This window comes from Scomber scombrus, chromosome 6 (genome assembly GCF_963691925.1).
Source record: "Scomber scombrus chromosome 6, fScoSco1.1, whole genome shotgun sequence".
NCBI lineage: Eukaryota > Metazoa > Chordata > Actinopteri > Scombriformes > Scombridae > Scomber > Scomber scombrus.
In genome coordinates, this window is record NC_084975.1 from 12,606,753 (window position 1) to 12,669,599 (window position 62,847).

General features: G+C 40.5%; 3 protein-coding genes across 3 annotated transcripts; 2 read left to right on the forward strand and 1 right to left on the reverse strand.

Annotated features, from left to right (window-relative positions):
• Positions 1 to 1,087: 1,087 nt before the first annotated feature.
• Positions 1,088 to 17,799, forward strand: phrf1 (PHD and ring finger domains 1). Its single transcript, XM_062421015.1, has 20 exons — positions 1,088 to 1,126; positions 2,962 to 3,069; positions 3,901 to 4,040; positions 4,211 to 4,336; positions 4,655 to 4,848; positions 5,485 to 5,568; positions 5,694 to 5,827; positions 6,311 to 6,402; positions 8,189 to 8,367; positions 8,674 to 8,806; positions 8,980 to 9,104; positions 9,197 to 9,384; positions 9,749 to 9,871; positions 10,370 to 10,524; positions 11,104 to 13,018; positions 13,107 to 14,461; positions 14,705 to 14,781; positions 15,197 to 15,349; positions 15,463 to 15,594; positions 15,756 to 17,799. The coding sequence occupies exons 3-20, from the start codon at positions 3,953 to 3,955 to the stop codon at positions 15,918 to 15,920; spliced, it is 5,418 nt and encodes a 1,805-aa protein (XP_062276999.1). The 5' UTR covers positions 1,088 to 1,126; positions 2,962 to 3,069; positions 3,901 to 3,952; the 3' UTR covers positions 15,921 to 17,799.
• Positions 17,800 to 18,040: 241 nt separating this feature from the next.
• irf7 (interferon regulatory factor 7) lies at positions 18,041 to 22,284 on the reverse strand. Its single transcript, XM_062420284.1, has 10 exons — positions 22,189 to 22,284; positions 21,634 to 21,787; positions 20,950 to 21,121; positions 20,764 to 20,864; positions 20,605 to 20,656; positions 20,377 to 20,490; positions 20,040 to 20,236; positions 19,128 to 19,329; positions 18,889 to 19,004; positions 18,041 to 18,803 (listed from the first exon to the last, which is right to left on the reverse strand). The coding sequence occupies exons 1-10, from the start codon at positions 22,194 to 22,196 to the stop codon at positions 18,627 to 18,629; spliced, it is 1,293 nt and encodes a 430-aa protein (XP_062276268.1). The 5' UTR covers positions 22,197 to 22,284; the 3' UTR covers positions 18,041 to 18,626.
• Positions 22,285 to 27,512: 5,228 nt separating this feature from the next.
• On the forward strand, positions 27,513 to 28,172 carry ascl1b (achaete-scute family bHLH transcription factor 1b). The gene has a single exon (XM_062421418.1). The coding sequence runs from the start codon at positions 27,513 to 27,515 to the stop codon at positions 28,122 to 28,124; it is 612 nt and encodes a 203-aa protein (XP_062277402.1). The 3' UTR covers positions 28,125 to 28,172.
• The last annotated feature ends 34,675 nt before the right edge of the window (positions 28,173 to 62,847 follow it).

Genomic DNA, 62,847 nt, shown 5'->3' on the forward strand with positions numbered 1-62,847 from the left:
TTCACATCACTTGGAAATATCGCCCATATGACTAAAATTATATAACATAAAATAATGTATTTAAAGTGACTTCAATTGTCCAAACACTGTAACAAACTGTTCCACACAATTACAAATTAGGCCTATAGCTGGCTTAGTCCACGATGTATGGATTTGGTAACCGAAATATATATATAAAATAATGCTTTAATTGATTTGTCATAAACAAGTTTAAAAAATAATCAATAATTACATTTGTAGAACTGTAAAGCAATTTGTAGAGAAATTACATGTAGTGACACATGGGATGTGGCCTATTCATCAACACCATATAGACAGAGAGAATAAAGAATAGTGGCAGATAAAGGGAGTTACTTACCAGTCCCAAGTTTTCTTATTGTAATCATTTTTTTTATAAAGAAAAAAACTTTAAATTTCGCGGATGAATCTGTCTATCATCTAGTTAAACGTCCAAATAGTTTTTTCCCTCAAAAAACAAATCACAGCTTATGATTCAAGTTAGGTGTATTTAAGGAATATAGTGTAGCCTTACACCGACGCTGAAGTTCAGTTCACTTGCACTATCTCCACCCAGCCCACTCCCCTGCATCTGCAACCCGACCTGGTTATGCAAATGAAAAGAAAACTGGCACCATGCACAGCCAATCGGCCTCCTTGTTTGGGTTCAAAGGCCCGCCTATCATGGCTTATCATCAAATAAACCCCTCGGGGAGGCGGGCTTTATGCAACCAGCAGGTATGTTCATTTTTGGAGTTATAGTTGGGGTGCGGCGCGTTCAGTTTTGCACGTCGTACATTAGGAATGAACCATTCTCCTGTTAACAGTTTCCTGTCCTGAGATTATTTATTGCAATCATCAATGCAACGCACGTGTTTTTAGAATGTACAGAGAACCCGCGTGATGCGGCAGCTGCCATTGTGGGTGGGATACGTGCACTTGAACGCTTTGAGAAAGGACGACCCTACCCCTACAGTGTGGAGTGGTTGAACTCGGCTTACTTGTGTACAGTGTTGCCATGAGCAGAGTGTGGATGTGCACGTACCATGGATGCAGCATGACAGTCTGATCTGATGATGACGAGGAGGAGGAGGAGGAGGACGATGATGAACACTCAATTATTTACGGAGTGAGAGTTTAGGATTACACACACACATATACATATATATATATATTATTATTATAGGCTATATATATATATATATATATATATATATATATATATATATATATATATATATATATATATATATATATATATATATATATATATATATATATATATAGCCTATAATAATAATATATAATACAATAATATATAAAATACAATGTTATATATATACACACACACAGTATGGTTCAAAAGTCCAAGTCCAAGTAGTCACAGACAGTATTGAACTTCATTCAATATCATGAATATTACACATTTACATTTTTTTCTGTAGACTATAGTATCATATCATAGAGACATATAAATATGACAGATTATCTATCAACATAATAAATTGTAGATTTAGTTGATACAATGATAACCACAATAATCACCACATTTGACTCCCCCAGCCCCCCACCCCCACCCTCACCCCTATCTTTTCAACTGGCCAACTGGAACATAGTGTTCTCACTTTATTTCAAGGATGACTAGAAACATTTATTTACTTATTTCATTATTTATCTCCAGGTAAACCTATACTCTAGTATTCCCTTCAGACCAGTGAAAGCCCTGTAGGTTTATTCACGGCCAGGATACGCATGACCCCATGACATAAAGTAGCAAATCAGGATTACATTGTATTATGTAACAGTTGATTTTTGTCTAGTTAATTGCCACCAGGGGGCGACAGGGGCACTTGTTTACTTTACTACTACTTAGTCCTGGCACTTCTGGGAATAATAGATGGAGTTACTGGGAATAAACTGTTATAATAGGAATTACCAAACTTTAAAAAACATTTCAGTTAGTACTGAATGTAAAATATAACCTACTGTGAGGCAAACAAGCCAAAACTATAAATATTTAACATTTTTAGGCCAACATGCATTTCAAGTCACTTACAGCTTATTTTACCTTATACCTGCACAGTGCTCACATGGAAAAAATACCTAGAGCTAAACTGAAGTGAAATATATAATACTAAATTTAAGTGATATCTGTGTTAAGATGGATACCATACCCTGCATGATCCCTTCTTTTGATTGTGTGTGTATTTCTCTCTCTTTTAATTGATTTCCCCCCAGTATATTGTCTGTATTATACATTTCAGGCTTGAGGGTTATATCAAAAAGCAGTTTAGACCTTTTTGTGTGTGTTTGGTAATTGATAATACAAGCCTATAGGACTGCTGTAAAAAAAGGCATCATAAACATTACATTCATTTTATTAAGCTAGTATTAGTTGGTCAAATTTGGAATGATAGCTTGTTCTAAGCTTGATGTTTGTAGTGTTGGGACTTATATAGTGTGCATTCAGGATTGTGAATGTTACTATGGTTATGTAATAGGTTACAGATTACAAGTTACCCTATTTAAAATGTATTAAGTAAAGAAACTATTTCAATTATTTAATCAAAGTAATGTTACTTATGACATGTGATTACTTTTTGATTACTTACTAACTATAACTAAATTCAGATGTTTTTCATGGATACTGACATGATTTATAAGGGATATAATTTCTTATAAAGCAAGATGTATCTCTCATTTGAAAATGTATTCATTAGTTCATGTAGATTTTGGAATATAAAATTAAGATATCTTATGAAAAAGGTCGGATAACAGTTACATTTATTTTGTAAATAAGTTATGTAACGCCGTTACATGTAACTAGTTACTCCCCCAACAATGTGTGCATTTAATGTGGGTAGACTGACACAATGTTAGAGATACAGTACAATCAAAGTGTATTCAGCATGTGTCTGTGCTGTGACTGATGAGTGATGACACATGGTGCACTGTGTCTTTAAGACTCACGGAGATCACTCGGCCATTTCCGTCTGTAACCAGCCGGTGGTGTCAGTCAACAACTGTGGAGACTTCAAATCTCTCTAAACACACCTCACACTACTGAACAGGGTAGGTTTGAAACTGCTATTAAATGCTCGACTGAGATATTGTTGTCAAATGTGAGTTGATTGGAGACTTAATACCAATGCCCCAAAACACTGAGTATTTTTACTACAGATTCCGAACCAGGTTGTAGGTGCTAAATTTAGCTATTCTGAACCTAGCTAGCTAACACGCTAATGCTAGTGTCATTAGCTAGCGTCATTTGTTCAATAAGAACTGCTTTACAGGTTAGTCCAATGTTTCTTTCAGTGCGTATATCCACAGTGTATATATCTATATACTCTGCATGCATATTTTGTGTAAGCCACAAACGAAGCGCTGTTTGGTGCCCAGTTTTCCTCTTTGTTTACAAGTGTAGCCCTCGCGTTGGTTGCAGGCGGCTGCTTGCTAGGTCACGTTAGTTAGCCTTTTATTGTTTTGTTTTTTTTTACGAACAAAGAGACATCTTTATGTATTATTAATAGCTGCTTTTTAGTCGCTCAAATTCCCACAAGGCCACTAATGTCATCAGTAGTTAATGTGAAAGTCTGACTCGATTTAATGTGTCTGTTCACTGTAGTTATAACACCCAGTTAACGGGAACACATGCTTGGAGATTATTTTCCCTCTCAGTTTAAGGATTCAGGCAATGACAACATCATCTTGTCATTTCATAAAGTTTGTTAAAAAGTCTTCTTATCATCGCCTGTCCTTAAAATAGTGAGTAGATAGGCTAACATGTAACCAATACACTTCAGGTTAAGTTAGACCTAATTGTGTCATAATCCATGAAATTAATGCATGACAAAAATCTAGAGGTTGTTAAACACAATTTGCATATATGTTCTATCCTGTAAGGATTATTCTCGAAGAAAAGCTGTCAGAGAAATTGCTCTTTTGATGGTCAGCCATGGATGAAGATGACAGCCAAGATGAGCTGATAAACCGCAATGCTTCCAACAGCAAAGGAAAAAGAGCTGCAGCGTGGGTCATTTCAGGTAGTCTGTTTAACATGTTTTTACTTTCTAAAAACATGTATCATGAATAAGACAAGCTCATGAATTACTGAGTAAATGTTGTCATCAGACACATTTATTCCCATACAGGTACAGTAGAAACTTTACAGTCTTGTCAGTTTTTGTTTAAAGTTAATGTTTTGTTTTCTTAGATGACTCTGACAGCATTGACGGGGAGTCTGAGGAGGGAGAATCTGATAGTGGTGAGGAAGAAGAGGGGGATCACCTAGATGGAGAAGATGAGGAGGAGGGAGAAGAAGAAGGGAATGAAGAAGATGGTAAGAATGTGTTGTTTACATTGTTGTTAGTGATGGTTGCATGCTTTTTGTTTGTATATTCACTAGATTGAAAGGTATATATAAGTTGATGTTACAATGTAGTTATATCTAAATAGTCTTGCTTACTTAAAAATGTATTTAAAAAAATTCTATCTAACTTTAGTTTTCCTGTTGTGTTGAATGTGGAAAAACTGACTTATGCAATACCCAGTATTCTGTCATTCTATTATTCAACTTTGTGCTGCAATATTCTCCATAGAGCATGTTTGTATAGTACATATACAACAGATTTCTACTCACTTTTATCAGATGACGAAGAGGAGGAGGAAGAAGACGCTAAGGCAGAGGAGGGAGCTCTTGGGGGGACCTCTGCTGACCTTGCAGGCCTGAGCTCAGATGAGGACTCAGAGAAATGTCCCATCTGCCTTAACTCATTCAATAGCCAGCCTGTGGCAACGCCAGAGACCTGTGAGCACTACTTCTGTCTCGACTGCATCCTTGAATGGGCCACGGTAAGTCAGTGCTCGATTTGCAGTTGACACAAGGGGTTAAACAGGAGTCTCTGGTGTAGGTTTTAATTAAAAGGTGAATGTCAAATTTCACCACTGCAACACAAGACTTGTGCAGTGTACATGCTGTATCATGCTTTAATGATATTCCCCTCGGTAACTGTGTTTATGTTCTTTCATGTACTATTGTGATACAAAGCAATGGTGGGACACACACACACACACACACTTATAGAACATTCAGGTAACTTGTGTTATTTCATTATGTCTTATTGGAGAAACAAGTTGGACACTACTGCAGTGCAATTGCTGTCGATTGTGTGAACACGTCTGCAGTGTAATGGCTTTGGAAGGTGTGTGACACAACAATGGAAGTCTTCACCTTCTTTAATCTTATTTCCACTTTCAACAATCTCCAATGGCATCAGAAGCGTCTAACAGAAAATTGAAGCAGCAAGTAAAAGTTCTTGCAGCCTTTCTAGTATCTCCATTAATGCCATAGCTCCGTCATGTTACATTTTTGAGGAAGGAAACTTCAGCTAAACCCTTAAAAAAGTATAAATCCAGGTTTAGGTTGTATCAGCATCAAGGAAGAAGCACAGTCACTCAATTCCATTGTTTTTGTTTTCCACTATATAGAATGCAAACTCGTGTCCTGTGGACCGTATTTCCTTCAACAGCATATATTTAAGGAAATGTTATGGAGGCAAAGTGCGGAAAATTGTGAGTATTTTCAGTCCTCAGTTACATTACTTCTGGAACATGTATTCCCATAATTTACTCTCCATACATCTATTTTGTGTAGACTATAGCTCAAGTGTAATTTCTCTGATGGCTGCTCAATTCAGATTACAGTACAAAAACCTGTGAAGGAAGGTCAAGAGGAGACAATAGACTTGGATCTGGAGCAGACCAGCTGTGAGGTGTGTGGAGGCAGTGACCGTGAGGACCGCCTCTTGCTCTGCGATGGCTGCGATGCTGGGTGAGATAGATATTAATCTACTTACAATCCTTTCAAAATAAATGTTTGCATGTTTTACAGTTGTGTGAAAAATTGTTGTTTAAAGCCTTTTGTGTCCCCAGAGGGAACTGTGTGAAATTGATAAAGTAATGTTGCTTGAAGCAACGCTGGTTGCATCTGAACACTTCTAGTTTGATAATGGGAAAAAATGGGGTTAAAAGGAGTTAGAAGGATGTGACATCACTAGACTACATGTGCTGTTACCAGCATATCACACCCAAATCTCCAACTGCATTGTGGGTAATGTAGGTGTCCATTTTTGACAAGGAAAAAGAAAGCTTGGAATAAAATGACACTAAATACCTGGTTCTGTTGCATCGATTTAGATATATCCACCATACGTCTAAACAATGTTATTGAAGCATAATGGAACATTGATCCAGGTCTCTTAACAAGAGTGACCTGTTTTTATGTTTGATATATTTTGCCTTCTTTGTTCCACAGGTATCACACGGACTGTCTCACACCACCTCTTGATGCCGTTCCTGTTGAGGAATGGTTCTGTCCTGAGTGTGAAGCTAACAACCGTCATTCAAGTAAGCCTACAAGTTAGAAAATAGGAAAACACCAAGGCACTCATCTTGGAAAAAATAAAATGCCTTTATTTTAACTATTTAAACTATACTTCTACGTGTTTTGGCTGAGGAGCCTTCATCAGGAAGTGAGCAATGACTCTGCAACAAGTTAGGTTAAAATGTCTAATGTGACATCCAACAGGTGTGGACAATCAACAATTAGCCAGGCAGACTCAGACAAAAGCAGCCAAAACCACACAGGGTAACCAAAAAACAAACTACAGGTGGACAGCAGGGGGCCCTGTATCTGCCCAGGGGAGTAGGAATCACTATAGAAGAAGAAAATCAAACCTCAAACATACAAGTAACTAATGGAAAACAATAAATGCCTGTCTTCACAGAAAATGGCAATATTCTAAATCATCATTAAGACCCGGATAAAGGGTTGCTTTTAACTTAAAGATCCAAAAACTCTCGTTGGTTAGGTTGTCTAAGTCTTTTGCCTCCCCTTATAGTTTGTGGTACATGATCAATACTTATAGCCCTGAGGATGGAGGGATCACTGTTGTTTGTCCTTAAAATGACGAGCCATTGGGTAGTTGTCATTTTTTGTTTTTATTGCGTATTTATGTTCAGAGACTCTGTCCTGTAGTCGGCGTTTAGTTCTGCCAACATAAAACACATTACAGAGAGGGCATTCCAATTTGTAAATCACAAATGTAGTCTTACAGTTAATAAAAAGTTTTTCCTCCATGTTTATCCTCAAAGTTTTTACATTTGATAACATTGGAGCAGTGATTACAATGGCCACACTTAAAGCTGCCACAGGGTCTAGCTGACAGCCAAGTAGATTTTAGGGGTGCTGATAAATAGCTATGGACAAGTTTATCATTCAGAGTAGGTGGTCATTTAAAACTGAAAACTGGAGGCTCCGAAAAAATGTTTCTCAAAGAAGCATCACATTGTAGTAGATTCCAGTTTTTAAAAATAATTTTCTTAATGTGATTTTCTTCTGTACTGAATCTTGTAGAAAAGAAAACCCTTTCAGAACACTGTCTTGATCTACCGCTTTGTAAAAGAGACTGTCGCTCTAGACTTCTTGCTTTGTTTTTAGCATTTGGACAGCTGTTTTGTTGTCTCTGGATAAATTGATTTTCCATCTCTGTAGCCTTAGCATCAAAATTATTAATTTGATCAAATACCCTCCTAAGTCTTTGGAATTGGCCATAAGGTATGTTTTCTTTAAGATGTTTAGGATGACAGCTTTTGGCGTGTAGTACAGTATTACGAGAGGTAGGCTTTCTGTAGATTATGGAATGGAGGAGACCTTCTTTATCTTTATAAATTTCCAGATCCAGAAAACAAATCCTGTGTTTATCAAATCCAGAGACAATTTAATGTTATCATTTTTCTTATTGAGAAATTCATGGAAAGTCAATAATTCAGACTCTGATCCTGCCCATAGTAAAAAAAAACCTACAATACTAAGCCTACAAGTTATTTGCCTTCTATAATTCAAGCTTGCTCAAACAATATTTTGGTCTTCAGGAGCAAGTATTCCTTCACAGCCAGGAAAAAAACTAAACCTGAATATTCTATCTCTTTAATATAAAACATTTTTTAGTGAATTCATGCTATCCAAATTGTTGCTGTAATGGCTTTATTTATGGTATTGCCTCTTGTTCAAAAATATGTTGCAAAGACATAAATTAACATGAAGATATATTTGCCTATACCCTTATCTCATAGCAGTGTTTGCCCTCATAAGCATCTTTCCACTAGTCAGATGTTTCTCTTCCTGCCTCAGGGGGTTCAGCTGAAGAAGTAAGTGATACAGAGAGCCTTCCTTCTACTGCTCGTCCTGCCACCAGTCGCTCCCAGTCCCGTGCTGCAGGTCCAACCCGAGCTATTGCCCGTACCCAGCAGAGTGAGAGGGTTCGAGCTAGTGTCAACCGTCATCGCATCACACAGGCACGCACTTCGCAGGTTTGGAATGAGGCGTGATGCTTCTCTTGACTAATTTTCTAACTCACTTATATGAGGCTGGATTTTGCAGATGCATGTGTTGATGTTGCACAAAGTTTGTTGTTCAGATTAGATTTACTAAATCACATTTACCACTTATTAAATTGCATATTTGGGTAATGTGCTTTACTGCTACCAACAGTAGAAATTATGCTTTGACTGGTGATTGAAATGCATGTGTTAAGGAGCAGCACAGGTGTTTGGGTCCTGTACTAGAATGGTCTGTGAAAGCGAACCAGTGAAGTTACGCAAATGTTTTCTTAATAGCTGGCTCCAACATATCTGATGCAGTCCACTTGGCTGGATGAAACTATTAATGCTGTGGTTGCCGGGCTCAACAGAGCTGTATATATAAGGGACATGACGCCTCGTGTCACATCTACCCGCAGGCGCAAGACCAGTAAGTAAGCACACACATACAAAAATACAACAATTTTCACGCTAGGGTTAGCATAATCACAAGCGCCCACTTGAACACATATGGTGGAAGGAATAGCAAGAGATAGCTACAGTATGTGGTCAACATAGAGATGTGTTTGTGATGAGGGATGACTTTTATGATCGATTAAACAGGAAAGCGCAGAAAGGTCAAAAGCAAGAAGACTTCCTCTGCTAAAGGTACAAAAGGCAAATCAGCAAGCACAGGACTCAGGAGGAGGAAACGTAGGGTGAGGAGGACTAAATCCAGAAAAAAACTGGTGAGTGAGCCTAATATCATTCTGTATGTTTTAAATGTTTCACTGCATATATCAGACACTGAATTTGAACTCTGCCTATGTTTTCCCATCAGGTATTGAAAAAGACTCCTAGAAGCCGCATCGCTAATAGTCTCGGAATTGCAAAGGACAAGAAGAGCTCTTCGCTCCCTACTGTGTACCGGCCATCAGAACAAACGCTAAGCAGCATGCGAGCTGACATAGGAGCTGCTTCTCTCTCCATCTATGGAGATCCTTTTGACCTGGATCCATTCACGGATCGGTACGTTTTCTTATCATCTGACAATGTAAAATGCTCCCACACTGTTGATTTCTTTGAACTCATTTAACTCTACATGTTCCTTGCTTTGATGTTGCATCATATGGATGTGTGATGCGCAATTTTTTGTTTTGTTAAAAAAAAACAACAACAAAAAACTATGAATAGACATACGATAGAAGTGGAGTTTACAAGACAGTATTTAAATAGTTCAGGTCAGCCCTTATTATAATTGTTATAATCTTATTATCACATCCATCTATTGAAGTATATAACATGTGTGGATAGTAATAATTCATATCAGTGGGTTTGTAGCTATACTGTAATTTATTAAGCAAATTGTGTCTTATGGTTTTGATTTGATCAGTGAGGAGGAAGAACAGCAAGAACACGTCACATCGCTGGTGGAGGCTAAGAGACGAGGGATTTCTCGCTCTGCTCTTCGCTCTCACCAGCCTGTAGCTCGACCAGTCACTGCGGGCCTTTTCAGGTAAAAGCCCTCTTTTGCCCTGATGTGTAGGGTTGGATATTGACAACAGTTTCTGAATTTAAAATGGTTCAAAATTTAAAGCTATCTGGGCAACATGCTTTTTGATTCTGCTCATAAATCCCTGAAAGTGTCCTACAGCGTCTGCTGCTTCATCACCGCTTATACAATTACAGCATGGTGGACCAGTGCTATTACTCAAAAGTTTGGCTAAGCTTTTCAAAAAACCTTATAAAAATATCAACGTTTTAAATGTAAAAATCTGAAATCAATTTCTCTAGGAACCAAAACTGATACACAGGTTCAAAATCAGAAAAATATCAAATCTAGACAATTTCAGACCAAACTTGCTTGCAAGATCATTATTGCTGCTATATTTATATATCTAATAATTGTGAGGCGTCCTAGCTTTTTCAGTCTGATTGATCAAAAGAGTATCTAACTTGATGAACAATTCAGAAATTTAGCTCATCTAAGTTAGTGTGTGCTCTGTTATACCAGGAGGGGTATGGATGTCCCCCAATCAGGAGGTGTTGTGGAGGCAGCGCCTGTGCCTGACCTGCTGGGCAGTATTCTATCAGGACAAAGCATGCTCTTGATGGACAGCTCTGATGTCGTCATTAATCGAGATGGATCTCTTAAAGCTATAAAGCCAAGTAAGTGTGGGTGGCACATCTTTAAAAACAGCCCGGGATTTAAATGTGTTGTAGTTGTGTGAGTGGGGATTATAAATACTTGATGGTTGGGAGTGGTAAACAGAGCCAGACTTGCTTTTACCTCTCATGAAAAATTGATGCTATTGAAATGTTATCATTAAGTCCAGCTCTTGAATATGAAATCTTACATTATATTCAGTCTGGTGGCACAAGAAACAATCAGTGCTGCTCATGTTCTCCCCCCCTGGACAGTGATTTGTTTCCAGCTGATTGACCAATTGAGATATTTCCTGTTAAGATTTTTCTGTTTTTTCCAAACACTTTGAACATGGAAATGAATAATTTGTTCATTGATCAATGTGTACAGAGTCTAATTATTCCTGACTACCTATGTCAAGTAAAGAGAAAAATACAGAAGAAAAAAATACATGCATACATTAATAAGTAATTAGCATTACAAAACATAATTCTGTGTAATACTGTAACACAGTAATAATACACTAAAATGTTACACATAACAAAAAAGATTTAATATTCCACTCCATATGTGCCTATTAATTGAATATTTATGTATTACAGTAAAGCCAGATAGCTGCAAAAGCAGTAGCTCAGGAGACTCCAGCACTCAGATCAACCCAGGGATGTCACCCAACCCAGGAGACAGTTCTCTGTCTGACCACTACAACGGAGCCCTACCAGGACCCTCCCGTAGCACGTTGAATGGACCCTTCTCCCAGAGCTCTTCTCAGTTGCCCCTTTTCACACCCTCCTGCACAAACCACACCAAACCATCTCTCCATTCTGACTCATCACCCAGAGATCACCCAAGTTTGCAGCCACCACGTCCAACAAGGCCCATCCCAACTCCTGGTCACCGGGGAACTAATGGAGTTGGAACCAACAGGGAATCAACATCATCCATCCACCCTGCCTCAGACTCCAGCTCAAAGAGCAAGGCAAGGGATTCATCACAATCCCAACCTAAAAAAAATTCCACAAAGCCAATGTGGGTAGACGTATCAGTGCTTCCAAGGATACCAAAAATAAGAAGGGAGACCAATGATGTCACAAATGATGGTACTAAGAAAGGTGGCAGTAATATAGGTAGTAGTAGTGGTAGTAGCAGTAGTAGGGGAAGAGGTAATGGTTATGGTATGTCTGAAACAGGCATGAACAACCTTGCTGGGGACAAGAATATGCAGCAAAGTGTAGACCAGCAACGGGGAAGAGCTGACAGTCAGGCTCATAGGCACAGGCGTGACGTAGCAGGCTCTTCATCAGCCTTCTCCAACTCATTCTCTTCTTCTTCTCCCTCCACTGGCTCTCCTGCCAGCCAGTCATGTTATTCCTCTTTATCTTCCTCATCTTCATCAGCAGTAAGCTTCCGCATTAACTCCAGTGGGAACTCGTGGCATTCAAGTCGGCTAAGCACCCCGTCATCCTCTGCTAGTGGAGGCAGCATGCAGAAACACTGTAGAAAAAAGGAAGATGAGGCAAAAAAGAGACAGTTGCACAAGGATAAACAGATGCTGCTAGCATCACATACGCCCGTTGATAAGGAACAAGGCAGTAATAATATCTATGATCCCTTTAATCCTACTCTGTCAGACTCAAGCAGCTCAGACAGTGAAGCTGAGAGCACAAGCCTGGGTAGCAGCTCCCGATATGCTAGTTTAGTTCCCAGATTAGGAAACAAGGAGTGTGTAGTGCGAAGCAAGCAGGAGCTGGTTCCTGTGAAAACTGAAACACAGGAGAGGGTGGTCTCACAGGAAGAACCAAGGGGAGCTATTGTACAGGAGACTGTGTCACAGGTGGTCAGATGCTCAGAGGAAAAAGTCAAGGTTGAAAAAGAATCAAGATTAGTAGACACTAAGATTGAGGAACAAACATCATTATTTGGCATCAAAATCAAGAAGGAGCCAGGGTTAAATGATGCAGAGGAAGCTGAAAGGTGTGGCATAAAAAGTTATTTTAGTACAGGGACATCAGACATCACACCACCTGTACATCACAGCCTGGACCTTTTAAAGACTGAGAAAGAGACTCTAAAGAAGGAGAGTGGACAGAGTGTTGGAACTCCCAGCAGTGCTCTTTCTAACTGTTGGAATGATTCATCAGCATCCAGTTCAGCTCCCGCCAAGAAGAAACAAAAAGTAGAAGTAAGCTCTGATTCCAAACCCTCTTCCAGGTCTCCATCAAGAGATTTGAGCCTAAAGAACAAAACCTCCAAAAGAGGTGTTTCATCTAAGGAGCGCCAGTCTAGCTCGAGCAGTTCAGAGACAGACAGAAGCAGAAGAGAATATAATGCCTCTGGACAGGGAGGCTGGCAGAAAGAAAGGGACAAGGACAGAGAAAGGAGCTCCAGGCGGTCAAGGTCCAGAGAGAAGAGGAGGGCTTGTTCAACATCAGAGAGCTCTAGGTCCAGTTCCCCTGACAGGATTCACAGAAAGAGACAGCGATCCCGGTCACGATCCGAAGACAGGAGGCGATCCAGGTATATATGTAATTATTTGCTCAATATTCCTAGCAGTAACTATTTGTTTTTTTCTTTAAAGGTTTTATTTTTCATTATTGCTTTGTAGGTCTGATTCCAACTCTAGCAACAGAGAGGGTTCACGGAGGAACAGGCATAAACAAAAGAGCAACAAGAGGAATGATGAAAGGGAGCGAGACCACGACAGAAGACAGGTGTCAAAGGACAAGAGACATGGTCGCTCTCGGTCCAGATCTAGATCCAAGGACAAGAGACGTGGTCGTTCCCGGTCAAAGTCACGGTCCAGATCTAGATCCAAGGAGAAGAGACGTGGTCGTTCCTGGTCAAAGTCACGGTCCAGATCTAGATCGAGGGACAATAGACGTGGTTGTTCTCAGTCAAAATCACGATCCAGATCTAGATCAAAGGACAAGAAGCATGGGCATTCTTCACAGTCAAAGTCAAGGTCCAGGTCCAGATCCAGATCTAGATCCAGGGAAAGGAGGAAAGATCACACACGACCGCAACAATCATCTCTCTCCACCAGAGACAAGGTGGAGTCACGATCAAAAGACAAAAGGAGACACAAGTCTAGATCAATCTCAAGAGAGAGAAGGAAAGAAGAACGATCATCCAAAAGTTCACAGAAAACTTCAGGGCCCAGTATTTCATCCTCTAAAGACAGGAAGGACAAGAAAAAAGAGAAAGATATGACTCAAATCTCCCTCACAGATGAAAAAGTTGCTAAAGTCAACAAACAAGACATGTTTTTCTGTATCTCTCCCTCTGATGTTAAAAAGGAAGGTGAAGACCACAGGGTAGACAGCCAGGCCTCAACTGCAGAAATGATGAAAGAGATTAAGGTTGTAAAAGAAATTAAGGAAGAAAAACAACCACCTCTTGATATGTTTGAAGACCTTCCAATTACCAAACAAATAAAGAGCGAAGGGACTGACACCTTTTCTTTGATAATAGCCAAAGGCATAAAACAGGAAGAAATGGAAGAGGACCCCATCAAGACTGAAATAATCATGACTGAAACTGGTGAAATCACTACAATAAAGTCGGAGCCCAGTTCCTCAGAAGTGTGCCACTTGCCCCCGGTCATCTCATTTTCTACATTGACCACACCTGATGTCTCTCTGCCTCACCCACATTTAACAGCCTCAGAACAACCAAACATTGTTGGTCTGAGTGTCCCCATAAAGCAGGAAGTTCAGCAACCTTCAGACTCTGATGATGACTTCAATGTCGATGTGATGCTTGACAACCTGGATTATGTGAAGTCGGAGCATGCAGATGAAAGTAGTGCAGCTGTCAAACAAGAGAAGGGTGGTCAGGAGGAGAAGAATGAGGGTGAGCAGGTGCCGGCCATAGTGGGAGCCAAATCCAAGACTCAAGTGAAGAGGGTTACCTGGAATATACAGGAGCCTGAAGGACCTCAACCAGAGAAATCTGCAAGCAGTAAGTGTTGCCACTAGATTACTCCACACCAGCCTTTGGTTGCTCACATTACACAGAAACAAATGTGGCTACTCCAAAAAGTGATTTAAAGAAGTGAAAAAACAAATTTAATATGTAAAAAGTGAATAGATCAAGTTTAAAGTACAACTTTACACTGATATTTTGCAGAACAGGAAGCAATCAGACATGTGCTTTGCATCTGTTTAACTGTTTTGTGTTTTTTCTGGCTCATTTTTTACTCAGAGCTGGCTCTGTATAAATTGAAGTTGAAGCAGGAAGGAGCCCGCAGACCCTCTTCCACAATCCAGACATCCAGTCAGGTAGGACTGAGACGCTTCAGAGTGACCCTAATATTTCTTGGATCTTGTTCTTTTGGATGTAGTACTTTAATGTAATTAAATGTCCAGAAGGTGGCAGTATTTTGCTAGAAAGAGCCAATGTATTGTTTTCTGAGAGTCATGTGACAGAAACCAAAACTGATACTGAAGCTTTTCAGAATAAACGAAAGTAAAAGTGTGTGTGTGTGTGTGTGTGTGTGTGTGTGTGTGTGTGTGTGTGTGTGTGTGTGTGTGTGTGTGTGTGTGTGTGTGTGTGTGTGTGTGTGTGTGTGTGTGTGTGTGTGTGTGTGTGTGTGTGTGAAAATCCTAACATTCACATGACTTAATCTATCTTGCTGTGATTTTGAATCTGTTTAGTGATTTTCTTATCATCCATTTCAACTCTTGACTCTCTTAGGTCATCACTGGACCTGGCTCTATCAGTGAACTTTTCAAGAAGGCTGGTATTGGTCTGCTCACCACCTCTAGATCTGAGAGTGTGCACCCTGAGGGGTTATCAACCACTGGGCAAGGAGAGGCAGAAGAAGGGGAAGTGTCGAGAAATGACCAGGTGACTCTGCCTTATGAGTATTTAAGCTTTGAACTGAATATGTTAAGTAATTTCATACTGTCTTTTTTTGTCAGATAAATATTATAGCTCCTTCCTACTTTTACTCCTGGCAGCAGTATTTGAAGAAGCTTCACATGCAGGAGAGAGCTATAGAGGAGGTGAAGCTAGCTATCAAGCCTTTCTACCAGAGGAGAGACATCAACAAGGATGAATATAAAGAGATTCTACGAAAAGCCGTCCAGAAAGTAGGTAGCATTATATTTTGTCCAAGATATTAACTGGTTTTTACAACTTTCTTGTATATATTTGAGTAATAACCTAAGGTGCTTCTCTGTGCCTGAGGTTATCAGTTGAATATGTTTCTTGAGTAATAATTTTGAAATTATTCTGTGTTGCTGGTCATCAGGTGTGCCACAGCAAGAGTGGGGAGATTAACCCAGTGAAGGTGGGCAATCTGGTGAAGGCTTACGTGGACAAATACAAGCATGCTCGAAAACACAAGAAAGGAGAGGATTTAGGGAAAGGACCGGAGGAACAGATTCAGGCCACAAAAACTTCTGACAGCCCATGAGGGGGCGTAAACTACAGGCAAGGACAGCTACACATCACAAACAATTATCTGCTCTTCACTTTTGTGTCCTACTGTTGGCTCTTTCACATGCTCAATCTAAACGGTTATATTAGGTTCACTTACTGCTTCAAGATGGAACATTTTCTATATTTATGAGCTTTCTATCTTAACCGAATTTTGAAGAAAAAAGTGTTTTCATTGGTCACTTGATCAGCACCCGTTGGTGTCTTGTGCTTGGACAGTCACTGCCAAGAACTGGTCTTTTTGTTTAGTACAGCCGAGAAACTTAATGGGAGACTTTGAGCTTTTGCCTTAAAGAGGCAGATCTCTGAGACCTTCCCATCGAGTGATAAATCAGGTAGCTTTCTCCACAGACATATCACTGGGAGGAGGCAGTGTGCGCTTTTGAGTTTTCTCTGGTGTTTTTGTTTTGTGGGAACAAAGGGTTATTTATCAGTGGTGAAACTAATTAAGTTGGTTAAGAAGTGGTATTAAAGAATGCAGTATGCATATTTAAGAAGTTTGTCACATTAAGAAAAGACACTGTTATGCAATCTTTGTAGAAACTGTTAGAGTAATTAAACAATTTTAGATTTGGTTGTAAATAATATAGATTTGATATATCCACTTACTTGTTCCTTCCATCTGTGTTACCTCTTGTGAATGACTGGCATACATGTTTTTAGTTTATACAGTTGATTGGTTTATGTTTTGTGTTTGGGAATTTTTGCTCAGTAGTTTGAAATTAATAATAGTAAATTTTCTCAAACAGCAGCCTCTTCCCTTTACACCTACATGTGTTTCCCCCCACCAATATTATCTTTTGAACCCATGAGTGAAATGTTAAAAACTGGGTTTTAGAGAATGAGGGGCAAGTTCTTTTATGCCAAACAAGTAAAAAAAACAAGTACAAATTCCCTGAAAAAGTGAGATTTAATTAGTTTTGGGGGCATTATGTTCTTAAACAGTTTCCTGTAAGCTATAGTATTTTCCAATGTAGGTATGGCAGAAGTAAATACATGCCTTTAGTTGGGAACATTAAAAGAATCTTTTCATTGTTAACCATGAAGTGTCTGCAGTGTTTAATTAATGACTCATTGTGTCTTTAGCCTAAACTTCACTATGAATTGTCCTCTTTAACACACCTCAAATGTTAATATTCTGCTTGTTAATCATTTCTTTGTTGAAACTACTTTGTTTGCCTACAGTAAAAACTTAGTAGGTGGTTGGCTGGACTTGGCTTGTACATTGTCTTCACATTTTATTGGGCTTTATAAAGCAGAGGTGTATGGATGTTGGAATCTAAATGAAACAGGTGCTCATGTTTTTGTGAATGTATTTTACTTTTTTCTGCATTTATTTGTTCAAATAGGCCAGGTGTTTCTGAGAGGGAACAAAAATAATAAATCACTGATGATAAATATCTAATGTCTGTATTTAATTGAAGTACTTGCTCATATTCTGTCCTCTTATGACATAGTAAGGATTTGGGACTTGAAGTAGCAACAGTTTAAGACAGTGGTCTCCAACCCTGCTCCTGGAGAGCTACTGCCCTGCATGTTTTAGGTATCTCCTCACTCTAACACACCTGATTCTAATAATCAACTCGTTATCAAGCCCTTTGACGAGCCTCAGCTGCTTGATAACGAGTTAGAGTGAGGAGATACCTAAAACATGCAGGGCAGTAGCTCTCCAGGAGCAGGGTTGGAGACCACTGGTTTAAGATATACTGTGAGAAACATAGTAATGGCTTTCTACTTTTCTCCCCTGCCTGTAACTACCCAATGTCTTTGCATTACATTTTAAACTGAGCCAATTCAGACTGAGAACAACCTCTGCTTAGTCATTTGTATTTTCATTTCACTTGCAGTGTTTTAATAAAAAAAAAAGATGTTTGTCTTAATTTCTTTTTGGGTTGTAATGTAAAAACCTGACACTGCAGTGTAAGGGCTCAGCATTGGGAGCCACTAAAGGGGCTCACATTTACAAAAGTTCATCTTGCTTTAAAATAAAGACTTGGTTTGGCTCTAAAAGCCAGAGATTATATCCCAAAGTCAGTATTTATGAGCCACATATAGCAGCAAATTGTTAATGAACTGAGGCGTCATTCAAGTGTTCAACTGTTTATTTGAAAGCTTAATAGTGCCAGTTAGCTTCAGTGCAAAATGATGAGCAGAGTATAGCTTTTTTTGATTGAACCAAAATCAAATTCTCAAGTGCAAAACACAATTAATAGCTTTATGACACAATACAAAAACTACACTATACAATACCTAATTGTAATATCACTTTGGTTGTTACAAGATTATAAATATGACCAAAAACTTACATTTTAACACAGATTTACTTACATATTAGTCATTGTGGTTAGTCCTATATACAGTCCTAAAGAATTTGATATTTACAGTCACATTATTACGCAATCATAAAAAAGGCGTATTGTTAAGACCATTGGCATTTTAGTTGAGTAATGTAACAATATCTACAGTACATAAGTTGTGCTGAAAATGTCAGTGCTCACCAGTCTAGATACATAACATAAACAGGGGATGCAGATGAAAATACATGAAAAGTGTTTCTTACAATATTCAGTTTGGTGCTGTTTATTCCTACTAACCAGGAGTGAACAGGATTGGCTATGTATTAGCAAATCTTGGAGTGAGAGCAGGATGTGGTAGTTAAAGAAGAGCAGTGAAATATAAAACTTCACATCTGATTTTGGAAAGGTTCAGCAGCTTCAACTGTTGGAAGACCAAAGACTGAGTTAATGAGATCGTAGAGGCTGTTGTGTGAGATCTGCAAGCTGACGTTGGCACTGTGAAGAGACGAAGCTCCCTCCATCTGAGCCATCTCATGAAAGTGTCGGCAGATCAGAGGGACCACCTACAGAGGAAAGGTAGACGCTTAAAAACTGGACACTGTAGACATTTTCGAGGTGAAGCTCTGGAAAAACAGGGAAGAATGTTACCTGGACTACGATGAGCTTCTTCTCCAAAGGTTTTCCATCAGGAAACTTCTCTCCAAAGCACATGTTGATGGTGTAAGACGGAGAGCCACCGTTGTTCTCTTTGAACTGTTTCAGTTCTGAAACAGATGCAGGTTGAACCATTCAAATCACTGCTCATTAATGTCATCTTCAAATAAAAAAGGTAACACTACTTAAACAATTGTGTTATTCACATGAATGAGCAAGAACTCCACACCTACCGTTCACATACGTCTCAAAACTGAGGAGCTCCACCATTGTGTTTTGGGGCAGTTTTTCTGGGTTACCGTGAGCCACACTGGGGTCACCAGTGCTGGCAAACACATGGCACCTGTCCTGCCTGTAGGCATAGATACCAGTTTCCCGCACCTCCAGGAGTAGACCTCTCTGAATACTGTTAAGGATGCAGTTGGTGTATTCAATCTGTGTAAGGAAGATTGGGATTGGGGAAATGTTTTAAATTCACCAATTAGTGCAAACATTCATAGACAATATGGACATACTAACAAAAGGGCATTGGTTTACAAAGGATAAAAGTACATAGGTAACAGAGGACAGTAAACAAAAACAAACACAATTCTTTAAAAATGACCTTTGTATGTGTTTTATGAGGTCAGAAATGCTTTCAACATCCTCAAAGATACAAAACTAACATCCAATGTGAACAGAAACTACTGTTTGAAAGTCAATTGCATGCACTTACAGCAATAAAACAAACTTTGATGCTCAGATTATAATGGCCAAGAAATATATCTCAACAGACAGGAAGTCACTGTCTTCCTCAAGACCGATTGCCAAAATGATTTCAGTTCTGGATTCAGGAGAACTATTATTCTTAAAAAGATTCCCAGTTATTTGAGGCCCATTGTTAACATAGATAAAGCCAAAAGTGAAACTTGTAACTGAATCTGGTTAATAATGGTCATTAATTTTGAGCATGTTAAGTTGCACTTCCTTATCACATAGCAGCGTTTTTTGTCTTTCTTCTGTTTACTTTTGTTAATGTTATTGGGGGTTTTTTTGTTGCATTTTTCAGTTAAAACAAAAAATGTTGCATAAAATAAATCTGACTGCAGGAAATTACTTCACAAAATTAGCCAAGTCATACAAAATGTATTTGATGTTGTGAGTACCTGTTTGTGATCCAGCAGGCCGTCAGTGGAGGGGAAACAGAGATGCTGGGCGTTGAGCTCAGGGACCTCATGGTGGTAGTGGAGCTGCAGACGAGCAGTGTTCACCACTACCTTTAACATTTCTTTTTTCCTGTAGTGGATCGAGATCTCCAGGTCCCAGATACTTGGCTGTGGAGGCGAACTGAAGACTGAATTTGCTGTAGAGTAAAACAGGAAAACAAGGAAACATGAGTCATCTACCCAAGACTAAGTCTGTCTCTGTAGTATGACTGTTGAGACACGATAATAGAATTCAGGCTGAAGTTGATAAATAAGGAAAGAGTGTGAATGAATATACCCTGAATGTAAGCCGGCTGATCTGGTAAAGGTTGTTGGAGGTTCTCAGCTGTTACAACAGCAGGATAGCTTCCAAGGACTGGATTTTCCTGGGCATAGGGCTGTACCCACTCCTCTGTCAATGATAAATAAAAAAGACATGAAAAATTTAACCTTTATCATACAGCACTTAAAATCATAAAAAGCTGCTGAGAATATGAACTTAATGACTTATGTAGTGAGACTGTACCGGTTGGATGGTTGACAAGATCCATGGCCATGAAATTTTTAATCAGATTGTACTGTTTGGAGAAAAAAGCCATAGTAAATAAAAATAAAACAAAACAAAAAAAAGACTTAACACCATGATCAATAGAGATATGAAACTGCACTCTAGGCAATACTGCACCTCATTTGCTGAGGGGAAGTCCTCTGTGGGAGAGCAGTAGATATCTGGAATCATGTCAGAATCCTCCTGGGAGTCTTGTGTTGGCAGACATTCATAATTATCTGCACATAAAAGAAAAAAGCCACATTAATATCACCTCAAACTACAGAAATGGTCAAACACTGGATTAGGTAATCATTCTCTTACACTCAGTGTTGATAATCTGGTAGATTTTATGAGGGTCGTCAGAATTCTTGGAATTGTCCTCTATCATCTTGAAGCGCACGGCGAGGTTGTTCAGAGCACAGCGGAAGTTGGTTTTCCACCTGGCCTTGTCATTGGGGAACTCATTGATTTTACCACTTGCTATTGCCCATGCCTGTGAACCATACAGAGAGAAGTTAATACGCAGCTGTGGAAAATAGATTAATTTACTTGAGTACTGTACTTATGGTTTAGGGTACTTTCCATTTTGTGAGACTTTCTACAAAGGGATTTCCCTGCCATCAAACCTGGCATCACTCTTAAATTTAAATTAAATCAGAAGTTTCTTTGAATTATGATAACTTGACAAACAAATTATGATCATGAATTAATAACATAAATAACTGCACCTCCCATTACTGTGTGATATATTCAAAAAAGATTTGTGACCATTCCTCACAATCATGCATGCTCTATAATTGTCCCTGTCATACAACATTACTGAAATTACTGATCCACAGAATGATGAGTATTTGCGGTGCAGTATCATCCTCAAAAAGTATTCATTGTAAACCTAAAGGTATTAATAGAGCATTATCTTAGTTGTGTAATCAACTCTATCTAATCATACATGCCTGATAAAACCAGTATCAGGGTCAGAAGTTCAACAGAGGCAATCAAACCTACCCGGAATATTTTACCATCCTCATCATTGCAGTCCCTTCTGGCATTGTGCTTCCAGGGGACTCTGAACTTGTTTTGGCCCATATAGCACAGGCCTGTGTACTGGCCTGTGTCCACTTGCTCTATGAGCCAGCTGGCAAACTGTGGCTTGGGAGGGCTGAGAAAGAAACATGACAGATCAATGTTGTTCTTTAAAATGTCTCCCAAGAAGAGAGAGAAAATACAATCCCCCCCCCCCCCCCCCTCCCACAAACACACAGACACTGCTGCGTAAGCTACAGTCAGCGCACATAGTGCAATGTTTTTTTGTTTGTTTTGCAGACATTAAAAGGTCGATTCTCATCAATAAACATGTAATCCTGGCCAACATGATCTGACCAAACAATATTCAGCAACATGCACACTTCACCAGACTTGATAATCAATGTATTACACTTCTAAAGTACTTAAACCTAAATACCTTAGTTTCAAGGTTTCCTCACAATACACACAAGCAAAGGCGCACAGTTCAGTAGATGTGGAAGAGGAAGAGATAGATGAAGATATGTTTCTCCCTACCTTTGCATCTCTCAGCTGAGGCGATAAAACAAGTTATTGCTTTGCTTCCTTTACTTTTATAGACAAACCTGGTGACGTCATGGGAGACTTTTTGTGTCTCCTCCTTTAGGACACGTGGAGGCATTTGGAGACGCGCGAATGGACGAGTCTGGTTCGCGGGCAGAGTTTTGGTACACCCACTGTCTACGGGTACACCCTACCGGATTTTTGGTGGGTTACAAGTGGAATTTTGTAGCGAATGAAACTGAAAGTCGTTTTGCTGATTGCGTGTAATTTCTTCCTTACATCATCACGTCACCTGCATTTCATCACTCACTTCTACTGGTGAATGTTTTCGCCCATGCTGTGGCGGAGTCAAGCCCACTGTGCACCGAGTATTGCCTCATATTTGACTTTCATGATGAACTAACAGCAGCAGCATTTAGAACAGCTGTGATAGGCTTTGCTGATTGATATCTAAGTATTTCCTGTGTTATCATTAATATAGCCTACCAAATGAGACCAAATTCACCTGGTTGCGGTTGGATCTCTTTAGATTTAACATTTCTGTTGGGAGTGATGCCAGCTGTGTGTTTTCATTGTTAAACCGGTTACACCACCTGTGGGTATAACCGGATACATGTGGGGATCCCCGGTTTACTGTGTGCATCGTTCCTATGAAATACAAATCCTCAGCAATGCAATGTGATATATCGCTTACCCTACACACATTAATGTAGGAATATGGGAAGACATTGTTTGTATCACATTTAAAGTAGATTACATACAATTGGACCTGTTCTAAAATTAAAAAATATAAAAAATCAATCAAGTTGCCAAACCCCTTTTGCCACATGGTGAGCCTTAGATGATGGTCTCAGAGTATGTTCAAAGTTATTGCTACTGTAAGACCCCTGGCCTGTGCTTTTAAACTAAATGTGTAATACTGAATTATGACATGACATAAATGACAAAGACCATAAAATATGCACTGTACACCTGAAATAATGCGACAGAAAGCATGTCTTATTCAAAAGGAATGTTTTTTATGTATATGTATTCTAAATTTCAGTCTGTAAAATGTGTGCACCAAGGTTTTGGCTGCAGTACAACATGCCACTTCTTTCAGAATCCCATTTTATGCCCACCAAACATTTAGTAGTCCTATCTGTTCAAATGACAACTGATCGCTTTGTCAGTTGAGAGTATAAAATCAGGTCCACCTGCTATGACTTGATGTACTTTTGGAGATATTTTGCTCACAAAAATAGCATGAAACTGCCTATTTCCAGTGAATTTAGACAACTGATTCCACCAGTGAACATACTCTGATTTGTAGTAAATGTGCAGTGTTTTGAGGGAGTCCATATCCTGCAGGTGTGTGTTTGTGTCATGTGTAAATGAGACAATATTTAGATGTGAGATATGAGATGAATATTTATATCCAGACTGTGGGTGAGAGTACTGTGGGATTGCATTTGTCGTCGTGACTTACATTTTTTGGCTATATTACTAAAAACCACCACTCAACTTGCTCCACACAAAGCTTCAGTTCCTCTTTCTGAAATCAGCGTTTCATAACTTCACTAAGCAGGAACAACAAAAATATAAAATATAATTTTCCTCTTCTCCTCTGAGGTTTTATCCAACCTTTTACACAGAATCACACTACAAAAGATCAGGCACCATGTGTTGTATTTGCATGCAAGCTGAAGGTCACAAAGCCTTCTTCTCTTTACTTGGATCTAAGGTAGAACTGCTTTCTATCATCTGACCACCAAGTCAGTGAATACAGCTCAAATAACCTAAAGCACATGTGTGAGGAATAGAGAAGCGATACATGCTCTAAAGGAGCACTTCTCTTTTCCTGTCTATTGGAAGCGCAGCCCAGTCCTTGTAGATGGCCCTTTGGCTTCATCACTGCAACTGAGGAAAGATGTAGCCTGATCATTGGGGAAGGTTCACATCCTATTTTGCATTTTTGTTCACAATACAAAGGCAAAATCAGCTACATCAGCTTGCCCGTGAAGCCAAATAGTTATGTGGGATGTTTTGTGGCAGTGCAAATTCTATTTTAGGTTTGATAATTTATTATTTTCCACCTTTGAGCATTTGAGCACAGCCTCTGACCCTGTAGTGTGCCACAGCTTGCTGCAAAAGAGTATGAGGGAGTGATAAGAGGCCAAGGCCACCCTTATCTTGCCTGCGCAGACACATATATGAAATTATTGAGATGTGGGAAGACACACTTTTAAATTGCAGGTGCACTTAAAGTAAAAAAAAAAAAAACACATTTCCTTAAGGGGATTTTTATAGGGTACTATAACTAGATCCTGGACTCTCCTCGCTCATTCATATCTTGCTCTTTATGACTCTCTTAATCAGCACCTCACCTCACCTCACCTACATGTAAATATTGTTGACTTGAGCCACTGGCACAGGAGTTTCAGTCATAGGGAATGTGCTACAGTTCTCATAAACAGCCACACCCTACTTAAGAGACTTTGGCAGGCTTCCACCTAAAATAGTGTGTGTGTTTATGTTTATGTTTGTGTGTGGAGAAGAGACTGAAACCAACAATATTTGGTCAATCAGAGGCGAGAGAGTTTAATAAAAATTTTGATGACCTTTTTTGAGATAGTTGAGACTATTGTTTGATTTTCCATTATTATTGGTCACACGTTTGCTCATCTTATTCCAGATTCTTGTGAACTATTATCTTCACATCTCAGCATGTATTTTCATGACTGTCCGTGACTCATTACTGAAAAATCAAGAGCATTACTACAGTTTCCCGCAAACTCTTTCCGAGTGCATCTGTGCATCTGCATTTCAGCCTGCCAGATGTCCCTGAAGTCAGGACGCATATATTTCTATTTGTCAAAGAGACAGTGCATGGTGGGTTCTGATAAATAGACTGCTGTAATAAAAATTAAAACCTTTTTGTTGATATTGTCAAAAAATTCCAAAGTGGCCTTGATAAGTAATTTCACAATCAGACATGTGATTCACCATTTTTCAAGGGAATTGTTACGCAAAAGCACAACAAAGCAGCATATGGGCATATGCTGAAAGAACTTCCTCATCAGCGCAGATTATCATGGTACATTTATAACATTGACAGTTTTATCAGATGTTCAGCTGTAGCATCAGGGCAGATGCCATATCAGTAGAAATGGTGGAGACACTATAATAAGACCAGTGATGTTTTTAACAGAGGACTTTTACTTCTGAGGTCATTCAGCGCCCTCTGCTGTTGGCAGTGGAAGACCAGGCAGAGAAAGATGAGAGGGGAAATCAATGGGGTTTTAAGTGGGTTTTACCATGTAAAGCATGTCAGTCTGAGAATCATGCTCAAGCACACAGGCCAATGCAATTCTGTATTACTGCTTAGTATTTATATTATATTGTTATATTTATATTACTTGGAGAACACACACCTCAGTCATCAAAGAAAAAGACGAATAAAGAAATGTTTTAAGTGATTCTTCTTGGACATTAATTGACTAAATGTTTGAGGTGTTTGAGAAGACTGGTACGCTGTGTAACTACAAGCATTACTTGTATTAAAATGAATTTTATTAAAAGTAAGCAAATGGCCTGAGAACACGGACATACTAAACCTAAAACAAATTAAACAAAAGTTTAGCCTTGAGGCATGTGTTACATCTCGATTATCTAGAGGCCAAAGATCTTCAGTTGCACTGTTGAGAACTAGTATTCTTCCTCTGGCCATTGGTAGACAGATTAACAATGTCTTTCATGATTTAAGAGTTTATTTTTCATAAAGCTTTGTCTTAAAAGCCTGGAAGAGGGGAACAAATGGATGATTTGATTGGTATTTACTCTGATTTCTCTAGTTTATACAGTAAATGTTTCTGTCAGTGTTTAAGTACTTTTGTCAGACAAAGTGGATCTGAAGACGTGACTGTGAAAGTTGTTGATATTATTTGTTTTGTTTTGACTGTTTTGAATATAAGAGAGACGAATATAAAAAAAATGTTCATGCTAGGGGCAGCAGTCTCAGGCCAGAGGTGGAGATGTTCAACCACTAGCTCTCAGGGAACTCCTCTCACACTGACACAGGTTATTATTAATTCTTCCCACCAGAGGCCGCAAGTGTCCCATTTTTATTATGTGGATGACGGTCTTTATATTTCCACACTCGGAGTTTGCTGGCAATGAGACTTTTCCCACGAACAGAAACGTATTTCTAAAACTTTTTGACAATACGAAATAAAAACTAATGCTTAATAAAAAACGATCTATGTGAAACAGTGAAACTAAAGGACGACAACTGATGTCCTCAACTGTCCAGTCAGATGTGGTGCTGAAATGCTGCATCCGTGCATCCGTGCATCCACAGTTTGAGTTAGTTTTACGATCCTATGTGTGGTCTCCTTACAAGAGTAGCCTGTAAATCAATATGTAGCACTGGAGACATTATTTCGCATTCAAATATTGTTCAGAATTGGTCAGTAATTCAGTTTAGTTTCAAGCGACAACCTGCAAGTGGAAACAAACTGAACCCGCAGAGCTGAGAAGTTGAAGCCTACATGTCATAAACATGATGTTTACTTTTAAATGAGTCGCGTCCCTACGCCAGCTTCATAATTGCCAATTATTGCGCAGAGAGACACGCTTGCAATTTACTTAGCTCTGTAAAGCTGTAGCCTGGATACAGGAGAAGGCGTCCTTGGTATTTGTGATTGTAAAGAACTAGAGGAGAAAGATGGCCGAGGGGAGAAGACTGATAATTTGAAGACTTGCCAGGGGTACATTGTCAAATTCAAAAGGCATTTCAAAGAACCAAACCATTCACTTTTTCATTCTCTCTTCTTTTTTCTTCTCTCCCTGTCTTTTTTTCCTCTCCTTTCTTTCTTTTCGCACGGTTGCAGGCCGTTTGAATCGACCAATGGGCCTTCAAGTTAGAGACATTGGAATGTAAATGAGCCCAGCGCGTGCTCCCGGCGCAGTGAAAGCTCGGGATTGTTTACTGAGCTCCCGGAGCCACGCGCCTGGCCCGGGGGGAGCCGGCGAGCAGAAGAATCACACAGCGGGGGCGGGGCCTCGCGACGAAGCGTGCGTCTCCAAAAAGGGGTGGGTGGGGTGTGTGTTGGGGCGCGTGTTGAAAAAGAGGAGTGCTGCCAAAGTTTGGGTCAGATCGGCTCGTGGAGTAAGCAGTCAAGAGAGACTTGGACTAGAGTTAGCCACACGGTCTCCACGCGAAGGACACGAGAGCTGTACACTGCCACCCCTTTTCTGCTCTTCCTCCTCTCCTTGTCCTACTGTTTGAGGCTGCACTCGTCCTCTGCATCCATCACTTCAGAACAACTGTCAGCGAGATGGAAACTACGACCATCACTGCCACGCAGACTGCATTCACCTTTGGACTTACTGAAAGACACGCCAGCCTCAGTCTGCACGCCCCGGCACAGGACTGCGCAGTCCCTGCCGTGCACCCCAACAGCAGCGCTGCTGGTTACCAAAGCAAAACCAAGGTGCTGAAGAGACAGCGCTCCAGCTCACCGGAGCTCCTGCGCTGCAAGCGGCGCCTGAGCTTCAACGGCCTGGGCTACTCCATCCCTCAGCAGCAACCTGTGGCCGTTGCCCGGCGGAATGAAAGAGAGAGGAACCGGGTCAAACAAGTCAACATGGGTTTCCAGACGCTGCGTCAACATGTGCCCAACGGCGCAGCCAACAAGAAGATGAGCAAAGTGGAGACCCTGAGGTCTGCGGTGGAGTACATCAGGGCTTTACAGCAACTTCTGGACGAACATGACGCTGTGTCTGCCGCTTTCCAGTGCGGGCTGCCATCCCCGACGATCTCCAACAGTTACTCTGCCGACCCGGAGTCGCCTCACTCAACCTACTCATCAGATGAAGGTGGCTACGAGCCTCTGAGCTCAGAGGAACAGGAGCTGTTGGACTTTACAACCTGGTTCGACAGGTACTGAGGCTGACTGCGTCAGAAGCGCACAGCAGCGTGTGTGAGTAAAAGCAGCTGTCCTCTTTCAGAAATGCTGACAAAGACTTGATAAAGGCATCAGATCAGTGTTGCCCTCAGTGCTTGGAAGTGATCTGTTGCCTCCCTCCCTCGCCCGGGCAGCTTCGGCAGGAGTAAGGCAATAGTGAGAAAGAGAGAGAGAGAGAGAGAGAGAGAGAGAGAGAGAGAGAGAGAGAGAGAGAGAGAGAGAGAGCGAGAGAGAGGGAGGGGGAGCCTCTTGTTACATAAATAGTCGCCCTGTTGTCCCCACCAGAAGGAGGGAGTTGGACAGTGTCACGTTGACACGTGGAAGTGAAGAACTGTCGATGTTATGTTTGAATAAGTGCAATTAATACGTGACACAGCAGGCTCTGCAGAGACGGTGTTGTAGTCTAAGAGGACTTGTTTGATTATGTTTCATCAGAGCAGGACTGCCTTCATCAGCTGCCACGTCTGTTGGAAGACAAAACAAAGATGATCCGTCAACAGACTTTTTTGTTTCGTGATGTACATTTCTTCCCTTTTCCTAACGAAATTGTATTAGCCTATACAACGAGTTGTTTAACGTGAAGACATATTTTTGTACGCTGAGTCAAGCAAACAATGTTCTTGAACAACAGTCACTGCCACTTTTCCCGACAGTATTTTCAGAACCGTGCTGTCACTGAGGAAGTTAGTTGGCATAATGAGGTGTGTGACTGAACAGCAATATCAAGACTACTACCTGTGACAGATAGTTGTTTTGGTAAAAAACAAAAAAAAAGGTGGTAAGGAGACCTTTATTAATGTATGCACTTGTTCTCCATTTCTAGTAGCCTAAAATGTAAATATTTGATTTTAACAGATATATTTTGTGTAAAACAAGTTTTATAAATAAAGATGAATCTATTTATATTATATGCTTTTGCATTGGTTTGGTTCTTTAGCTGATATTGCATACATGTATGCTAAGATGTATATGTGTGTGTGTGTGTGTGTGTGTGTGTGTGTGTGTGTGTGTGTGTGTGTGTTTGTGTGTGTGTGTGTGTGTGTGTGTGTGACACACACAGAGAGAGAGAGAGGGGGGGGGGGGGGGGTGTTGGTGGCGGTAATTGAGCAAACTAGGGAGCTTCTCTTCTATTCAAAGCCCCTCCATGACCTTTTCCCGAGTTGGTTGGGCACAAGGGGGAACATTGCGCAGCTGGGTGAGCACTCAATAACCATTATAGACGTGCACCTTCTACAGCGCTTTGTCTGCATTCAGGACGGGGAGATTAATATTACGTTTCATGCATTGCATTGTTTCTTTTGCATACTCTGCATTTACCCAATAGCCCAGAGGGCCTGGAGCGGAGGGAGAGAGGGAGGGGTGCAATTCACTCCTCTCAAAGGGTATAGATACTTTGAAATACGGCCTGAGGAAAGTCAGCAACACAATGAGAGGGTCAAAATTCTTATTGCTCGATTGTGATCAATCTAAATAAAACCTGGGGTTGTAGACTAGTTGTATCCCCAACTGTGTTTTTCATGGCACACACAGCCCAATCAAAAAGCCCATCTCCGGCGAAATGGGGAGCACAACGCCCCATTGTGAAGACTATTGTGTGCGCCTTTGCGCCTCATTATGCGAATTATGGAAGATCTTCTTTTGTAAATAAACACTGATGCCAAATTCAGCGAGGCAGAACGAGAAATAGCGAGTTTAATTTCACCTGGTGCTCTCTGTGGGAGTGGAAAATCAGAAACAAGAGAGGCTCATTGAAGCTGGTTGTATAGTGCTAGTATTTTATAATACATTCCAAAAAAAACAAAACAAACAAACAAAACAAAAAAAAGAACCCCAAAAACAAAACTAGAAGACAGCCAGAATTAAGCCAAAAATAAAGCAAAGAATATGAGCGACCATAGTAGGTTTCACCTCTAGACTGTGGAAATATTTCTAAAAAGGTAACAGACAGAAAGATGTGTGGGATATTATTTTCCTTGCACCTCAAAGTGTGCCACACACACACACGCGCGCACGCACGCACACACACGCACACACACACACACACACGCACACACACACACACACACACACACACACACACACACACACACACACACACACACACACACACACACACACACACACACACACTGAAGCCTGCAGGTGTAAGCCACGTGCCTGTACTTGGCGACAAAGGCTCAGACACTCCGCTCCCATTGGTTAATGGCTCGCGTATGTGAGCCCTGTCGTAAAGGCAGTGACAAAATCACACAAGTGATAAATGACATTAATTACGCTCTGCTTTATAACCTCCTACGTCACCAGGACTCAAATAGACAAATCAATGTTGGGCGCAAAATACCCCGCTGGTCCATTATTATACGGTCGAAATGGAGTTTCTGATGTCCTTCAGTGTCAGGCAGAGGCCAGGGCATAAAGTGAAAACAAGCGCTTGTCTCTTGTCCTTATAAGATGGATATGCAATTTTCTCCTGAGCCATATAAGGAGGACCAGGGGCAAAAGAAGATTTATTCATGTCATTTTTATCGGTGGGTCATTTTCATGTTGACAATATAAGGGCGATGTTAATTTTGGCGTAATCCATTGCTGAATAATCAATCACACGCAGCGCATTTATGCTTGCGTTTTCATGCGAAAGCCATGATGTATGCGTAAACCATGGAAACGCCAACATGTGCGCACGCACCTAAACTATAATATAGAGCTAAATAAGGCGAAGAGGTCATCCGCTGCTCAGAACGCACACATCTCAGTGTGACCCAGTAGCAGTGTGTGGGTAAATTGCGCATGGCTGGACTAGTTTTTGGTGTCAAACCTCAGATGTGCTTTTGTTTTGACCCTCTCGGCAAAATACGTTGATCATTGTATGTCCCACAACATGAATCGTTTTGGATGTAGAGACTATTTACATGAAAACACTGTCACTATTTACAAAACTGTTTTATTACTCATCCCCTTTAATTTAACTCAAAATATGAGTGTTTCAGTGTGATTCATTCAGTTATCTGTATGGAAATAAAAGTTAGTGAACTAGAACCCAGTTTGGAGTGGTTCCTTCAGTTTGTCCTTCATTTGTTATGATGCTATAGAGCAGCTAAGTTGACTGATCTGAACCTGAGAAATTCATTTTCTATTCAGGTACAAAAGGGAGTTTTCCGTGTAGTTTATCTTGCACCACATCAAACAGGCAGCTATGATCACTTGAACCAGTAACTGTGGGGGTAAAAGCTCAGGTGAATACGAGGTAATTATTGCCCTTTTGTAATTTTTGTCCAAGAAAATGGACTTTTCTGACATACTTTCATGACAAAACATACATCAGGAGTCAATCATCAGGGATTTCTGAACTGAACAAAGTTTCTTTATAAACTTTGATGAGTTTAGTAAATGCTCAAGAAATTAATATAACTAATTTCAAGTCACAATACCTGAACTCTTCATTCTGATGACTATACATTTTAAGTTGGCTTGACATGAAAATCAGTTGGTCATTATCCCAGAGGGAAATGGGTTTGCCATAGCAATGCTCAAAATTTAACATACACAAGAAAGAAATACAAACACTCAGTAGCAATCCAAGATGTAATCCACACATGGTAGACATCCTTGGTAAAAAAAAAAACTAAAAAAAAACTAGACATCCCTGTCCAGCAGTGCTCATTTAAAGTTAATTCAGCTGAGAATGATTATTTTGCAGTGCTGAGATTAAAAAAACAAACATTTTTTAAATCAAGCTTCTGGGTTCATCAAATTAAGATGTCATTATCTCCAGGAAGGATGCGTTGCAGTTGCTGAAGTCAAGCCATTCACCACAGAGCCATATCTACCTGCAGAGCAACAGGTGCTTCCATTCAGCTCCAGGCAATACCCTGAGTATTGAGTCAGCTACTGAACTTACAACATGAGGAAACCAGACTTTGTCTTGGCATGCATTTCCTCAGATCACAAGCACAGCAACTGTATATTTTGTCTCTCACAATTCATTTACAATTACTAAACTATTGACACTAGTCAAAATAAAACAGTCAACACAAATGCATTAAACAACACACCAACCTTTATGAGATACCAATCAGAGTCATGATTATAAGGATGCAGGAATTAATGATACATTTACAGTTATGGCAGCAGACAAAAGTAGACGTGAAAAGAGATCAGACAGAGCTGAGATTCAGATGACTGAAGAGATGATGGTGCACAACCTTGAGCAATGCTTACAGAGGTGTTAATGTTTAAGCAGAGGCACAGACCTGTTTATATTTAACGTAGACAGAAGACATGCTGAGCTGATTCGCAGCATACACACACACACACACACACACACACACACACACACACACACACACACACACACACACACACACACACACACACACACACACACACACACACACACAAACAAACACACACACACACACACACAAACAAACACACACATACACACACACACACACACACACACACACACACACAAACACACACACACACACACACACACACACACACACACACACACACACACACACACACACACACACATAAAATTCATCAAATTCAGATGTCATTATCAAGGTTTTCAATTCCTGGAGTGGAAGACATACAGTACTGTGAAGAGTAATCCATTGCATTGACTTTCTACTTAAGCTTTTCTGCATCTGGAGTCAGCATACTACAATACTTAATCCACTGAGTTGAATCAATTACTTTATTTGTCCCCAAGGGGTAATTGGTTGTGCAGCAGTGTAACACAGGATAAAAACACAAAGCACATGAAGACAACATATAAATATTAAGAAAATAACATAAATACAAAAGAAACAGAGTACACAAGTTAAAACAAATTAAAACTATCGATTTCAAAGTCGTATTGTTCATGTTTTTTTGTGAGTGGATCCCTGGGTCAATATAAGTAGTCTTAGTCAATGCCAAAGTGGGAACAACTTATTGCATGTTATTTTCTCTGTCAATGCAAGCACATGTCATATTGGACCACTTCAATATGTTGGAAATCCTTTTCCCCACACCAAAAGTCGTAAATAGACGTCTCCTGCTCACAGCCGCCAAGTAACTCCTACTTTCTGACAAAAAAGTCACTCATTCGACTGGTGTTTTTCTTCTATCTTTCTGGAAAAAAAAGAAATCTTTCTCTTTTCAAATGACTAGAACGAGAAAAAAAAGAGTTTGAATGCGTGCAGCTCAGCACTTTTAACTGACACCTCTGTATATGTGTGAATAGGCCCTAAACTTCAGACGACCCAGCAGAGGAGGAACCCAGCTCAGGCCTGAAGGGTGGAGGGATGTAAGAGGGTGGGTATGTGTGGTAGGGTGGAGGTGGTGGGGGCTGTGATTTGCATGGGCCATTGTGCTGCACAAGTTTGGGTGCTTTTTTTTGGCCTGGGCCCTTTTGGCCATTTACTTCCACTCTGGCTGGCTGTGGCGGGCTGTGAATAGTCTCTGCTCGGAGGAGACACAAAGGCGCTTTTGTGCTGCGGCCCGCACCATATTCATCATGTAATGCCTGTAAGACAAATCTGATTGGACGTCTCTGTCACTTTGATGTGGGTCCAGAGTGCGAGTGGCCCTGAGATTGCTAACTTCACTCTCTATTGCCTATTCTGCAGCATTGATATTGGGGTGGAGGCGAGGGGGAACGAGGAGAGGTGGCTTGGGGGGAGAAGGAGTAGGGAAAAGGGAGAGCAGGCAGGGGGTAGTCCTCATTATTTGCAGGAGCAAATTCATAATAAATTTCCCCATTCTACAAAACCGGGTCGAGATGATTGACACTACTTTACGCCAGGCTGAACAAAAGCCCTGATTTGAGCAGAATACCAAATGAATGGGGCGAGCGTGGACTCAATTCAAACAATTTTAATCTCTCCCTGTCTCCCTTCTTTCTCTTCTCCTCCTCTCTCCCCCTTTCCCTCACACTTACCCTCTTTTTTTCAACTCCAACTCTCCTGCCTCTTTTGTGCAGAGCATTCTCATTTTACAGGGTAATTCTACTCCAACGGATGTCCTAATTGTGCTGGGTTAAACTGGATGCGGGTGGACTCCTGTGATACAGAGCTTATTCTTGCCTAATGACTGTAATGATGGTTCAGAGAGAGACTGCAGCCAACAGCCTGGAGTGGATCTATTTTTACTTTTTGGTTGGTTTGTGTTGATTGGGAAGGAAGAGCTGGAAGGAAACTTACACAGGCAGGAGTCGTGGGCTGAGACCAAAGCTGGTGATGAACGTACCAGGTAGTAATGGGTATCAGCTGAAAGAACAGACAAATAATGTCACTGACATCTTTTTCCAAATGTATCAAAAGACATCATACACTGATGTCTTTAATATTGCAGATGATTAGAGGTTTTCCCCCCACTATAATCAAGTTTGATACAGGAATCTGAATCCTAAAAACCCTGAAAACAAGCAAAACACAAACAAAAAAAATTAACAATAAAATGTAGCCTCAGTGATTCAAGTCAGAGGTTCAGTTACATTTTCAGTTATGAGAGCAATAAAATCCACATTCGGTCATTGCGGTGGAAGCAATCACAGGCTTCGACACTTGTCACCTGTCACAAACCCTCAAAATGTGGATCTTTAAGGCTTGGTAGTCCTTTAATGGAACAATAATAGTAAAAAACAACAGCAGGACACACAAGTCAGGGTTTTGTCCGATCAAGTTGATATAAGTTTTCTTTGAGCCAGCCTGTAGTGGTCACTAGAGGTACTTCATGCAATTAAGACAATTTGGCACTGGATTCTGTGCTAGTCTTTCAGTATCATAATCTCTGTGTGTGTGTGTGTGTGTGTGTGTGTGTGTGTGTGTGTGTGTGTGTGTGTGTGTGTGTGTGTGTGTGTGTGTGTGTGTGTGTGTGTGTGTGTGTGTGTGTTATGACGTGAGATGTGAAGTCAAAGGAAAAAACGGTAACTCCCAAAACTGTCTTTACAAAAACATGCTATGTGGGCTTGCTCTGCAGTCTGTGTGTGTGTGTATCTTTGTTGTTCTGTGTGTGTTTAAATAGCTTTCTCCCATTCTCCTGCTGAGATCAGGTGCAATCCTTCACTCAACAATACCATGTAGCATCTTAAAGTTTGTGTGGGTTGGTGTGCAAATTTTATGTCTAAATGTCAGAGGTCACACCTCTAACCCTGAAAACAAACTTACACAAACTCAGAACCTCAGTCCCCCCCCCCCCCCCCCCCCCCCCCCCCCCCCCACACACACACACACACACACACACACACACACGCACAGAGCCATGTCCTGGGGATCCTCAGCAGGTTGGAGCCTGCCCCTGGAGAACCTGACACACCATGGCTTCATCAGCCTCTGACACGCATCGCCTTCAGCTTCAGATCACATGCTTCATTCCTCTATTGTTCGATTTAGACAGACAGTAGGACACTTAGATATTTTCTTTTATAGGTCTTGTGAATATCTCTGCATGACACAATAGAAGTACCTTCTTTATAGTATCAAAGCTTAGTGTACACTTGGTCCTGGTTGTAAAAGGTTTGTGTGTATGGACTCTGAATGGTAACATGAAAGCACATGCAGGATTAAGGAATCAAGTGAAGGTGGTTCAGTAAACCACAGAGAAGTTTGGTCGGATTTGTCCTGTTTCATATCCTTAATGTTGGGCTCATTTATGTATACACCCATCTGTGGATATTATCTATCTACACAATATTTGTCTTACCCTCTTTGATCTCTTTCTGTATAACATCCCTTTTGACGTAGCACTTTAGATGTCTTCTCTAGTCCAATAAAATGCTGCCTAATGCGTCAGAAATAACAGTCCAATAATAGCATAATATACAATGTAATATAACAATGGACAGGGCCATTCTGCAGTACTATCACAATTTGCTCTTCACTTCTTATTGAACATCTTCTTTTTTTAGTGATTTTAAAAAGACAGGCTTCAGGACCTTGAAACAAAGAGATCACTTCACTGCACTCCACTCCTAAAAGACGCATGATTACGCAAAGCCAATTTGCATCAGAGCAACTGAAAACATCACACCTTCCTGGCACTTGTTTGCTTTAGAAAAAAACATTTTTAGGACTGTTAGGAATGTTAAGATGGATGTTATTTTGCAGTTTTCTCTCTCTCACCACACATACACACACACACACAAACACACACACACACACACACACACACACACACACACACACACACACACACACACACACACACACACACACACACACACACACACACACACACACACACACGCAAATCCATAGTCCCTGGTCCCCCTGCACCCCACAACCTATTATCAGCAGAGATGCCCTGGCTTATAGAGTTCTGCCCCCTCCCTAAAACAAGGTAAAGGGAGGATTAGTGAGCACCATTTAGGGGCTCCTTTCAGCCCCCCATTTCATTTCATTAGCTTGTGACCTCTTCAGTTAATTATTTTGATCTGGCCAAAGGCTCGGCCTGCTTTTAATGATCCTGACTGACTCACCGCCCCCATCAGAACGCACAATACTTAACACACCCATTGAGGGTAAGGAATAGGAGGAGTGAAAAGGAAAGAGGAAAGAAAAGAGAAAGATTGAAAGTGGCATTTACCAGTCACCGGCAGAGGCTGTATGGAAGGGAAACTGGTGATGGTAGGGTGGCGTAACGCCCTCAGACTTTTTTGTCAGAATATACTATTGTCCGTCATTGATGGAGTGGCTCTCCTTTTTAAAGGGTGAAATCATTGCAGAGCTCTAAGCTGATTTCAGTAGAGGAAAAAAAGAGCATAAAAGAAAGGGAATCCATCACACCTACTTAAAAATAACAGTGACAGGAGAAAAAAGTTGTACAAAAAAAAAAAATCTATTCATCTGAAGTGTCTCTGAAATGACTGACTCAGTGATGTGAATCCTTATAATTAAATTATCATCTTTTCATACGGTAATTTTTAGACATTGTCACAGTAAAGTTTTTTGATTTTGTACCACATATTTGTCTCCTCTCCTCTCCTCTTCTCTCCTTTCCTCTCCTCTCCCCTACTTTCCTCTCCTCTCCTCTCCTCTCCTCTCCTCTCCTCTCCTCTCCTCTCCTCTCCTCTCCTCTCCTCTCCTCTCCTCTCCTCTCCTCTCCTCTCCTCTCCTCTCCTCTCTGTCCACCTGTCTCTCTCTGTTGCTGTGCTGCACTAATTGCCTGTATTTGTTCATCCTGTGGGTGTTTGCAAAGGGATAGCTTCCGTTTACCCGTGGCCACACAGCTCCATATTGAACGCAAACACAATAAAATCTAAGCAGCTTGTGCTATTTAACACCTTATGAGCATGCCACCTCATACATTTCTCATTTTAACCACACATAGGGCTGAAAAGTGTTAGAGGTGGAGCTAGCTGATGGTTGGGTTAGTCCGATATTCCTGTTTTTCCTTCTTTTCCGTTCTCTCTAAGTCTGTTTTTGTGCCTCGTATTTACTGGCAGTGCTGCTGGCCAGTTTACTCTGTCTGGCTATGCATGTAAAGAGTGTCCCCTCTTTGTTCCAGACATGGGCCCACAGCCAAGCTCCCCCTTCAAAACTTAAGCCACACAAACACACACACACAAACACACACACATGCACACAGTACCCCACTCACCCCTTTTTACTCCGTCCTCTCTCAAACAACTCTTTCCCTCTCCTCTGTGCTGCCCTCAAATTGCAAATAACAAAAAAGGAGGATAGAACTGCAGAGACAAGCATCACTTTAAAAAGCAGGTGTCCAGAACTTTTCAGCGATCGTCGATTTCAAATGGAGACCCTTTAACCTCTGTGCTTTTCTAGCTGGTGGCTGAGGTAGCCAGTCAGAAGCCTAATCAGTCTCATCTGACAATACTGGGAGGTTGAGGGCTGTCAGTCCCTCTTTCAGACAGGGGCTTCAATGAAGCCGTGGCAGGGGAACCCCTGATTGATTAGTGCCTCTTTATTGAAGTGCATGTGTGTGTATGTGTGAGCAAGTGTATGTGTGTCTGTGTGTGTGTATGTGTGTCTATAGGGGCCCAGCCAGGAAGCTTTATTTAAATCCAGCCAGAGAGTACTATAATTATGACTTTTTCTTTCTGCTGGCCAGTTAAAGCTGACAGAGAGGGTTCTTATGGCTCACTTCACCCTCTCAGCTTCCTAAAGAGAGATTATTACTGGCCCTAAGAGCCCAGGCCAGTCAGGCTCATCAGCGGGGCTTTATAGACCTGAGAGAAGGGCCGGGTCCAGAGCAGGACTCAAAAAAGAAAAAAAAGGGTGGAGGACTGAGATGAAGACAAGTCACTGTGTAATCCCATTTCAGCCTTATTCACAGATGCCAGGGGACTGAGCAATTTGTGTGCCCGGTGTTTCAAATAAATTAAACAAGACAAAGTTCTGACAGAGTGCAGAGCGAGAGAACTGGTGCACTATCACTTGTATTATGTTCCCCCAAACTCCTACTATGCCAACAAACACACAAACCTAGAAGCTTGAGCTGACTGGGGGTCAGATAAATTAGTAAATTGTGACTGATCCTGTGTGGCCTTGTTGGTAGGAGGTCTTCCTTCTGTCCTCTACTTTCTATGCCATTCTCTTTTTATCAAGTAAGCCACTATCAGTATGTGTCTGCGTCGCCTGAGCGAATCCTTGCAGGTACTGCTATGGTGGCTGCGCTTCAGACCTGCTTTTATTGTTCAGTGACAGCTCCTATCTGGCCGCTTTGAAATGTGAATGTGTGTGTGTGTGTGTGTGTGTGTGTGTGTGTGTGTGTGTGTGTGTGTGTGTTTGAGAGAGCTCACCTGCTCTGTAGGTGGCCTGCCTCATCATTTGTACATTTTCCTGTATTTTCCTTTGTAGATTCCTGTTTATAACATTGCTTGCAAATAAGCAAGAGAAAACATTCTGGTACAGTCAATAAAGCAGAGAGGTCACATGTGGGTAAGGAGAATAATTGCCTTAATTAAAGAATGCTGTAAAGCCAAGAGATATTTCATGCAAACATTGTAAAACTGTAATTTGTGCCAGACTGGTGATATGGAAATTGATTTATTTTAGGCAGGACCATCATAAAATGAATGATTGAGGTGGTTTATTCTCATCATCAGCATATACAGATAAGAAGCACCGTCATATGCATTACCTGACCATTACAGACACTTACTTTACTAAAAGTAGCAATACTCACAACATAAAGTCACTCCATTACCAGTAAAAGTCCTGCATTTAGAATCTATCTCATGTAAAATTATAGTAGAATTTTTAGCAGAACTTTAAGTAGTATTTATACAGAAAGACTGACCCAGTGTTATGTCATTATGTATTGGATTAATAGTAACTACCGATGTCAAATAAATATAGTGGAATAAAACATTCGATATTTGCCTCTGAAATGTAGTAAGGTTTAAGTATAAAGTATTATACAGTTGAATACATGGAGTAAAACACTCAAGTTACTCTTTTATCTGTCGGTTCAATAATCTGTCACTCAAGGACAGAAACAGTCTCAACAGTATCGTGAGAACCTGCTCCAAGATCATTGGACTTAAGCAGAGAGACCTAAGTTCCTTATGGGAACTACAGGTCATGAGGAAGTCACACAACATTTTGAGTTCTTCCGGGCATATTTTAAGAAGTGAATTTTCATTATTGCCTTCAGGGCGTCGCTATGCCCAACCCGCTTGTAAGGGTAACCGACTTTCCAAGTCCTTTATCCCCTCTGCTGTCCGACTGCTGAACAAATCTTTATGAAGTCCACTTGTATCGGTTTGTTATTGCAGTGTGCAGCTTTTTAAAAAAATCATTTGACACTTGTATAGGCTACCTCTCAATTAACTATTCATTGGACTATAGGACCTGCTGACTTTGCACACTGATTTTTGCACTTTTGCGCACAGCTGCCAACTCTTCTTCTTACTTCTGTGTTTTTTATCTTGTTATTTATGTGTACGAGTATGTTGTGGTGCGAGCTGTCAAATGAATTGCCCTCCAAGGGATTAATAAAGTTGTCTTGAATCTTGAATCTTGAATCTTGATAGTACTTTAAATTGCACAGTATTAGAGTATGTATCCATTGTTACATTACAACAGTGGACTGGGACTTTGCAGTTTACCTTCTCAGACAGCGTAGGTCACCACTTTTTTGTGTTTTTATTGTGTGTGTTGAGTCTGTTCACATTGTATTTGGACCATTATGACATGCACCCCTGGGTGTGGCGAGACTTTAGCTGTACTGACAGTGTCGCTGTTTACGTGCGCACACCTATGACACAGACAAATCCCCCACACACACGCATGCTAGACCTTCAGGTTATCCTGGAGTCCTTGAACCACTTGTGTTCCTTTGGCACAGACACAACGTCACAAATATTGTCACTCCTCAAAACTGATCAATTTATTGTCTGTACCTGCACATGGAGGAGTAGCTTCATTAAGTTTTCCTGCTTGATGTTTTGCTTTTATGACATTGTATTTTTGAGTGAGTGAAAAATGAGGTTCAGTTTTAACAGCATGCACTGATTGAACTGTTTCTGTTTTGTGCTTTTGTGATGGCTTCCCTGAAGCACAGCGCTTTCATATTGAATCACCTTGTTCTTGTGTGAATAACAGTCAAGCAAAAGTAGACGCAGTGACAGACCTCAGAGTCAATATTTAGACTCAGGTAGAGAGCTTTCTACCCTCTGTGTTTTTGCTGCCGGCGGTAACATCTTTGGCCCATGCCATCATTGTGAGCGAACAACACAGGTAGCTCTTGTCATTTGTCAGGTAGCTCTTGTCTCCTGGGATTAACAGCAGTAAAGAGTGTAATCCTTAAACACTTTGAAGTGTGTAATGTCTCAGTATCTCACATCAGAAAAGACCACCAAAAAGACCTATCATTGTTATTGATCTAAAGAAACCATCAGCCTGCTTTCAGCTTTAAACATCACTTGATTTTTTTCCTGCTTTTTAGCCATTGAAAATAATTTCTGAGGTATTTCTTGGAGAATTACAAAGAAAGACAGATTGCAAAAGAAAGAAGTGACTCACCACATTCATTCAGTTTAATTATCCACCTCATAATAAGCATATACGTAACAGCACAGCTCTCTTTGAATTTTTGTTCACGTGTGTTGGGTTTTCAGTTAATTTCGATGGCGTGTGGCAGCAGGTCTGCTCTGTTCATCATTAATCACAGTTTGTTGAATAACCCTCTTCTGTCCTTTTTATGTCATGTCCAGGTTCATGGCCTCCCCCGGTATAGAGGATAAACACACACACACACACACACACACACACACACACACACACACACACACACACACACACACACACACACACACACACACACACACACACACACACACACACACACACACACACACACACACACACACACACACACACACACACCTAAACCTGCTTAAGCATTAACCATGAAGCATTAGTTAGCCTTAAGTGAATAAATGCACAGGTTCTCACATATCCTTTCTATCTGTCAAACAAACACACACTCACTCACACCTGTGTTTAGCATGTCTTGTAGTTAGAGGAGGAAAATTCCGACATGAGCCCATTTATCAGGGGTAGAAGGCGAGTGATTAGATATTGGTGATAAAGATTTTAAGTCAACATCCCGGCAGATGTCGAGCGTTTTTTACTGCACACGAGTGACTCCATTCCTGGGTCTTTATGAGCAATAAAGGATGAAACCCTCCTTTGCCTTTTCACTCCATCCACCGCCCATTTACTCTTTTCTGGGCAGAGTCCAGACAGGGGTTTTACCAGACTGCAGACTGAAAGGGAGTAAGTCAACCTATGATCATTAGACTAAATGAGCTGTTCAGATTATAACTGGCCTGGATTCCGTGTGATGTCTAACATCTTCCAACAAAGAGCTATTTCAAAGATATTTTAGAGTGTCGACTTCATTCTCTGTAAGGAGAAACCTTCTCTCCTCTGAGAGAACATTTAGAGTATAAAAGTTAGGTGTAATGGTGTGATAAATTTAATATATCTAATATAATATTGGGGGGTGATGATGGTGATCTTGTTCCAGCCAGAGATGATCGGGTTGGATGATGATGGCTGGATATACTCCAGGTTTAATGTTATGCTGTCACTAATATACATTGTTTCATGTGAACTCATTGGATATTTGTGTAATGAATATGACGCTACCTTTGCATGCCTGGAAAATATCATGTGCTATATTTGCTGTTTTCAGGCTGGCTAGCTCATAAAACCTGTGGAGACATTGAATGTGGAGAGTTTTATGCCTCAGAGTAGCCCAGAAGCATATACCATTTTTCTTGCTGTAACAGGTTCCAACTCAGATATCACTCCAACACACTATAGATCACTCAATCACATGACATGAAATATAGTGATTTAAGCTAATAAATGGTGAGATAGTGCACTGTCTTTGTTCTGTCTGCACCTTTTCCATGTGAGTTGAAGTGAGATGTGCACTACTCCAGGGAATGACACAAACGTTTGTCTGTGTCGCTGTGTGTGTTTGACCCAGAGGCTTCCAGTGTCACTGCAGTGATAAGCAATCTCCTTGTAGACGCAGGAATGTGTGATGTGCTTTCACCTCTACTGGGGGGTCTACATTCACTCACCTCGGAGAGCAGAGACGTACAGCAGCAGCAGCAGAATGCATGAACCCCCCCGGTTTTTACGAGAGTCAACTACTGAAACCAGCCACTCAGTCAGACTTTGACAGGAATGAATCCACAGGCCACAGAAATGAACTAAGTTAGCCATTCAGATGGTAACTTAAAGGCAGGCAGGGAGAATCTGTTCCATTTGTTCCCTGATCAATCAAACTCAATTCCTGGCCACCTTTTTGGTTTGGGATCAGAGAATTAGGTTGGACTGTCTTCTCAGTGATCCGTTCCTGTGATAGATTCATCACAATAGACAACAGAAGAATGCCAGTTTGTTATACTGCAGGGTTTCTTTACTGTGTTGGACAAATACAGATGGATGGACAGCATGGACTGGGAGCTATTGTTATATGGTGGGGAAGTTGTCATGCATCTGCTGCCCATTGGGACCAGTGACTCCACTAATAGTAAAAAAAAAAAAAGTCCATTCAGACATTGCTGCTTTATTGTGGTACAGGATTGATGTGTGTACATTGTTTTTCCCGCTATGAAATAAAAAGGCAGTTATTGCATCATGGGTGAGGTTTCTGTCCTCAAAATAAAATGTACTTTAATTAACATTTTTTTGTATTTTAATCTATTTGGCTATTTGAAGACAATATTCATGTATATTCACAGATAAAAGACAATTCTCCTTATAACTACTCCTGATTTTCTCTTTCTCTTTCAACTGTTTGAGTAAAATTATCTTAACAGTTGTGGACACACACACACACACACACACACACACGCACGCACGCACGCACGCACGCACGCACGCACGCACGCACGCACACACACACACACATTCTGTCTTGGTTCCTTTGTAAATAAGACAGATGCACCTTTAATAGCTCCCTTCAAGATAGCAGAAGTAAAGAAGAGTAAACAGAAATATGATAAAGCAAAGAGGAACCAAAGGCTGGTGCTCTGGTTTGCTGCCACAGTTTGCTCAATGTTAAACCAATAAGATAATACAGGGACGATGTAGTCTAGACTCGCTCCGTCCACAAATAGAGGTTGGACTGAGGTCTGTGTGGCGTGTGGTCTCAGTTGCTGTATATCAGTGGCTCTGATTTTCGGTTAGATAGCAGGGTGAAGATGTGTGTGTGTGTGTGTGTGTGTTTGTGTGTGTGTGCTAAGTTTAAGATAGTGTTTACTGCACCCACTCATTGGCAGGTGTAACTAAAGCAGAGTGTGCCGTCCTCTGAACTTTGCTCCATACTCTTTTGCCCCCCCTCTTAGGACAGGTGAGACACAGTTTAGACCAAGGGACAAAGATATAAATAAGACGAGCCAAAAGAGGGAAGAGAAGGGGAGAAATCCACATTGAAGAATTCAGACTTACTGTACATTCATCATTACGGTGCCAACCATCTCTCCAGAGGTGACCTCGCCACCCAACACCCACCCCACAGCTCAGCCCCCCTTGGCCCATGCTCCATTTCCCCTCCACATTTGTGTGCTGGAGGGATGCTCCTGTGCGGCTGAGTGAGCGGGAACTTTTTGTGACCTGTGTGGAAGGGAAATGATTACAGTTGGGGTTTGGAGGGGAAATTTGGTTCAAGGCTGAAGGGAATGATGAATTGTTCAAGCACTGGGCAAATGTGACACACACCCACAGGCTCAGGACTTTGGGGGCCTTTATGGGAGGAATGAAGAGGAGGAATTTAGAAGACTTGTGTGCAAGAATTAGGTGACATTTTCATTCTGAGTTAATGTATGTGAATCTGATTTTGTTTTTAAATACAGAACTCCCCAAGGGCTGCATTTTATTTTCTATTCTCTTTTCCATTCACACAAACTGCATCTCATGCAGCAGTGAAGGAATGACTTATTAAATGACATGGCTCTGGTGGCAGACCTGACTGACACGATGCTGTGAGAATAGCATCAGTCAGTAAAAAACCTGGTCCAGGATTTTGAAGAAAGAGCATCAACAAGACATAAAAGCTTGTTGTAGGAGCATGGGGGGAACTGGGCACACTGCAAACACACTTTGAACCAATCAGGTTGGACAATGAGTTGGTGGAGCAGGTGGACACTTTGAAATGACCAGGGATGGAATTGGACACCTTACTCTCCTTCTCTCAGCATGCTGACTCAATGTACAAAAAAGCCCAACAGCGCCTCCACCTGCTAAAGAAAATTCAGAGTTCTAATATTAACAAAGACAATCTAACACCCAGTCAATAGCAAGAAAAGCCACCATCACTATGCAGGACCCCTCTCACCTACTCCACCACTCCTTCAGCTGCTCCCATCAGGCCGTTGTTGTTTCCATTTGCAAAGAGGAACACCTTTAAAATGTCCTTCATCCCCTCATTTCTACTCTAAATAAATCACGTTATAGGCAGATACAGGCACACCTAAATTATCTTTTTACAGTATTGATGTTATTGTTATTTTACTGATATTTTACTGATGTTTTTTCTGTTATACTGATTCTACTTTGTTATAGATACATTTTTCTACTTTTGTCTTTGATTGAGCCATGTCAAAGAGAAGTTTCTGTTACCCTGTGACACACAAGGTTTCATGAATCTTGAATCCTGGCATATCTCATGTTTGATTTAGTACATTTGTTTGCATGCATAATAAAGTAAAGCACAAACTTTGCATTTTGTCTGTTTGTGATTGTCATGCGCTGAACACCAGTTAAAGTACACAATGATAAGAAGAGTGTGTGACCTGCTCTCCCTTAGGCATCACACACACAGACACACACACACACAGACATACACACACACACACACACAAACACACACACACACAGAAATGCAAACACACACACACAGAAATGCAAACACAAACACACACGCACGCGCGCACACACGCACGCACACACACACACACACACACACACACACACACACACACACACACACACACACACACACACACACACACACACACACACACACACACACACACCAATCTAGATTCCCAAGTACCAAAACAATTTTCCATTTGGAAGATGCAACACAGGTCTTTGTTTATTCCCTGATTAATTCAATTATCCCCTCTTTGGTTTGTTTAACATTTCATACTCATGATCTAATTTTTTGTTTGGTTGCTCTTCAGATCTGTAAATTAATGCCTCAACTGAGTGCAAGAGCTGCATGTGGTTTAGAATTCATTAAGCCTGCTGGTCCCCTGCGTGCGTGTAAGTGTGTGTGTATGCACATCACAGAATGACAGCATCCCTGGAAAGAAGGTGTATATGTGTGTGTGTGTGTGGGTGCGTATGTGTGTGTGTGTACGTGCGTGTGTGTGTGTATGTGTACATGTGATGCTACGGTGAAAGGCACCATCTGTTCCATGTGACAGTAATGAAGTGAGGGGCATTGTGGCACAAAGCCTCAGACCCATTCATCACAGCTGTAGGCGGGCCAAGCATATTCCCCGTCTTATAGGGATACCTCCACACACTCACTCACTCACATACATACACACACACACACACACACACACACACACACACACACACACACACACACACACACACACACACACACACACACACACACACACACACACACACACACACACACACACACACACACACACACACACACTCATCCAACTGTATGGTTGCAGCGTACTATTGCCTAAATGCTGTGTGTATGCAAACACTTGTTGGACAGTTATTCTGTGGGACATTAATGTGACTCACACAAGAAATATTCCTCTGATCCCTGCGTCAGTGAAATTGTGACTGTGGTTTCATTTGCATGTTATCTGTCATATCTGAGCCATTCTGCCTCATTTACCTGACTTACTGTAGCAGGAACTGTAATGCCAGTTATTCTGAAGTCGTTTTGAATTCACAGTTACAACCTTGGGGTCCCACTGTACTACAAAGAATCATTAATCATTTGCCTCAAAACAAACAGTTGAAACATGAGAAGCAAAATCTCCCTTGAAAAACAAGGTGGCTGTTTTGTTTTTTTCAAAGGAGGGTTTGAATGTAAATGTGGTTATCCCTGTTATGTTTGATTTTACTGATTTTCTTTTTAAACTGGTTCCAACTGTAACACTGAAGCATTATAAAGGCTTGTAATGTAATGAATATATTTTTTGACTAGCAAAAAGTGCTTTATTCAGAAGTTTTTACAGCCTAAGCTTGTATTCACCAACTTTTCAGAGGGTAGATTCCTGTTTCAACACCATATTGCTGTGCAAACACCTATGTTGCACCTACCTAGGTGTTTTCACTTTTTTAGCCTAATTAGACTCCTTCTGACCATGTGGGTGTGTACAGACTGTTCTTCATAGGCCTTTTGCAGTGAAGACATTCTGAAATGTTACAGCAGGAAAAGCACAGGTGTAAACAATAATACAAATGATATAATTCCATTTACAGTAGCTGCTTCACTTTCAGGGTCCTGGTATGCTGGCTCACTGTCACACTGTCATGACTGAAAATAACCAAGTCATTGTTACACCGGTTTGGGTAGTACAAGTTAGCAAAGTTGTGAAGTTTGGTGACCTCATGTAATCCTCAGCAGAGCTCCACACAGAGCAGAAGAAATCAAAACATCTGTGTCGGTGTACAGAGCCTTTTTGTCCACTTCCAATGAGCTGATGTTTGTCCACGTGTTTGTCTGCTTTTAGTCTATACTCAAGACTGAATTTTGGATTTGATGAGACATTTATATGCAACATTATCTGTAATTTGCAAAGAGCATGTTAAATTACCTGCTAGCAAAACAACTCATTTACATCTGTCAGTAAATTATGGCTGTATGTAGTGGCAGCCTTTAGCAAACACAGGGAATTACATTTAGACTTACCACCTCTAATTAGGTAAAATAACTTCCTTTTACATAATGAGACCTGGTGATGGCATATAATAAAAATATTTGATATGACATTTCACACTGGCAAACTGACGTGAGCTGCAACTGTAACTACTCAAACAGTGAAAGCAGAGATGTTGGTGTTCATTTAGGCTCGGACTCTGTACGTGGCAAATCTGTTGCCATGGCTACTGGCTACATGTAAGTCTACCCATAGTTTTTCAAACATTACAGGTGCTGACCACCTGTCTTCATCTCATTACGTAATCTTTTTAATTGGGTTGTAGCTTACAGATGTGACACAATTAAAGGTCTGGCACATCCATATAGGTGTTATCATTTATGGCTGATTGGATGTCCCCTCAGTTTGGTGGAGCTAAGCTGAGCTCACCAAACTCGATGTACAGTAAGAATGATGATGAAAGTTATGGTTTGTCTTGTCCCCACATTTGCACAAATAATAAGTGAAAACACCTGTGTGTGTGTGTTACTAGAGCTTTAATATTAGGAGATTTAGCCAATTATCAGAACTATTCTTCTATTTTCCTTCTGTAATATGTTGGATTGTTCATATTAAATCATGTGGTTGGATCTCAGTGATGTCTGTTAAACCTGTATTCCCCAATAAAGAAATAAATGATAATAAAATAATAATAAAGTCTGAGGTTCTCGACACATCTTTTTGCAATGTGCAGTTGAATCAGGGCAGCAAACTTCTTGGAGAAAAGACTGCAGCACACTGATTGATTTGCAGCCTTTAATAGTGCAGACAGAGTGAAATTCCAATGCTTGTTACTCTTTTGTTTGACACAAGGCAAGGAGAGTTTACTTTGTATAGCCCTTTTCAACAAGGCAAAGTGCTTTACATAAAACATACAGGCCAGAAAGACAAAATTTAAGAAACAGATTATAAAAATTCAGATACAATTAAAAACAGTTCAATTGAAAATAAAAAATAAGCTGAAGAGGATTAAAGTTACAGAGCAGCTAGGGCATTACAGTATGAATACAGTTTATGAATCAAAAGATTCAAATATGATTTAATAAAAGACAGTGGAGAACAGAAAATTCTCCACCCTTGATTTAAAAGAACTGAGAGTGGAAGAAGACCTGCAGTGTTCTGGCAGTTTGTCCCAGATGTGTGGTGCATAAAAACTGAACTGAAAAAACGAACCCTAACCCTAACCCTAACCCTAACCCTAACCCTAACCCTGCCTCTCCATGTTTAGTCAAGGGACAGAAAGCCTGTCCCAGATGATCTAAGAGGTCTGATGGTTATAACTAAACCATTCAGTGCTTTATAAACCAACAGCAGTATTTTAAAATCAATTCAAATCAATTTGGCATTGATAAGGATATTTCATAGTTGCTCTCCTCTCACCCACCTGTGCACAACCTCATACAAGTACCTACTGGCTGTTCCCAAAACTTGATCTAAGCCTTTTCAGTTAAGGCTCTGGAATGACCTGCCTGAGAGGATTTGGCTGGCAAACCACCAATGAATTGATCTACTTACAAGTATTGTGCATGTATCCTAAAGCCTGATATCACTTACTCCTCTGTGTCATAGAGCTCTGTTGTTGTCCAAAAACTATTAAAAACACACTAATGAGCCACAACGCTGCATTGGGTGACATGTTCTGTGGTGTCCATGAAAACTGTGTTTACTGTAACCAATAAAAACGGCAATAAGAGATAAGATAGTAACTCACCACTGTGCCTTCCATTTATAGAAATTTACGTAACACAACCTCTTGACTTTTACTTACTAAAGTTCTTAATGAAATGTATAATGTAGTACAAAATCAAGAGGTTGTGTTATGTAGCACAACAAGCTAGTGAAGTTCTATAAACAGAAACAAGTTTCATTCATGCGTAGTCACATCTGCAGGCTTAATGGTAGCCACCGTTTTCATGGATGCACCAGTGTGATTTACTGATATGTTTTTAATAGTTTTTGGACAACAGAGGTCTACAGCACAGAGAATACAATATAGCGGGCTTTGGATACACACACAATACTTGTAAGTGAATGAGTTCATTGTTGGTTGGTGCATATGAAATTTGTTGACAATAAGTGAAATATAGAAAATCGGCAACCAAATCCTTTACATTTCTTCTTAAATCTAATTTTTACTTTACTTTACTGGCCTACCGATAATTTTCGTCTTTTTAATGCCTGACATCTTTACATTGTATTTCATCCCTGTATCCCTTCCTTGTATAAACAAGCCAATGCATGTACCATTGGATGTTTGTAATATGTGATATTTAATAAATATATATACTTACGTTGATACTTTGGCAAACTGATGTTGATTACATTGCATCAATAACCAAATGTGTAGTATTCTGACTGCATTGTATTCAAAGGTCTCTCCATTTTCATCAATGTCAATCCGAATTTTGGAAAACTAAACAAAGAGCACTGTGAGTATAACAAACACATCACTGGAAGATTTAAAAAGCACAAAATCTCAGATTAAAAGATGCTAAAATATTACTGACTGCAACCTTAAACAGAATTCCAGTGCTTCATTGCAGGATATTTTACACTTTTACCCCCACTGGTGCATTCAGGAAACTATTCTGCCTCCAATATGCAGGTCTTTCTATCAGCCCCACACCAGCGTCTGATCTATTAGATAAACCAAAGCAGACCTCATCTCTGTGCAAATGATTAGAATCAGTGTTCAAACATTGACATCAGCTGGAAACGCTTTTATTCCCTGCTCTGTTTAACCAGACAGGGCTTTCCTAATGCTACCAACACTAATATTGACTCATACTGCCTAATCCCTCAACGTCTTGCCTTGACTGAAAACCCTGAATGCTCACACCAAGCAGGCCATTTATCATATTTTCAGAGACTCGCTGGTGGTGTCTCCTCTCCGTATCCTGTCCTCGCTCTTTCGTGTGCCTACTGATTGTTTTGCCAGTGCACAGTTCAATGCCAGTACGCACTTTCAGTTTTGTTATTTAGTTTAAGGCGCCCCCTTCCCACCACCACCACCACTACCATCACCATCAACACCACCCCACCATGCTCAGCATCTCCCTAACGGACATACAATGAGGTTCATTCTCTCTACTTGTTGTCCTCTCCCTGCTTGAGTTGCTTGTGTGTCCTCCATTTTTACACTATATCAACACATGCTTTGTACATAACTGCCCTCTGTGACCCCAGACTAAGCCAAGTCCCCCCCCCCAACTCACACAGTGTGTGTGTGTGTGTGTGTGTGTGTGTGTGTGTGTGTGTGAGAGTGTGTTTGGAATAGTGATTTCTGACTCTGGGTTTCCCGTGTCGGCTCTTTCTCTCCAAACTTAGTGTGAAGTGTTGGTCAACTTGTTCTGCACAGGTTAACCCCTCCCATCCTTTTGAACCCCTTCTGTGCTGCTCGTCCTTCCTTCCTTCCTCTCTCCTTTCCTTCCTTCCATCCTATCCTTCCTTTCTTCACCATGCATAAAAAATGAAATTTGTAATGCCTTGTATAACAGGATTTTCTACTTAGATTAGAGTAAGTCGACTTAATTGAATTTAAAGATTTTGTTCAAATTGGATGAAGACCATTCACCTGTTGAGTCATCATAACAGATCGGAGCATTTGCATTTATTTACAAAAAGAAAGAATTAATTCTTTTTTTCATGCTTGCAAAGCATTGTTGTCACTTGCAGTTTTACAAATTGCTCCTTACATCTTATAATGGTTCTCCTCTTCTTGGTCGGTTTTGAGCCAGTTTAATTCTCCTCTCTCTTCATCACCCTCCTTCACTCCCCGAACGGCCTGCTCTCCTCCCCGCCTCCTCCTCCTCCTTATTTACTGGGTCGCTGGTATGCCTCACACTCTGTATAGGGCCCCACTTTGCATTTCCCTGCCTATCAGAGAGTTTGTGTGTGTGTTGTGTGTGTGTGTGTGTGTGTGTATGTATAGGAACCCCCCCTTCTCCGACTAGCTGAAAGCATAGAGACAGCGTCCCTCTCCTTCAGCCCTGAGGATAAGTCTACTATCATGCTAATGTCCATGTCCTGAGACTAATAGGTCCTTTTACACTGGAGGTTTTCATTCCCCTTGCCTCACTAAAGGGTTTAGTGCCAAGGCCCTTTCACTCCTTCCTAAACTTTTAAACAGGATAAATATTTCTGTGATTCCCCCGCCTGGACGATGGGTTTGGAGACCACTCTTTGTATAATTGGCTCGAATGGCCTTGTTACGCTTTCTCTAAATACACCAGGCAAGATGCAGAAACGCACAATTAAAAGGGCTGATCAAAAAAAAAAAAAAGATCCAGTATTGTACTGTGCATTTGTGTGGGGGTATGTACCCATACATTTGTGTGCATGTGTTTATGTTGGAATGGTTTAGGTGAGGCCCTTAGCTTCTCCGCTCTCTGTTTAGCCACAAAGATTTTTGATGCAGTAAATCAAAAAGTTGTTAATCTATGACCTCAAAGAATGTACCCACTATTGTTAACTGAAATAATTACTTTATTACATATACTCTAGCAAAGGCCCTATTTACTCCTAGGACCTTATCTTCATGACACATACATCAGTTTAGATGAGGGGCGGACAAGGACAAAAAATCGTCCCTGGCATTTTGGACCAGACCGGCCCACCAAATTCGATAGCTCACACCTTTTCAGTCTCTTGAATGTGTATACCAACTGTGTAACACTTTAAAACCACGTACCTTAAACCATGTAGAGAGAGAGAGAGAGAGAGAGAGAGAGAGAGAGAGAGAGAGAGAGAGAGAGAGAGAGAGAGAGAGAGAGAGAGAGAGAGAGAGGGGGAGAGAGATAATTATTGGATTCTCTTGTAAAGAGTCGTCAGCTGCATTGGTATAACATAGGCAATAGACAAAATGATATAATTTTAAAAGTAACCACCACCTAACCACCTACATAAAAACTGCCTAACACATTTTTCCAGTACCAAAAAGTAGCTTAGCCTTGGGATGGACCCCACAAACAATAATAGTCTAATAATGAAATTACAATGCTGGCCACTGACTTACTGTTATTGTTGGTGAATGGTGGTTTTAAAAAAGTTTTCTCACATTCAAGACTATTTAGTTCAGGATGGAAGACATAAAAGTACTAGGCTTATTTTCTCATCCAGTCAGTGTACACACAGTGTCTTATAAATAGCTGCTAGTGGTAAGGACGTTTGCTAATTTCACCTGTGTTTACAATACAAACTAACTTGGCCATAGAACATTAAATTATAAAATTATAATTAAATTATTTTATTGACGTTTTATCATTTAATCAGATTTACCAAGGGGCTGGGTTGCATTAGTCTACTCATTACATAGCCTAAGTGTTACCGCAGGTCCTACTACATGCTCCTGTTGAGTGCCACCACCACCACTGTCATCAGCCACGGGAGCTGATGAAGGCCCTGCCATGTCAAACATGTCGGTCATTTTTGCACATTTGGCAGCGTTTGCTTGAAGTTCAAGTTTCTTTTTGTCTCGAAGTTTCTCTGCGCCTCCTTTACATTTCCTCTCCATCCTACATTGCGCTGACTGCACACACCAGCGCACTGAGGCAAAGGGAGGAGGTGTTTCATGACATGATTGGACCAGCCCTGTGTCAGTGAAGAAAATAACCAATGGGCCGCAGACCAGCGTGTGTCAAGGGCTGGTGGTTAGGAAACAAACTCTTGCGCTGACTTTTTATTTGCCGAATGCATTACGCAGGCAGGACCAAAGCGAAAGGGGTCGGTGTTGTGATTGGGCCAGCCCAGTGTCAATTGGGCAGCTGATCTACTGGTTTTATGGGCTGGACAGACCAATATATACATTTTTTTTAAAGTGTTGGGACTGTCAGCAAATAGTGTGTCGGCCCACCGGGGAAATGCCCGGTATGCCAGATGGCCAGTCCGTCCCTGTTTTAGATTCACATTTGGCTGGTTACTGTACATTCCTGTCCACCACGTTTAAAAGCCTGCTCACACTAGAGAATTCACAAGAATTCACATTCGCTAAATATGTGGTTTGCTTGGTGACTAGGTAGGTGGTGAGCTATCCAGTTACATACTAACAAGTTGGGAACATGCTAGCGCTAGTCAGTTACATCAGAGAGCCGAAGTGAAACTGGAACTTCTGGCTTCTGCTCCAGAAGTAGAACAACTTTATTTAAAATCCCTGCTTTCCAAAACTGGGTGTTTTAAGCAAGATTTCATGACATTTGCAAAAAAAACAAACAAACCCTGATCTCTGTCTAACCCTAACCAAGCAAGCACCATGCGATTAACACTTAAAAATCTAACCCTAACCCTAACCCTAACATATGAAACAGAGACAATTAACATATCTATGGCTTGCAGGAATGTACTGTGCCAATGTTTTATTCTGGCAGTTGGGTTCATATGTTTCTGTTTTTCTGTTTAAAGTTCTGGTATTGTTGTTTATTCAATATTTCTATTTCATTTACTTCATTTAATAAACCCATACACCTTCCTATACACCATGGGGCACTGCTGGAAAAATGACTTTAGACGAGAATACTTGTGAATATTCCAACATATGATATTTATGATATAGACCGAACTAAGTTACGATGACTTCATTTCTATACTACCACACTGTTGTAAATTTTCGTGGGAGCAGTGTTTTTTTTAATGGAAAAAATCAATTGTTGTCTAACTTTCTGAAACTTGCAAATGTTTCATTATCTAAAAGTAAGTGCAATGGTAGCCGATTTGTCTTATAATATGGAGAGTAATCCAGGAACAAGCTTGATTTTTTCAGACAGAAATCCTAAATGAGAGTTTGCTTTGAGAATGTAATGGGACTAGAGGCTAGACATGACATCATAACTATTTATAACTGAATAGCTGCTAACTGTCAGTAAGTTTTAGCTTGTTCATTAATGGGACATACAGCTTTTCAAGGGGTGTGTTTTCATCTACTCAAGTCTTATTAATGGCCTGTAAACCATTTATTTTAAGTGGAGGTTAAATAAATGACTTCACAACAAAACAATTGTAGGATTAGTTTGACATTTTTGGAAATACATTCCCTTTCATGCAGTGAGTTAGATTGAAGACAGCTACCACTTGTCTGTATGACATGAAGCTGCAACCAGCTGCGCGTTATCTTAGCCTAGTATAAAACTAGCCGTCAGCCTGGCTAAGGTTGGATAATATCCTAAGTGTTGGACTCTCTTGGGAGAATTGACAAATTTCATCATTTTAAATGATGGTGTGACGGATCCTTTAACCTCTCCAGTCCCCACGGACTGTCAGATGGACCTGCTGTGTGAACAAGTGTTGATCAGACTCTGTTAACTTAATGCATAGTTACATAGTTTATAGTGAAATCAACTATGTCAGAGAAATATGTTGTTTATGCGCACTATCTTCACAGTTCCACTTGATGTTCTTCACTCATTCAGTCAAAATCTACCCAAGAGGCCTTAATGACATCCCCATCACAGTTGGATCAAACAACTGTGCACTGTTTAAATAAATATCTCTTTTCCCTCTTCTTTGTGCAAGAACTTATTGCCTTCGGAGAAGCTGAGCGACATTCCAGAGAAAAGGATGAGCGTTGGAGCATGCTGAGCGTTTACTGTGTTTTGGGTTTTGCTTATCTTACTGTACAATAAACAAACAGACAATTCGCTGGCAGTAGACTATCAAAGTATAGGCCAACTGCTTCATCTCTCCATGTGTGAAGCCTCACACACACACACACACACACACACACACACACACACACACACACACACACACACACACACACACACACACACACACACACGCACGCACAGACACGCACACACAGAGACTGTCAGTGTTTACATTTACATCAAGCATGAAGAAGGACCCAGATACCATTGTGATGTTGTGACACGCCACTGTTGAGTCGGCCTGGTCACTGAACAAGATTTCAGCAACGACTTCCAGTTCATTGTTCCGTAACATCCTGACTCAAGAGGGCTCAGCAGATTTCTCTCAGTTTTCTTCAACTTGATATCTTTATCCTTTAACCAGTGGTGCTTTAGTTAGATCAGTGCATCTCCCCCAAATTCTGCAGATGACATTTAATCAAATGCATTGACAGTCATCAGTATGATTTATGAGTTTTATACTGTATCTTGTAGTGATGGAAAAGCATTGAACCTTAAGGAATGTATCATGATACTTGTGAACATGATTTATGAGTGTAAACCTTTCATGGTAGGATTGTTTGTAGTCATGTAATGTATTAGTAGCTCAGTCATGAAATGTTGCTTGCATGTACATAAAAAACACATTACCTGACTTTACTGTACTTCTGATTATACCTACTGCACGTAGAGTACAATACAGCATATTCACGCACACAAACACATATTAGAAGTCAGTTGGCGGTTAAAGGAGTTCTTTTGCTGTAATTTGGCGTGGGATGTGAAAGGCAGGCCTGCTCATGTCTCAGTACATGGCAGAGAAAGAAAGTAGCCTGGAGCAAGGATGGATTTGACTCTCTCTCTCTCTCTCTCTCTGTGTGTGTGTGTGTGTGTGTGTGTGTGTGTGTGTGTGTGTGTGTGTGTGTGTCAGCAGAAAGTTAACGCAAACATGAACAATATTTTTCACTGTCATGGTTAAGGATAACTTTTAGCACTTGTTCAAACTTAAGTTTCATTTGCTCTCCTGTTCATCAGGTTCTTTTTGTGACTCGTGGCATGAGGGATGGCTCACAGGCCCCACTCCACTGAATCGCAGTGTCAGATCCTGTCTGTTTACATGTCTATAGTACTGTCCATTGTGTGGCTCTGTCTGTCCGTATGGATAAAGACACCTCCCAGGTCTCATCCTTCCATTATCTGACGGAAGAATGCATGCCCTGCACTCTTGACAGAGAAGGGACGAGACGATGCATTCTGACAGCTCCGTCAAGCACAAGAAATGGCTGCTGGCTGTCGCTGATGCTGCTGGGTGTCCCCACCCTGTTCAGACACTCAGAAGCATGCAGATGTACAGTACATGTAAGTAAGCAAACGCCATGTAAGTGCCAACACAGCATACATAACATTAAAATGTATATATTTGAAAATGTATAAATGATAACAATTTTTATTTCAAATCTTGATACTGTGTCAGCCCTTTTTCTTTCTATTTCTCTTTCAGTGGGCAGGTTGAGACAGAGAAGCACTTTTATCATGGGACATATCAAAAACCCCATGTGTACATGTGCACATGGGGTAATGTATGGTTATATATGTATATATAAGAAGATGCAAAGTCTAATAGGAGGTAAGAAGGTGCTCTCTCTTGTTTTCCCCATCACGCATGCACGCACACACGCACACGCACACGCATACGCACACGCACACACACACACACACACAGACACTCTATTAAAGCATTAAGAAACTTAGCCTGCAGGATCCTATACTGTTGTGTGTTTAAGAAAGAAAGAGAGAAAGATATAGAGCTCAGCATCTGCAAAGAGTAAAACTAGAAGATAACATCTTACATGTTTTTAACTTTCATTTTCATCAGTCTTGTTTACAACCATGTCTTGTGATTAAAGTGTTAAATATTATTATTGTTTAAGCATAGGTGGTAACAGTAACATTACAGTTAGAGGTAAACAAACATTTCCTTCTTTGTCTCTTACTCACTAAATTCTATAGAAAACCAAATGTGTCAAATGTTTTCATAGCATGATTTATTTGCATCAACTCAAACAGACAAATTAACACAAAATACAATATTAAAATATCTGTGACTCAGAGCTGTGCTGGTTTTCACTCCATCCAGTTGGGGAGTTTTCCCGCACCAATTGTACAATATATGCATGGTTGCTGTCAGGTGTTTTGACTTCTGAGATAGAATGGTGTCCCATTAACGTTTTCCTAAATTACAAGCATTTGGGAGTTTTGCTTATGCTGAAGGCAGCCTGATCTGAGAAGTGGACAGAGAAAGGTAAGAGATAGGGGTGAGGAAAAATGAGACGGTAGTTATTGGGAAATTAAGTGACCCTCCGGGCAGTTGGTCCTCTATTTTCCCACTAAAACCTTTCTCAAGGTGAAGTATTCATCAGTGTGGAAATATGACAGATAACAGTGTCATCTTCCTTACATCTCTGACCTTTTAACTTTCTCTATGTGATGAACTGTATGTATGAACTCTAACTGACAATGCAAAATCAATGGTGGAAGCAACCTCAGTCACGTTGACAGTGGCCATTAGATTTACAATGTCAGCTAAGTGATGAAATTCTAATGTTTCTTTCATTTGTTGTGCTATAAATCTGCCTGTGTAACATACTGAGAACTTACTAAAACTCTCATATTATATGACTTAATGGTCTTGAAAGAAAACTTAAAAACCCAAGTGTGGAGTGAAATTGTGCATTGAACAAAAACCTGATATTGACTACTGTGTGCTATATGTGTCTCTAGTGACTGAAATTATTAGTGCTTTGTGAGCACTAATCCCTAGTTTACTCAACAGTGTTGAGGGCAGCCTCTGTGAGCCGTGACATGCTGTGATTGACAGGTAACCTGCAGGGAAGAGGGCCAGGTATGCACACGGCTCTTCCCTCCATCTCTACATGTGTGAACACCTGATAGCTTGTGACAGGCAACCGTGCAGCCCTAACTTTGTTCTCTTTGTGTTTGTTTGTGTGTGCATGTGAGGTGAAGGTCTCTCAAAAAACAACAACAAAACATCAACAACATTTCTACATTTTGCCATCCCCACCTGTATGAAGCAATAATGTAAACTGTTGGAGGCTCTGTAGAGCATCTCCTTTGTAGTTTAATGATTTCTCATTATGGCGAGAATAGCTGTGGGCCTGGTAATCCTGACACTCAGTTACAAGCCATTACCTCTCACATGCCAGTCTCCAAGTTAGCATGAAAAAGCATGCACGCATGCACGCACGCACAGATGCAAGCACGCTCACACACACACACACACACACACACACACACACACACACACACACACACACACACACACACACACACACACACACACACACACACACACACACACACACACACACACTGTCCAAATGAGAGCGCGTGAACAAAAATTATGTGTGTGTAATTTACTGTTTGCCTCCCTGTGTCGACAGGGTATTTCTGTTGACAGATGGATGTCCCTAAGTCTGTTTATATTAAACATGTAGTTGTGCACACACACACACTGACACCCACACACACTGCTGTGACCGTTAACTGCTTTAAGTCTGTGGTTACAAGTCCTAAAGGAATGGAAGACAGACATAAAGAGGAATGACAGGAAAGAAGGAAGGATGATGACAGGCATAAATAAAGTTTTTAGTCTGCCTCTTTATGTGATTGGGTGGGTGTGTAGGCCTGCGTTTAAGTGTGAATGATAAAGACATGATGAGATCTAATCCAAATCTAATTTCAACTTCAAAAACTTAATAGTTTAACATGACTGACTGACAAAACCAAAAAGGTCTTCTTTCTCTAGCTTTGTGCTATCATGAATTAAATTAACAAGCATTAGATACATAAGTGTCTATACCTCTTTGTGCAGACACAGACAGATGAGTAAGTATCCCAGAAGACAGACAGGCAGGCAGGCAAAGGGAGGTGTTGCTGTTTTTGATTGTTGTTCTCAAAAAATGGCATTTATCCATTGAACCACTTATCTGGGAATTGGTTTAAAATATCTAATGTGCAATAATGCACACAAATACTTGTGTGTGCATGTTTGTGGTTATGTTCTGGGAGCCTAATAGAAGAACTCAGTTACGATATAAAGATGATATTGTGAAGTGAATGAAAGACAGCAGCAGTGCATCATTTTGAAAAGAGATCACAGAGCTGAGACAATGAGCGCTGGCTAAGTACAGTTTGGGAAGAACGGCCTTTCTGAGTTCCTCCCTGAGGGATGAAACTGCTGCATAGCTCTCTATTTTAGAGTATTTTAAACCCCAGAGATGGGGAGGTTTTAATATTTTTTTGCCTGCCTTGCACTTTGAAAACATTTACTCTTTGAAAATATTGCTCATTATATTCTAACAACAAACAGCAGAATGCTTGCTCTCTATCCCAAGCCATGTATCCTTTAATGGGCATAAGACACTGAAAAATAGAAACTGTGTCCAAACCTTATCTGGTTTTGAAAGAACCAAAAAATCCTGCACACTGTGGTCATTAGTAGGCTACTCATTTTATTAACATAATTTCTACCTCATGAATTTTACTTGAAGTCTGAAACCTGGTTAATAAAATAATCCAATGCAAGACCTTTGTAGCATTTAAATCCGCATCTGGGAAGTGCATTAGATTTAAATGCCATTTATTATAAGATGATGAGGTGCCGATTTTGTATTAATTTAGGAAATTCATCATGTTTTCAGTTGCAGCTAATTTATAAAATAATTATGGATATAGCAATTTAGCCACATGGAAACAAAAGATGTCAAGGAATAATGAGGTGACAATTTTGTAATTATGAGGAGGTAATTAATTATGTGTAGCAATGAAACAAAAGTGGAGAAAATGAACCCTGAATGGGAAAATAGTGTAAAGAGCCTTTTGGCTAATTTCCAAAGTGGTCGTTCATATTATTTTCTTTGAATAGGTCACAGCAACCCTCTTGTATGCAGTACTGATGGATATTGTGTATAGACCATAGACTGTATGGTATAGACCCCCGTCGGTATGGGTATTAAAGGTATTCACTTTATAAAATCCAGGTGTTGGTTCCCCTCTTTTTCACAATAGGTATGAAGTAGTTAGTAAAGGTAAATTAATCTTATAATTAAAACAGTGTTCTGATAATATTCCGGCATGAGATGCTCAGATTCTCTAACCTGATCTACTGACTTTATCTTGAAAACAATGCAAAAATTACTCAAAACTGTGGGTTAAACTGAAAGCAACACATGCTTATTTAAAATGTTCTGTGTGCATGCATTGCACAGCCCTTTGGCACATTATATTTTCAGTGTGACTCTCATGCATTTCCTGTTGTTGGTCATCCCTCATATGTGCTCTTACCTATACTGTACCCACCCTGCTCTTTTCTCACAGGGTGTTTGTAGCTTGAGACTTCAATGTGTTTGTAATCTTTGAGAACAAATGGTCCCCCCTAGATGTATAATGTGTGTCAAATGGAGTCAGCTATTTCTATAAGAGTTTACTGAGAGTGAAAATAAATGCATACAGACAAAGCACTTTCCCTAGAGTGATAACTCATTCATGTCTATATACAGTAGACTGCCTCAGTTATCGTTTCAACACATAGAGGGATTCTATCAAATCATAAACATAGTTGGACTTCGTCAGTGAGTTTTACAGTCCTCAGGTCTTCTTAGGAATTTAATTGAAATGGTAAAGAGTTGGCACTGAGTCAACAAGTAGACATTGATTGATCATGGGGGATGATATACTTTGAATTTAAGAAGGATATTATGACTAAAAATGTATGAACATGTTGATAGTATCGTGTTTTTCTGTTGTGTTACTGTATTTTGTATAACCCATTACTTCTTCTTCTTGACTTCTGCTTTGGTTTCTGTTGTGTTGGCAAGAATGTAGTCATCTAACCTCAGGCAAAACCTCTTTTTTTACAGCTGCATTATTAAGTCACACACCACAATGGCTAACCTCTGGCCACACAGTTGTTTACTTTTCACATTTTGCGGACCATTGTGATTCAGTGTGGTTTTCCCCGAGTGCAGACTTTGATACCGGGCCAACTTCAGTTGGTTTGAATAACAAGATAACACAACCTCTCCTAACAAACACTGACATCATTTCTAAGTTGTAGGCAAATGAGATTGGTGGGAAGAAAGAACACACACCTTTTCATTACTGTAGATGCTTCTCGGCTGTTTGAGCAGTTGAATAGATTGAGCCACTTTGATTCAGTCCTTAAGGAGGATGTATCTTATACATACACTGCGACAGATAATTGCCCACATTAAGAGATGTGTTTAATGCTCTTGAAACCTGACATGCTCTGAGAAGAATATAATTACTGTAGTACAGGTTTTGTAACAGTTATTCATCTCATTCAGAGGTTCTGTCATACAAATGGATTCATTGTGTACATCCCTTGTGCATTGGTATGCCATTAAGATGACATATAGGGGCATGGTGTCAACGTGTGGCACATTAGTGGGTTCATTTCCTCTCTCTACGTCTCCCTCACTAGCTCTCCATGGTTGATGGAGGTGATGTGAAAGTAGACAGATGGGGCTGGCAGCCAGTCAACAAGCTGCTGTCCTGTGCGTCTGTTACAGAGCTCTTTCCCATCACTTCTATGTATCCCATGTGCCCCTCTCCTCCAACTTTTTATATCACCTTATCTCTGTATTTCCCTTTACATCCTTTTCTCACCCACATTACTCAATCTATCTACCCTTTTTCACATTTTATCCCAACCTTTATTATGAACATGTTTCCCCAAATGTATCTCGTTCCCCCTTCTTCACCCCCTACCCCCTCTCGCCATTCTTTTACTCACTGCCATTATGGCCCCATGCTAACGGAGGCCTTCATTAAATGTCAATTATACACCAGAGACCACACAGTGGAAGGAGAGGACACAATGATTTCTGACCCCAAAAGGTCAACATGCTTATGGGCATTCAGCTCAGGTTGGAGAACAGACTGTCTACTCTGAGATCTTAGCAGATTTTCAAGGATGTCTGAATAAGAGCTGAATGAAAACACAACTATAGCAGTTGTATAATTAAATACTTAATTTCATTAATATTAAGTATTATAATGTACAATGTATACACAATAAACATATGCTGACAAAAATAGGAAAAGGCTAACTCAAAATTTAAAAAAAATCAGTGTCTCCATATGTGCACAAGCATGGGAATATTTTCATCACACATCTGTGCACTCCCTTGTGTGTTGCTGTGTGTGTCTCATGCTGCAGAGAGGACCAGGCCAGATGGTGAGTGTTAGTGGGGGGGGGGGGGGGGGGGGGGGGGGGGGGGGGGGGGGTGCCACATGTTGTGAGTTTCCATTCAGACAAGCTGTGCAGTGTGGACATGCCCCCAGCTCTAAATAAACCTGTGGCAGCACCCAGGGTGGAGCCTATAGCACCAAGTGGCAGATAGGAGGGCAAGACAGAGAATAAAGTGAGATTTCACCAGGGACACGCTCACAACAAGAGCCTGTTTGTTGTTTTGATTGCATACTGTGCGCTGTCACATATTTTGTCCTGATTTCCATATTGGCCTTTGTATAGTTTTTACCTCATTGCACACAATGGTGCAGCTCTGCATTACTAAACTTCTACAGTAATGCCTTCATCTTTTTATCCTGTGTGAACTTCGCTTCGCCACTGTGAGAAAAGAAAGGGGGCAAAAGAAAGATT

Coding starts and splice junctions, on each gene's coding strand:
- phrf1 (XM_062421015.1), top strand. CDS start 3,953: ATGGATGAAGATGACAGCCAAGATGAGCTGATAAACCGCAATGCTTCC. Junction 9,872..10,369: donor GTCACTGCGGGCCTTTTCAG/GTAAAAGCCCTC, acceptor CTGTTATACCAG/GAGGGGTATGGATGTCCCCC. Junction 13,019..13,106: donor GAAGACAGGAGGCGATCCAG/GTATATATGTAA, acceptor ATTGCTTTGTAG/GTCTGATTCCAACTCTAGCA.
- irf7 (XM_062420284.1), bottom strand. Junction 19,330..20,039: donor GCCTGCTGGATCACAAACAG/GTACTCACAACA, acceptor TTCCTTACACAG/ATTGAATACACCAACTGCAT. Junction 19,005..19,127: donor TTTTGAGACGTATGTGAACG/GTAGGTGTGGAG, acceptor CATCTGTTTCAG/AACTGAAACAGTTCAAAGAG.
- ascl1b (XM_062421418.1), top strand. CDS start 27,513: ATGGAAACTACGACCATCACTGCCACGCAGACTGCATTCACCTTTGGA.